The sequence below is a fragment of the Schistosoma haematobium genome, chromosome ZW, assembly GCF_000699445.3.
Source record: "Schistosoma haematobium chromosome ZW, whole genome shotgun sequence".
In the NCBI taxonomy this organism is placed as follows: Eukaryota; Metazoa; Platyhelminthes; class Trematoda; order Strigeidida; family Schistosomatidae; genus Schistosoma; species Schistosoma haematobium.
The window spans coordinates 48,751,195-48,811,512 of NC_067195.1; the positions used below are offsets into that span (position 1 = coordinate 48,751,195).

Here is a 60,318-nt window from a genome sequence, read left to right on the forward strand (position 1 = left end):
CTTATTGTGAACATATATTATCTAACTTTTATTAATAACTTTCTCTAGTTAAATCGAACCATATCACCAGTTAGAAACTATGTTTTATTGTTATCGTGAATACAACTACACACTGCACAATGTAACTCTCTATTTATATCGAGAAACTGGGTAAATATAGTTGATCGAACGTGATTCATTATCCTATTCCTATGAAGCTTCGAGTGACGTTCTAGCCATCTTCAAAATGCAAAGAAACAGTTTTTGTAAAGGTTTGTGTTTTATTTCTATCGTTATACTCATACAGTATTTCCGCAAATACTACTAAGCAAAAACGATTAGTACAAGTGTGCCAGAACTTGCATACTTTAGTTTAACTTACAGTGTACATAGACTTACATATTTATAAAATAGCAAATCTCTTCATCGCATCCAAAACGGTTTGAGTTCTTTTATGTGATGGCAAAACTAAAATAAATATGAAATTAATTAGAATATGCAACTTACACTTGAGCGAACGAAACCTTAGAGTCTCAATCTCACGAATTTTTTCAGCAGTTGCATCTAAAAAAATAATAATCAAACATTATAATAACAAAACACTGTAAACGTAATATACATACTTGATGAGCCCTTTTAGTTAGTCATAAAGTGACATGTGAAATTCGTTAAGCATTCATATAAATAAGGAGATTGACATATGTAGGCATAATTGATTAACATCGAATTATTTAAGTTTTCATAAAATGATAGCAAACAGCTAGAATATCTTATTAACAGTCCAGTTATGACTTTTTGAATAGGTCTTTCTTGATAAACGTGAATAAAAGTTATTGATCCAATATTTTGCTCATTCCGAAATCTAATAACGCTACGTTATTGTTACACCGTTCATTCTGGAGAAATAATTATCATTGATCAGTATTTCATAAATGTTTATAATTGTCAATAAGTACAAATATGGTTTATCCATCAATGGATCATGTTTTGTAGTTAGTTTATTAGAGTTATTTCCAATTCCGATACAGATATACCAAATGTGAGCAAAATGTTAGTTGATAGGAAATGGTCTATAGTAAACCCCTAGACCTTGGTTCGCGTTGTTTGGCACTCATCATCAAAATGTACATGAAATTTTGAATTAATATGTGCTCCTTGACAGATTCAAACACACTTCAATTATCTGTACAGTCTGAAATATTACCACTAATCTCTTTGGACTGGTACTGACCTTCTATTAAACTGGAATACTTTTAATGAATTGATCATTGAGTATTAGCCAATCTCATATTTGTCTAGTCCTTTTCAGTGCTGATAGAATCCTATCGACCAAGTGGACACGATCGCCTGTCACTTGGATTAACGTGTACATCAAAAACTAATCTTTTAAACTAGACTAACACTTAAATGTTTAAATAAACACGGTACTACTACTCACTCAACCAGTCAATTGCAAATTAAAGGTGAACAAATGAATAAGGTTACTTCAAATTAATTACATGTAATTTCAGCATAAACCATAGAAGAATTGCGGAACTTCTGATGTAGTTCATTGCTTCTCAAAGGATCAGCTGAAATACAAATGGAATTTTTTAATTCAGAAATAAAAACTACGCAAACTGTTTAATTTGCACAGAACAATAAAGGAATGAAATGTCAACTATGCATCAACAATTAAGTAGCATATAATTTGCTCATCATCAAAAACAAAATATAGTGAAACGTTCAAACACTCTCACTGCATTCATGTACTACGTGTAGATGACTTTAAGGACAGTATTCAAATGTTTCGTAATAACTACCAAAATCATATGCTTCTCGAAATACGGATAAAAGTGATTTCTGAAGTGTTTATCGTAATCGTTATCTAACATTAAAAAGACACCGGGAGAAAAGTTATACCTATCTCAATAAATTTAACTAGTCGTTTGACTATATATTACAGAAGGATCGTGATTGTAAGCACTTTATAACTACTATCTTTGATTCGTATTTACTACATATCAGTTTCTTACCTGAATTTCTAATGTATTCGTTTGTAATTTCAGCTAACGATTCAGAAAGTGATTTTAGTTTCTCTGAGAAAATGAAATTCATTTAAAAGAGTTCAGTTTCACTCTTGTATAATAATTAATTATAAATAAATTCCAGTTTGTTATTAAAAAATTTTCGAATTGTTTTCACATTGTAGTCAAAAAAATAACTCCACCTGGAGCCCCTCCAGGGGTTACCGCCAGTCCTAAGCCCGAATAGAGGAGGAGGGTTAAGCATGGCGTCAGCGACCCCATCCCGTAGAAAAATAACTCGCTAAAAAAACGCTAATCAGGAACAATTATTCAACCCATTTAAACCCTGCCCTGGGAGTCAGAAGGTCTTCATTTAGAAGAGTTATGACGCCTCATAGTGAAAGCCAAGTTCCTTCGGAGGTCATGAGACCGATGTCCCTTCTAATAACCAGAGCAACCATTTATTTAGGTAAACGGAATGCTCGTACAATGTGTGAGTCTGGGAGAATCTTCCAAATTGCTGCAGAAATGAGGAGATACAACCTGGAGGTGCTCGGGATCAGTGAAACACATTGGACACATGTTGAACAACAACGAATAGCTCAAGGTGAGCTTCTGTTATACTCCGGCCATGAAGAAGAAAATGACCCACATACACTAGGAGTTGCATTGATGCTGTCCAAACAAGCACAAAATGCACTTATACGATGGGAATTTCATGAACCAAGGTTCATCAAGGCCTCCTTCAAAACAAAGAAAGAGGGCATTTCAATGAACGTCATCCAATGCTATGCGCCTACCAACGCCTACAGTGAGGATGTTAAACATCAATTCTACGATAGGCTTCAGTTAATCGTCGAAAAGTGCCCAACAAAGGACTTGATCATTCTGAAGGTAGACCTAAATGCCTAGGTGGGAATGGACAACACCGGATATGAAGAAATCATGAAACGACACGGACTGGGAGAAAAGAATTAAAATGGTGAGAGATTTACAAACCCCTGTGCCTTCAATAAACTGGTCATAGGCGGCACTATATTCTCACATAAACGCGTTCACAAAACCACATGGACTGATGTAGCATCAGATCATCACTTACTGGTCGCCAAGATGGAACTGAAACTCAAGAAGCACCGAACAACGGGACAGACAAGCGAAGAGAAGAGAGCGAAGAGAAATAATACACAGTGGAGAAGGTGTGTGAACCAACTCCATTTAGCCAGGCGTTAATCAGTCAGACAAAAATAAGTGACAGACATGTGATGAATAGGATAATAAATGTGCACACACTTATGCGCTCATATAAAAACAGTCAGGGTTGATAAGTGAATAATTAACAAATTCAAAACGTGACTCAAGCTAAATGAATAAGTTGGCCAGTCCAGAAGCTAGAATAAGATATATGGGCTTAACATAGTAACCAAAACTACAGTCGATTTGATTATAATTAAATTCTGAATTTTGACTGTATATAACCTATGGGTTTTGCATGAATTATATGTAGTCGATTAACCATTGTATTCTCAAACACTGATTCTAATCAAATCTCTAATAATCTGATTGGCTCCATAAATTACTTGTGTTAAATAAACTCATTGCTATTTTGTCAAAATTGTGAGTTTATTATTTAAGAGTAACAGTGATTTTAAAGTGCAGCAAAATTCAATGTAGGAGCATTCAACTGCGTTAACATAAAAATAAAATAATTAAGACAACCTTTTGATTGAGATCATGAACCGATCAATGTCAAAACACCATTGAAAACCTGGAAGCACTGGATCGGTTCACTATGTCAATTTAAAAAACTCAACAATCTCAACAACCCTATACTGATAATTATCATGTACGCACTAGTAACTAGCTTCGAGAGGTAATTATCGGAATCCTAATGAGAATCCGTGACGACTAGAGATAATTCGTGTCAAGTATGAGGCAGTTACCAACGAAAACAATATAAGATGGTCGAGCAGTATCGTGGATTGATTGAAGTTAGACATTAACACCATTGGATGCCGGTTCACTGGTCTACAGGTTAAGCATTTGAGCGCGAGATCGAAGGTCCTGGGTTCGGACCCCGCATATGGGGTCTTAGATGCACACTACTGAGGAGTCTCATACTGGGTTGAAACGGCCATTCAGTACTTCCAGGTTTTCAATGCTTGTCTAACATTGATCATTTCATGACCTCAATTAAAAAACTCGGACATATCCACAACGCTATACTGATAAGACAACTTTGTCATCTATGTTTATTCAAGTGTAACATCATATTAACAGACTCCTATTATAAAAAACCTTTTAGACAGCACAAAGTATTCTAAAATAAATTTTCTACTAATTAACTTACCATATAAACAAGGAATTTCACTTTCAATTTTAGTTATGTTCTTTTCTAACTCGTCATATTCTATAAATATATTATTAATTACAATTAAATAACATTTTTCCGTAAATATCATTCAATATTTGGGTCGATTTCATACATGAGACATTTTACCACTTCATATTCAACTTAATCAGCTTAAATTCAGTAAAACAATGACAAATTAATTAAAGAAGCAACTTGATGGCACTTTGGATTTATCAAAACTTTAATTGACGAATAGAATGAATAGTCTGACAGAAATTGGGTGCCAAGTATAGGGTACTCAAACTTACACATGCACAAATACACACACACACACAAAATCATTTATTTCTTTATCTTCACATGGTGAATTTTTCACATTGATTCGCATATAACTGACACATCTTATCCTACTTACTAAAGTCACCATTTGAATATGATTGGATAAGTACAGTAAAGATTTGATTTGATTGTTAAACAATATATATTTCTTTGACAAGTTTGCTGGACAAAACGTTGCAATTATTTAAATTTCAATCACTGAGATTATTTCAAATATAATTTTCACATATAATCAAGGATGTTTTCTATTAATTTCCACGTATATTACTACAGCATTATAACACTTGTGTTAACTGATTAGATGATATTTTAGCTGTGCTTCTTTGATCAATTTCTAAAATCTTATTTATTTAAAAGACAAATATTTGAACCTTCAAATATTAGTCTTTTAATACGATACGTATCTTTAAACGATCTTATTTATTTACTTTAAAAAATCGAAAAGGTCAACTGAGAGATAAAAACTACTGATCGGAACCCTCATAATCTCCATATTCTTGAGTCAGTGTATATTTTGAAATTTATAAAGGATATCACATAGTGATCTAGTAATTCCATACAAGAGTGGTTTTAGTTTCTGAAAAATATCTATGTATATTCAAAAATACCAATAAAATTTTCGCTCTTTTAATAATACAGTTAAGAACTCTAATCTTACTTTTACTAAGAAAATACAATTTAGTTATGAAATTTTAATTACTTTCAATTATAATGATTTTATGTTAGGACATTTTAGAAAATTAACATCGAAATCATATTCATTACCAACCAGTATCATTATGTAATCCTGTTTCTAAACTTTGAAAATAGGCTTCTGGATTTCAAACAACAACAAAAAAAGAGCAGTGGATTAGTGAAATCCGATTACCAACATTAAACATGCTTCATCAAGAAATTTAATTGTCTATAATTTTGTTTTTATTTTTGTGGGAATAATTTCTACATAATCTCATTGTTTTTGATTTTTCTTATTTTAATCTTAGAATGTGAGTAACGTAGTGTTTCAAAAGATTTTGAAATTATCTAACTGAAAAAACTCCACTTAAATAGTCTATTATTGGAAGGGGAACATATTTACAGCATATTTATCTACTCGTGAAATATTAATCAAATCATTAAATAAGTCGTTATATGTGAAAATTATATTTGAAATAATCTCAGTGATTGAAATTTAACTAATTCCAACGTTTCGTCCAGCTAACTTGTCTGGACTTCTTCAGGGTAATAATCAAAATCAAAATCATCATAGAAATATGTAGGTTTTTAATAATCAAAACTATACTGTGTTAAACCAATCATATCACAACTACCCAAAAGAGATTTTAAAGAGGATTGTTAAAAATGAGAGAAACGTTAAACTAGAATGTATACGAAAAGTTTGGAAGTACACCGTAGTCATCCCATACCGTAGTGAAACATCGGAAGAAATCAAGCGGATTCTAAACAAACATGATATAAGAGTGTATTTTAGGGCAAGTGATACTTTAAGATCGACATTAGTGAAAGTTAAGAACAGGTTACCAAAGGAAGAGTAACAAAATATTGTGTATGAGATCAACTGTCATGATTGTAATACAGCTTATATGGGATAAACATCCAGACAATTGAATGTAAGGTTGAAGGAACACAAACAATGTTTGAAAAATGTTCCCAAATCCTCGGTCGACTTGAAGAAACTTGAGAATAAGTCTACGATAGCGTTACATGCATTAGAAACAGGACACAAGATTAATCTTGAAGGGACCACAATACTTCAGAAAGGTTTTAACACCCATAAAGAAAGATTGACAGCAGAAGCGCTGTATATGTGGGCGAACAAGAACAGTTTGAACCGAAAGAATGGTATTCAACCAGCGACTACCTAGCAAATTTTCGTTGACAAGTAATTTGAACCCTCGCATTATTCAACCTGTTTATTTCAAATGCATCGTTATTTTGACTGAATTCAATGAGTTTTTAGCAATACAATTATGTATCTATTGATTTTTTGATTTGACATGCACATCGATGATTCATTAACAAATTTTCAACCTTGAACTTGGACTTTTATTTATTTATTCCTTCATATATAACATATCAACACCGAATATCAATAATTAATCTTACACATACATACATACCTGCACACTCGCACACATACAATTTGTTATTCAGTTAATTACTTCCATGTAGTTGAATTTTTCACGTGATTTACACTTAACTGACTCATTTTATCCTATTTTACAAAACTCAACATCTAAATATGATTGGTTTAACACAGTATAGTTTTGATTATTAAAAACCTACATATTTCTATGATGATTTTGATTTTGATTATTACCCTGAAGAAGTCCAGACAAGTTAGCTGGACGAAACGTTGGAATTAGTTAAATTTCAATCGCTGAGAACACTTCAAATATAATTTTCACATATAAGGACTTCTCTATACTCGACACCCAATTTTTGTCAAACTATTCATTCTTATCTTGACGAATATTCGTATAAATCATTAAATAATCTTTTTTTGTAAACATTTAGTTTTGGTGCTGTGATGTGATTGCAAACTGAGTCGGAGTTGTAATACTAATGAAAGTCTGAACAATACAAGTAATAACTATTAATAATGAAATCTATAAAATCAAACAATCAGGAAATGAAATTTTTACTACATCAGCTTAACAACAATGAAGATTCTTTTAATGTATAGTTTATTTTGTGAATTTGTGATTCATATTGAGGATATTGGTAGACGAACGTCTAAACTTAGGAACATCTTTTGTTTAGGAATTATGTCTTTTATAACGTTACTGCCTTCAGTTGTCTAACAATGTGATATTATCAGAATGAGTTTTGTGGAGATTTTAGTAAATTTCACAGGTTGAAATCATGAGTCAGTTGAAGCTAGACCACCATTGAAAACCTGGAAGCACTGGACGGCCGTTTCGTCCTAGTATGGGACTCCTCAGCAGTGCGCATCCACGAACCCGCCCCCTGCGGGATTCGAACCCAGGACCTACTGGCTTCGCGCGCGAGCACTTAACCATTAGACCACTGAGCCGGCATCCAACGGTGTTAATGTGATATTAACCAAAACTATAAAAAAAATAATTATATTACCCTCGTCTTCATCAAGACGTTTTCTAGCTTCCCATTTTTCGACAATAGAGTTTTTGAACACTTCATATACTGCAAATAATGTGCAAAATAAACTTCGAGTTATTTTTCTCAGTATGCTTTAAATATAATGATTCATATCTCAGAGGCTGAGACTTGCGTTCTGGACTCAACTGGCTGGGCTAGACGGGGAAGCAGGACCAATCACGACTCTAGGTTGTTCTCACGTGATTACGCGTCTTTGGTCCGATCGATAATACGCTGCTCTCTAATCTGCAGTCACAAGATATAACAATCAGTTGATAGTTTTCATTGTAAACATTACCAATTATGTACTGGTTGTTTGAATCTTCCCACTGATATTTAGGATTGCAAATGATCGCTACCACTACCGTTCATTTCAAACGCCATCGCGTTACCCACTTAAATACTGAGGTCAGATAGCCGTCAGCTCATGCCATGGAGTGAAATTTAATTCGAGTCCCGGAGTGAACATCAACTCGTGGATGCAGACAAATTCAGCTGACTAGTCCCAAACAGTATGAAACACGAGTACCGTATTACATTGCTGGCCACCATCCACATCTGTTCATTACCAACTATGGTTTCTGACAGACACGATTTGACTACACTTAATTATTTAGTTAAACATTTGGAAATTATGCAGAAGATTGTATTTTTACTTATAATTTACCAGTAAGTTAAATATCATTGTGACCTAGCATATGATCTGTATTCTTATAACAATCTATTTACGCATAAATTCCCAACCGTATATGTTTAGTTATTTTGATGAACAATCAAATTGGGAACTAGTGACTTCATAAAACCTCTGAATGCCACTTATTTTTTTTAAAAATCACAGGACTGAGCTGTAACTCGTTTCCTTCGACCTCCCTCATCTAAGGAAGTAATGCATATAGAAATTCTTACTATGATCATCAACATGATTCAGTTGTAAATAGTATAATAAAAACACTTTAGTTTATTATAAGTTGTGCAACTTCCAAGTCGTTGGAATACCAATCATGGAATTTCAAAAAGCTAACATTAGTTACCATAAATTTTGGAATTGTGCATTTTTTCATAATCAGACGCCTTGGCATATTCATCTGTCCTCAAAAACAAGATAGTGGAGTTACTTTATCACTTGAGTATATGAATGAACAACTGTATACATACAATTTCAAAACATGTTTAATACGATCAATTGGAAATATATAAAATTAACTATTACATTACTTCTTATTGCTTAACTAACAAATAAATCTTTTCATTCATGAATTTGAAAAGCAAATCATTGCTTCAGATAATTAAACAACTGTTAGATTGAAGTACCAAATCAACTTGAGTTTCAATGAACACAAAGGTGTAGCTTAGATACGCTTGTTCAAACATGTGACTGAAAGCATGCTATTTGAATTACAGCAAACAAAACACATTGCTGTTAACCGGTAAGATCATATTAACTAGCCGTTTACATTTGAACTTCTTTTAGTTTACATATATATTTATCACACCTACTTAAAAGTGAGTAGCTGATGAGCATTAAATGACAAACTCGACTGATTCAAGTTACAGACAAAACCTTTCTAGATGAAAACAGATTTTTATGCATTTACGCTAGTCACATAGTGAGATCATTCAAATGATTTCATCTTAGTAATCAGAAACAAATATCAGTATTATTTCATAATCCAATTCGTTAGGAAATCTGATACACCAACTGTTGTGCAGGCGACTATACAAATCCTTCCTATTGTTTAAACAATTCAATCCGACATTACACCATCAAAACATTTTTTGATAATGACATAATAATAAATAATTGTAAAAGGATGCATTTTGTAAATATGTTCAATAATGTTTGTGAATATTTTTAATTGATTTGAAATCTGTTTAGAAAATGTATAAAATGTCTGTTTGGTTTCTCAACGAAAATGGACAACATTACCAGCCAAAGAGTGATTTCAGATATATTGAAATAGTAAACAGATTAAAATTAGTTACCAACTTCATATTATTTGATATTACGTAAAATATTATAAAGTAACATACATTCGTAATATTTTTTAACAACTTCGTCTTCCGAACTTTTCGCTACAAATACAAATAAATTGAAAGTAAATATTATCAAAAACTAAATCGATCGGTATCCTATATAGTTCAATTTATTGATTGACAAGCAAGGATGTGAAATAATTAGCCAATAAGAATCAATATGGATCTGAGTTATTTTATGTAATTTTCAGCATCACATGAACTACGTATTAAACTGTATGATGTATAGCTCAAATAAAGGGGATAAAAATACTTGCAGTATTGTAGATAAGGTTGTGTTCGTCCTCTACAAGACGGGCTGCTTATCGACTTAAGTAGTTGATTTCCATGTTCCAAATAATTAACTAAATGTCAAGTAATCTTATAAAAAATCTAAACTTGGTGTCTCATATATCGATTATGTTGATACAACATTGGAGGTTTACAGCAAAAATTATCTGTTTGGTACTAAGTTAAAGACGTAGGTCTAGTTACAAAAGAGAGGTTTTAATTTGTATCACGTTTGGTTCAAAAAAGGAACTCTACATTACTATAGCAACTGAGAATCGTACTTTGGTGGAGTTTTGTTCTCTGAGCTTAATGGCTTAGTCGTGGAGTTTACATTGTTCTTCGGAACAACATCATCAGCACAAATTTCAAGTAGAAGTAAAGAATTCGAATTTCTCTAGATATGACTTACAGCTTGTCCTATCGACCTCGATCTTGATTGGTTATTGTTGACCTTTAACTTTTCATCGTCTACTTCTTCATTTTGATTGTGTTTCCCATTGATTTGATTCTCGTGCCTATATTTATCCATGATTTTTCTGATTGGTTGATAGATTGGGTCATTTTATTGTTTGCTGATTGCTGAATGTCCTAAGTGCCATGCTTCGAAAAACTTACCGGTGCTTTTAGTATTGCCCCTATCCAAGATCTCAACACTTTTCCAGTTGAACCAAGAATCAAATCAATGAGAGAAGTAAACAATGAAAAGTTAAAGGTCAACAATAACCAATCAAGATCGAGGTCGATAGGACAAGCTGTAAGTCATATCTAGAGAAATTCGAATTCTTTACTTCTACTTGAAATTTGTGCTGATGATGTTGTTCCGAAGAACAATGTAAACTCCACGACTAAGCCATTAAGCTCAGAGAACAAAATCCCACCTGAGTTACAAATATTTTCTACCATCTAAAAATCGTATATTCATTTCTAACTCACTATCTTTCATGCTTGATTGAAACAGCGTCTTGTTTTATTACCTGTTAGATATTTTATAATTTTCAAACTAAATCACTAAGCATCTAATAGTTGAAACCATGATATAGCATGAGTCTTTCTTCAACCAGTCAAAAAACCGTTTGTGACATGTACTTATTTCAAATTCTAAATGCATAGACTATATCCACTTGCATAGAAGTGTATTAGCCCACTTCAAATAGTACAGATTTTCAAGCATCAAGCGTTCTGAAAGACAAAAATCAAACGGAATATAACACTTAGATTGTAGAATAAAAATTAAATTCAGTAACAAAAGCGTACACAAAAGTAGTTTAAGTATATTTTCTAATCTATTTATAATTACTATCAATTGTATTATGTCATCAATGAAGAGAGGAAACTGATAATTGTGTCGTAATCAGACATATCTTAGTCTTACACAGGACAATCATAATAAATTATTGTATTTAATATCATTTTCAACATTGTTATCCATTACTTAAAATCGGTATGAATATTTTTTTAGAAATGCAAAATACTGAAATCGTAAATCTTGTCTAAAAGTCATTCTCATTTCAAATGGCTATCACATGAAGAAAACCGTTTGTTAATTAGTGAACTAATAGGTTCTGGGTCCGAATCCAGGACGAAACGGTCGTCCAATGCTTCCAGGTTTTCCAAGGTGGTCTAACTTCAATTGACTCATGATCTCAACTATTGAAATTACCATAATATCCACAAAAACCCTTCTCTGATTATAATTAGTGAACTGTTGATGAACATATATTTTGCCAATAATAATACCTTTAATCAGAATCTCTATACTTAACCGTTTTGTTTATAAATAATATAGTAAATCGTATTAAGCTAATTCCTGAGATAATACTTCAATAGAAGTAGATATATTGATTATAATTCTTACCTTTTTCTACATCATACGGAGAAATCCGTTTAGAAAGCGAAGACCTTTGAAGTGCACTAACTTTAAAATAAAAATTCAAAAACAAATGTTTATTACCTTATTATATTAAAGTTAACTTTCAAACTAGTAATAAATATTTTTCTCCGTAATGTCCCAACGAATAGAAAACTGTATTTCTAACGTGTTATGAATTAATGTAAGTAACAAAATATCAGATATACAGTCTTTTTTTATTCATTAGGATATCACAAGAAAACGTATTTATTATATTATAGCTCTCAACGTCAGTCAGTACATTGAGTACTGAAACAATATAAACCATGATTCATTCGGATAATGAATAGTAATGTGCAACTGTCTGCTACAGACTTGTCCACTATGAAATAGCTTAACATACCAGATGAAAAACACAAGTAAACGTTATGTTTTAAGCTTAAATCTTTTTCTAACAACTATACTTCAATATGTAGTGTCTGTCCATTAAGTGAAGGGAAAAATTACCAAAAGTACTAGCTACAACATATGAATACGTTATGTAAAAATGCAAAACTCCTGATCTCTAAATTATGAAATCATACATTTCAAAACTTTTATTCTCTAAATTAATTTGTACAGATACAACTAATAACTGTTCAAACTATTGAAATAATATGAAAGTACATCGTATTTCATTAGTTTTTTTCTTGGTTTCCAACCACTCTTCTTTTCAGATGCTACAATTTACATGTATGAATCATTTTATTCTATTTCTTGTGACAGAATTCACAATAGGAAAACAAGATTAGTATTTTGTTCACTGAAAATCTTAATCTTTGAAAGTGAATATATATTAGATCATCTGAAAGCTCCATACAAACAAGCAATAATATAATATTATTTCATTTTACTATCAATAAAATTCAATATAATGTGAAGTATCAACAAATTAACATAATTACTAGAAACGTTTTTAGATCTAATAACTATTGAAAGTAATAACGTACAGACACCGGCCAAAACATTATAGCATGCTTCTCTATATTCCGTTATTCGAGATTCAATTCTTTCTATAAAATAATACAATACATCTCAAGTTGAGGTATAAAAATATAGTACCATGGTTATACGTTAAATCATACAGTAAATACTTAATTTGCAAAATATCAATCGATTATTTCAAACTTGGATGTTCCTTTTGCAAATACCAGTCAATCGTCTCGGATTTCTTTGTTTCTGTATTTTCATACCAATTGCTTTCCGTTCCCATTCGTTCCTTCCCAATCTTCTACTGAAATACATTCTCTTCTATACTATCGTTATATGCCACTTATGTGAATATAAGTAGATCATACCAGAGTGTGTGCAGCATTAATGATAAATACTGTGTTTTTAAAATTCATAATGCTAAATTAGAGTACTTTAAATCTGTAAAAGCAATATATACATAGTTTGCGAACATCAGCAACTGATTCAAATCAAAAGCCTATTCAACTTTGTAAGAACATAGATGATTAAGAATTCTCCATTTACATCCAAAAACAAAAAATAAATACCAAAGTATTACATAAAATCACAAAGTAAAATACAAGAAAAGATCGTTACAAAAAAAACCTATAAACAAAACGTTATTGAATTCACTTGGTGCTGTTTTACTTGTATCATACCATTGTTATTTAGCACTGCAATCGATCAGTCTCTTGTTGGCGTATGTGCATCCTGTGATGATTGCCTCGATATAGCCTTAAGTCACAAGCTTTATAAACAAAGACAGTTGGTAGCTAGCAGTGGAATCCAGAACGTGTGTTTCACCTCACTGCACAAGCAGCTGGCTATCAGGACTCAGTAGCTAAGGGGATAACGCGATGGCGTTTGAAGCGAACGGTACTGGGTTCGAGTCCCGGAGTGAACATCTACTCTGAGTTGAAGATAAATCCAGCTGACCAGTCCCAGATAGAACGAAATGCACATCCTGGACTCTATTACTAGCCACTATACATCTTTGCCTAAATCGTTATTAAAGTTTCAAATTTTCCAAAGAACAATCAGATTTTTTCTTAAATAATTTAGATCTGACTCTTTCTTAACTAAATCAAAAGTAAACACTCAATCTATTTGTTATTTCAAGAAGAATTTAATAATATTCAAAAACTTGTACTTAATAGATCAATAAAAAATTGGTTGACAATCAGCATCATTTTCTTGACGTTTAGAACATATTGATATATTATGAATATATTCTAACTTACTTTTATCAATAATAGGTGATATAGTAGTAGCTAAATATTATAAGAAACAATTCTATATAACAAACTTATTCATAAAATTATAAAAGAAATAAGTAAACATTTAATTTTAATCGATAAAGTAAAATTGTTTGTGTATTGTATAAAAAATAAATCCTACTATTAATATATTTTGACTTACTTCGCATATAAAAAGGTTCATCAGTGATAGCTAAACATAATGAGAAGTAATTTTAAATAATTCTATAATTCATCGAATTACACAAAACTAGATTATTACATTAGTGAAAAACTAATCGATTAATAATCAATAAACCTGATATATCAGTAAAGCTAGATAGTAACCAGCAGAAGAAATCAGGAAACGCATTTCCTCCTATAAGCGATAGATCATGTGTAACTACAAGCATATCAATCAGAGAATCGAACCCACTACCGTTTGAATTAAACGCAATCGCATTAACCATTTAGCTACTCAGATTATTTTGCAACACGCTACCTCCTATTTCAGGAAACCAAGAGCGGTGTAAGTCAATATTTCCACAGTGTAGCACTGAGTAATCATTTTCAAAGCTTTCCAATGAAAGTATCTTGATGAAATCAACAATGAATTACTAGATGTTTAAATACACTGTATTACGGACAAACATTTTTACAAGTTACACAATTATTTCACACTTAACACTTTACAAACAAGAGCCCAAAGTAAGCACTAATTCAACGTATCTTATTTCGTGTTGTATCTGACACTAACCACATAAAAATGGCGGCAAATTGTATTGTTTGAAAACTAACGCAGATAAAATATTCCAAGTAGCTTTTTTAATTGTGTAATATACAGAACACCTGTAATATATCGAATATATTCTGACTTACTTCCATCACTGTTAAATGACCCAGTAGTACCTAAATATGATACGAAACAATTCTGTGTAACTGAATCATTCATTAAATGATACGAAATGTGTAAATATTTAATTTCAAACCACAGTTTTGTACATAACAATCTAATTTTGCACTTAATTTTATCAACGATAGTTGACTCAGCGGCAGCTAAACAGTATGAGAATTAATTCTACATAACTGTACAATTCATTGAATCGTATAAAATGAGTTTATTATATTGAGGTGTGTTATATCTAGATGCTTATATTCTTGATATACCATGTATAAGTTGAGCACTAGAACGCTAGAACCCTTCCAAGTCGCAATGAGAAGACAGAAGACTAGTGAAAGGAATGTTATTCCAAACAGTGTCGACGACAACCTAGTCGAAAATACACTCACTTACATATTGATTGTACACACACTTTGATGATTAATAATTAGGATGAAGTCACATATATGGAAAATACTCAGTTATAAGAAATCGCATACTGAGCATAGTTCATGTCAATTGAATACAAGAATATCATATATTATACAGAATAAAATATCATACGAAAAAACAAAATCGAATACTATACTGAATAATCATCACATTGAATCAGAAAGGAAGTAATGTTGAACAAAGCTCATAACTATTAAACCAATCGAATTTCGACTTTTCTTTCCATCTTATCAATGTGAAATCAATCAATTTATAATGAATAAAATTGATATTTAAATACACTAAGATACATGTACGTCAATATTTCCACAGTGTAGCACTGAGTAATCATTTTCAAAGCTTTCCAATGAAAGTATCTTGATGAAATCAACAATGAATTACTAGATGTTTAAATACACTGTATTACGGACAAACATTTTTACAAGTTACACAATTATTTCACACTTAACACTTTACAAACAAGAGCCCAAAGTAAGCACTAATTCAACGTATCTTATTTCGTGTTGTATCTGACACTAACCACATAAAAATGGCGGCAAATTGTATTGTTTGAAAACTAACGCAGATAAAATATTGCAAGTAGCTTTTTAATTGTGTAATATACAGAACACCTGTAATATATCGAATATATTCTGACTTACTTCCATCACTGTTAAATGACCCTGTAGTACCTAAATATGATACGAAACAATTCTGTGTAACTGAATCATTCATTAAATGATACGAAATGAGTAAATATTTAATTTCAAACCACAGTTTTGTACATAACAATCTAATTTTGACTTATTTTTATCAACGATAGTTGACTCAGCGGCAGCTAAACAGTATGAGAATTAATTCTACATAACTGTACAATTCATTGAATCGTATAAAATGAGTTTATTATATTGAGGTGTGTTATATCTAGATGCTTATATTCTTGATATACCATGTATAAGTTGAGCACTAGAACGCTAGAACCCTTCCAAGTCGCAATGAGAAGACAGAAGACTAGTGAAAGGAATGTTATTCCAAACAGTGTCGACGACAACCCTAGTCGAAAATACACTCACTTACATATTGATTGTACACACACTTTGATGATTAATAATTAGGATGAAGTCACATATATGGAAAATACTCAGTTATAACAAATCGCATACTGAGCATAGTTCATGTCAATTGAATACAAGAATATTATATATTATACAGAATAAAATATCATACGAAAAAACAAAATCGAATACTATACTGAATAATCATCACATTGAATCAGAAAGGAAGTAATGTTGAACAAAGCTCATAACTATTAAACCAATCGAATTTCGACTTTTCTTTCCATCTTATCAATGTGAAATCAATCAATTTATAATGAATAAAATTGATATTTAAATACACTAAGATACATGTACGTCAATATTTCCACAGTGTAGCACTGAGTAATCATTTTCAAAGCTTTCCAATGAAAGTATCTTGATGAAATCAACAATGAATTACTAGATGTTTAAATACACTGTATTACGGACAAACATTTTTACAAGTTACACAATTATTTCACACTTAACACTTTACAAACAAGAGCCCAAAGTAAGCACTAATTCAACCTATCTTATTTCGTGTTGTATCTGACACTAACCACATAAAAATGGCGGCAAATTGTATTGTTTGAAAACTAACGCAGATAAAATATTGCAAGTAGCTTTTTAATTGTGTAATATACAGAACACCTGTAATATATCGAATATATTCTGACTTACTTCCATCACTGTTAAATGACCCTGTAGTACCTAAATATGATACGAAACAATTCTGTGTAACTGAATCATTCATTAAATGATACGAAATGAGTAAATATTTAATTTCAAACCACAGTTTTGTACATAACAATCTAATTTTGCACTTATTTTTATCAACGATAGTTGACTCAGCGGCAGCTAAACAGTATGAGAATTAATTCTACATAACTGTACAATTCATTGAATCGTATAAAATGAGTTTATTATATTGAGGTGTGTTATATCTAGATGCTTATATTCTTGATATACCATGTATAAGTTGAGCACTAGAACGCTAGAACCCTTCCAAGTCGCAATGAGAAGACAGAAGACTAGTGAAAGGAATGTTATTCCAAACAGTGTCGACGACAACCTAGTCGAAAATACACTCACTTACATATTGATTGTACACACACTTTGATGATTAATAATTAGGATGAAGTCACATATATGGAAAATACTCAGTTATAAGAAATCGCATACTGAGCATAGTTCATGTCAATTGAATACAAGAATATCATATATTATACAGAATAAAATATCATACGAAAAAACAAAATCGAATACTATACTGAATAATCATCACATTGAATCAGAAAGGAAGTAATGTTGAACAAAGCTCATAACTATTAAACCAATCGAATTTCGACTTTTCTTTCCATCTTATCAATGTGAAATCAATCAATTTATAATGAATAAAATTGATATTTAAATACACTAAGATACATGTACGTCAATATTTCCACAGTGTAGCACTGAGTAATCATTTTCAAAGCTTTCCAATGAAAGTATCTTGATGAAATCAACAATGAATTACTAGATGTTTAAATACACTGTATTACGGACAAACATTTTTACAAGTTACACAATTATTTCACACTTAACACTTTACAAACAAGAGCCCAAAGTAAGCACTAATTCAACCTATCTTATTTCGTGTTGTATCTGACACTAACCACATAAAAATGGCGGCAAATTGTATTGTTTGAAAACTAACGCAGATAAAATATTGCAAGTAGCTTTTTAATTGTGTAATATACAGAACACCTGTAATATATCGAATATATTCTGACTTACTTCCATCACTGTTAAATGACCCTGTAGTACCTAAATATGATACGAAACAATTCTGTGTAACTGAATCATTCATTAAATGATACGAAATGAGTAAATATTTAATTTCAAACCACAGTTTTGTACATAACAATCTAATTTTGACTTATTTTTATCAACGATAGTTGACTCAGCGGCAGCTAAACAGTATGAGAATTAATTCTACATAACTGTACAATTCATTGAATCGTATAAAATGAGTTTATTATATTGAGGTGTGTTATATCTAGATGCTTATATTCTTGATATACCATGTATAAGTTGAGCACTAGAACGCTAGAACCCTTCCAAGTCGCAATGAGAAGACAGAAGACTAGTGAAAGGAATGTTATTCCAAACAGTGTCGACGACAACCCTAGTCGAAAATACACTCACTTACATATTGATTGTACACACACTTTGATGATTAATAATTAGGATGAAGTCACATATATGGAAAATACTCAGTTATAAGAAATCGCATACTGAGCATAGTTCATGTCAATTGAATACAAGAATATCATATATTATACAGAATAAAATATCATACGAAAAAACAAAATCGAATACTATACTGAATAATCATCACATTGAATCAGAAAGGAAGTAATGTTGAACAAAGCTCATAACTATTAAACCAATCGAATTTCGACTTTTCTTTCCATCTTATCAATGTGAAATCAATCAATTTATAATGAATAAAATTGATATTTAAATACACTAAGATACATGTACGTCAATATTTCCACAGTGTAGCACTGAGTAATCATTTTCAAAGCTTTCCAATGAAAGTATCTTGATGAAATCAACAATGAATTACTAGATGTTTAAATACACTGTATTACGGACAAACATTTTTACAAGTTACACAATTATTTCACACTTAACACTTTACAAACAAGAGCCCAAAGTAAGCACTAATTCAACGTATCTTATTTCGTGTTGTATCTGACACTAACCACATAAAAATGGCGGCAAATTGTATTGTTTGAAAACTAACGCAGATAAAATATTCCAAGTAGCTTTTTTAATTGTGTAATATACAGAACACCTGTAATATATCGAATATATTCTGACTTACTTCCATCACTGTTAAATGACCCTGTAGTACCTAAATATGATACGAAACAATTCTGTGTAACTGAATCATTCATTAAATGATACGAAATGAGTAAATATTTAATTTCAAACCACAGTTTTGTACATAACAATCTAATATTGCACTTATTTTTATCAACGATAGTTGACTCAGCGGCAGCTAAACAGTATGAGAATTAATTCTACATAACTGTACAATTCATTGAATCGTATAAAATGAGTTTATTATATTGAGGTGTGTTATATCTAGATGCTTATATTCTTGATATACCATGTATAAGTTGAGCACTAGAACGCTAGAACCCTTCCAAGTCGCAATGAGAAGACAGAAGACTAGTGAAAGGAATGTTATTCCAAACAGTGTCGACGACAACCTAGTCGAAAATACACTCACTTACATATTGATTGTACACACACTTTGATGATTAATAATTAGGATGAAGTCACATATATGGAAAATACTCAGTTATAACAAATCGCATACTGAGCATAGCTCATGTCAATTGAATACAAGAATATCATATATTATACAGAATAAAATATCATACGAGAAAACAAAATCGAATACTATACTGAATAATCATCACATTGAATCAGAAAGGAAGTAATGTTGAACAAAGCTCATAACTATTAAACCAATCGAATTTCGACTTTTCTTTCCATCTTATCAATGTGAAATCAATCAATTTATAATGAATAAAATTGATATTTAAATACACTAAGATACATGTACGTCAATATTTCCACAGTGTAGCACTGAGTAATCATTTTCAAAGCTTTCCAATGAAAGTATCTTGATGAAATCAACAATGAATTACTAGATGTTTAAATACACTGTATTACGGACAAACATTTTTACAAGTTACACAATTATTTCACACTTAACACTTTACAAACAAGAGCCCAAAGTAAGCACTAATTCAACGTATCTTATTTCGTGTTGTATCTGACACTAACCACATAAAAATGGCGGCAAATTGTATTGTTTGAAAACTAACGCAGATAAAATATTGCAAGTAGCTTTTTTAATTGTGTAATATACAGAACACCTGTAATATATCGAATATATTCTGACTTACTTCCATCACTGTTAAATGACCCAGTAGTACCTAAATATGATACGAAACAATTCTGTGTAACTGAATCATTCATTAAATGATACGAAATGAGTAAATATTTAATTTCAAACGACAGTTTTGTACATAACAATCTAATTTTGACTTATTTTTATCAACGATAGTTGACTCAGCGGCAGCTAAACAGTATGAGAATTAATTCTACATAACTGTACAATTCATTGAATCGTATAAAATGAGTTTATTATATTGAGGTGTGTTATATCTAGATGCTTATATTCTTGATATACCATGTATAAATTGAGCACTAGAACGCTAGAACCCTTCCAAGTCGCAATGAGAAGACAGAAGACTAGTGAAAGGAATGTTATTCCAAACAGTGTCGACGACAACCCTAGTCGAAAATACACTCACTTACATATTGATTGTACACACACTTTGATGATTAATAATTAGGATGAAGTCACATATATGGAAAATACTCAGTTATAACAAATCGCATACTGAGCATAGCTCATGTCAATTGAATACAAGAATATCATATATTATACAGAATAAAATATCATACGAGAAAACAAAATCGAATACTATACTGAATAATCATCACATTGAATCAGAAAGGAAGTAATGTTGAACAAAGCTCATAACTATTAAACCAATCGAATTTCGACTTTTCTTTCCATCTTATCAATGTGAAATCAATCAATTTATAATGAATAAAATTGATATTTAAATACACTAAGATACATGTACGTCAATATTTCCACAGTGTAGCACTGAGTAATCATTTTCAAAGCTTTCCAATGAAAGTATCTTGATGAAATCAACAATGAATTACTAGATGTTTAAATACACTGTATTACGGACAAACATTTTTACAAGTTACACAATTATTTCACACTTAACACTTTACAAACAAGAGCCCAAAGTAAGCACTAATTCAACCTATCTTATTTCGTGTTGTATCTGACACTAACCACATAAAAATGGCGGCAAATTGTATTGTTTGAAAACTAACGCAGATAAAATATTGCAAGTAGCTTTTTTAATTGTGTAATATACAGAACACCTGTAATATATCGAATATATTCTGACTTACTTCCATCACTGTTAAATGACCCTGTAGTACCTAAATATGATACGAAACAATTCTGTGTAACTGAATCATTCATTAAATGATACGAAATGAGTAAATATTTAATTTCAAACCACAGTTTTGTACATAACAAGCTAATTTTGGACTTATTTTTATCAACGATAGTTGACTCAGCGGCAGCTAAACAGTATGATAATTAATTCTACATAACTGTACAATTCATTGAATCGTATAAAATGAGTTTATTATATTGAGGTGTGTTATATCTAGATGCTTATATTCTTGATATACCATGTATAACTTGAGCACTAGAACGCTAGAACCCTTCCAAGTCGCAATGAGAAGACAGAAGACTAGTGAAAGGAATGTTATTCCAAACAGTGTCGACGACAACCCTAGTCGAAAATACACTCACTTACATATTGATTGTACACACACTTTGATGATTAATAATTAGGATGAAGTCACATATATGGAAAATACTCAGTTATAACAAATCGCATACTGAGCATAGCTCATGTCAATTGAATACAAGAATATCATATATTATACAGAATAAAATATCATACGAGAAAACAAAATCGAATACTATACTGAATAATCATCACATTGAATCAGAAAGGAAGTAATGTTGAACAAAGCTCATAACTATTAAACCAATCGAATTTCGACTTTTCTTTCCATCTTATCAATGTGAAATCAATCAATTTATAATGAATAAAATTGATATTTAAATACACTAAGATACATGTACGTCAATATTTCTATTATCATGTGTTTTATTGAATATTGATTATATGATTATCCCTAGCCCTTTCGTAATATTTCATATACTACTTTATGTGAACCTTATTTATATGTCTTCACTTAGTACTTATATTGTAAATGTATATTACATATTAACTCTGTTTCAAATTCTATCAGAAAATATGTTCTTTATTACATTTACCACTCAATAAATTTCAGTTAGAATTTTTGTTGTATTTAATCGTATCTTTACATCTTAAGTTCAGATTACTTTCCAAATTGTAATTATATGTAAAAATATACCATCAACCTTATATTTCTTTCGAAACATTTAACAATAATCGAAGTCACATTTCACAGTTCATATTGTCGCTAAAATTATTAATAAACGGAATACACCCATTAAGACATTAAATAAGAAAGATTAGTTCAACGAAGAGTTCTCTTTTCAGTGAATTCATTTTCAAAGCTGTACAATCGCAAGTATATATACTTATTTTACAAGATGATAATAATCACAATAATACTGATAATAAACTTCTGTTAGACATGGTGACAGTAAGGTTAAATAAACATAGGTTTTAAAAAAAAGTTTTTTAGAAACAAGTAAAGTTCAATAATCGTTTGATTTCGATAGAACAATGAGAAGACGGAGTTGACATTTTTCAGACCAACTCCGTCTTCTCATTGTTCTATCGAAATCAAACGATTATTGAACTTTACTTGTTTCTAAAAAACTTTTTTTTAAAACCTATGTTTATTTAACCTTACTGTCACCATGTCTAACAGAAGTTTATTATCAGTATTATTGTGATTATTATCATCTTGTAAAATAAGTATATATACTTGCGATTGTACAGCTTTGAAAATGAATTCACTGAAAAGAGGACTCTTCGCTGAACTAATCTTTCTTATTTAAAATTATTATTATTAATAATGGTTTTATTCAATGTTCTATTTTTGGTTCAATATAGAATTTTCAGCTCAAAGTATTTCAGCAAGTTTCCTTTTCTTATTTCTTGATCAATCCTGACAAGATATATTGTATGGTCCCCAATTAAAAGCTAGCAGTTCAGACAATCAACATCTTAATAATGTACATTCTTTTTCCTGCATATTGCCAGCAACCACAATATCTCTGATTAAACCGTTTGTAACTTGTACAACGAAAAGTTGTACATTATTCAGAAACGCAACTGAATAGGTTATGCAATTAATAGCCATAATGATGTATTAAATCAAGAAAACTAGATAACTTGTTGAAATATCTGGACGACAGGGACAGGTAGCCCAGATGTTCAAGCAGGCCACCATAACGTCAAGTTTCAATAATGTGATATTAGCAGACAAATATTACGTTTCCAATACTTATTATCAAAATATATTAAAACTTACCAGAATAAATCTGTAAGCAATAAAATAATACTACTACTATAACGTAAACTTTCATGTTTTAAGTAAAGATAAGTAATAATGTTTTTTCTACTCTCTTTATATAGTATCTGTTTCGTACAATTTAATTTCAAAAGCTTCTAAACAACAGTTCATGTTTTCACATCAAGTGGTTACATCAAATTTTACGTTTACAATTACAAATGAAAAAGTTCCGTATATAATATTTTACAACTCTATTACTTATTCGTCATTACAAAAACAAACTCTCGCTCTCTCTACAAATTCTCATCGCAAATAATATGTTACCTTAAAACTTTCTTTTCAAGATATATTTTTATAAGTGCTTTTATTAATAAATATATGTATAATGAGAAAATCTCTAAAATTGTACATAAGTTATTCATCAAGGCAGTGTAGATTAGAAAAACATACAAATCATCCTGACATAAAATTATACACAAGCATGTTAATATTCTCACCTTTAAAAAGAATATTGTCCTGAAAATTTCCAGATTAATTTATCTGAATGGATTTCTGTAAACTGAAATTATAATCTTTATTATTTACAGAAGACTGCATAATAATGTTTGTGTTATAGTGGTGTTAGCAATGTAGTTCTTACTAAACCTGAACTACAAGATAAGTGAGTTTAATATTTTGTTCAGTTGTTATCTAAAATTCTCGAATAATAACTTCAAAACCATAGATAACAATACACAATGACAAAGGTTTCTTCCCTTTTGTCTAGCAAAGCATTCGCAAATGTAGGAAACAAGTAGATTTACTTCAATATTTATTTCTAAGCAACTTCAGCTTGAGCTTATTCAGATTTAGACATTTAATCGTATGCTATCCAACTGATAGAAATCCGTGGCCGCTAAAGGACTAGACAAACATGACATTAATCACTTCTCAGTCAATAATGCGTTGTGTATATCTTTGTCCTTCCACGGTGTGGGCATCAGGGAAGTGACTTCAGCTCTCATACCCATAACAGCACACGAAACCAAGTTATTCACAATCAAATCCTTCCTACACCTCCTAACAACTCTCTTATCTCCTCGACTAACCCTTCTCACGTCCCTTTATCACCTCGCGCCGCTAATACGAACGATTCGAGTACGCGGAACGTTACTCCTCGTCTCCTGAAACCACACTCTAAACTACATGAAGAAGCTTTTAACGTCCGAACATTGTGCCATAGAGAACAACAGGCTTCCTTAGCTAGGACTTTAAAATCTCGCGCCATTAATGTGTACTGAGTCTCCGAAACGCGCATAAAAGATCCAAGTAGCGTCATACATTTGACCTCTCCATATCAAAATAAAGAACCATCTCGATTCACGCTTCGTCTATCTGGAAGCCCTGGTGCTGCTTCCCGTGGCCTCGCTGTAGGTGTAGATATAGCATTGAGTCCTATGGTAGAACTAGCCCTCTTAGACTGGATTCCAGTAGACTCGGAAAGATAGAAACACTCGTCGTTGCCCTTTCGTCGTCTCTGCCTACTCTCCCATTGGCTGCAGCTCAGATGATAAAAAAGATGAGTTTTGTAGAAAGATTTACGACCTTCTCCAAAATGTTAGGCGCTCTGACATAGTAACAGCGGATGGTGACTTTAATGTTAAAGTAGGTAAACTAAGAGAGAAGGAAAGATACCTTGGTGGGGATTTAATGGTGTTGTGGCTCAAAGAACAGATACTGGCGACCGTCTGTTGCAGCTATGCTCAGATAACCGCCTCTTTCTTGCAAATACTAACTTTAAGCATAAGCAAAAGATCATTTGACATGGCAATCCTTGAATACGTCCTAACATTGGACCCAAATAGATCAGATTGCTATCAGCCACCGATGGAGGGGCTCGATAGAAGACTGCCACTCATTCTGGAGCACATGCTTAGATTTAAATCACGCTCTAGTGCGAGCACGTATTTGTCTATATCTTGCTGGACGTAGGAAAGACGCTGCAAGGAAACCCCTTAGGGTCCTACTTAATGATAACCAAGCTAAGAATATATTTCAGGAACAACTAGAAAAACAGTTAGTCAGCCGTGTGAGTGATGCCCATCCCGAGGAAGCTGTGGAAACAACATTGATGTCTGCAAGTAAGGTGAACCATAAGGTTAGGGAGAAACACTGGATCTCAGCAGCATCTACCGCACTGATAAATACTCGAAAAATCATCCCATCTGGCTCTGAACATGACAAAGAGCGAGTCAGCTTAAGCGCAGGCTGATAAGAAGCCTACGCAATGATCGTGAACAGTGGTGGGTAGCGAAAGCAAGAGAGATGGAAAAGGCAGCGGCAATGGGTAACAGTAGACAACTGTTCAAACTTGTCAAGGAAACCGGTATTAGGAACCCGACTGTTAGTGAAACTATCTCGGAAAAAGATGGACATATTATTCATTCTCAATCCAGGAGATTAAATCGATGGGCAGAACACTTTAGGAATCAGTTCAGCTGGTCTTCAACCACACTTCGGTTTCCCACGATCTCCAGTCGACCTGAATGCCAAGTTGATGTAAGTCCTCCAACTCTTTACGAAGTTGACAAAGCTGTAGGAAATCTGAAGCGAGGGACAGCAGCAGGCCCTGACAGGTTTACTCCTGAGATTTTTAAGGATGGTGGTTCAGTATTAACAGTGAGATTGACTGAGGTCTTAGGTAGAATTTGGGAACTGGACGTAATCTCATCTGACTGGTCTCAATCACTGATTGTGCCAGTCTATAAGAAAGGACAAAAGTCCTCTTGTGACAATCACAGAGGAATCAGTTTGACTAATATAGTGCCTAAAATATTAGCTTCAATAATACTTCGACGCCTAACTAGAGCTCGTGAAGAGCAGACTAGAGAAAACCAGGCTGGTTTTCGACCTGGACGTAGTTGTATAGACCAGATATTGACACTATGTCAGTTCCTAGAACATAGACACACATTCAGATGGCCCACAATGGTAGTATTTCTCGACCTGAAGGCGGCATTTGACTCTTTTGATTGTGAGGTTCTCTGATAATGTTTGTCACTGAAAGGAGTATAAAAGAAGTATATTAGCCTTGTAAAAGCTATCTACTCGAACACAACTGGTAGAGTGAGAGCTTATGGCGAACTGTCATCAGAATTGATTACCTCAAGTGGCGTTCGTCAGGGCTGTCCACTCTCTCCATTCTTGTTTAACTTTGTCGTTGACGTGCTTTTAGAGATAACACTTTCCACATCTGACTTTCCAGGGGTTGAACATTTTCCCGGAGACTCACTTGTTGACCTAGAGTATCCCGATGACATAGTTCTATTTGTTGAAGACGCCGACAAAATGCAGAGTCTTCTGACCACTATAAGCAACAATGCAGGCATGTTCGGCATGCGATTCTCCCCCTCGAAGTGTAAAATGTTGCTTCAGGACTGGGTTGCACTGACACCCCAACTAATGATAGGGAGTGAAGTAGTTGAGCGTGTTGACCGCTTCAATTATCTTGGGAGTCTTATCGACCCATGTGGTCAGGTGTGTGACGAAATCTCAGCACGGATAAAGAAGGCTCGACTAGCTTTTACCAACTTGTGTCACTTTTGGCGTAGGCGAGATATCCGTCTATCAACCAAAGGACGGGTTTACTGCGCAGCAGTTCGTTCCGTCCTACTTTATGGCAGTGAAACATGGCCGGTAAGAGTAGAGGATATTCGTGGGTTACTAGTATTTGATCATAGGTGCCTTCGAAATATTGCTCGTATATCCTGGGACCATCGAGTAAGTAACACAGTTGTTAGGAAACGGGTATTAGGTAAGGATGGCAAATCTATTTATGCACTAGTGAAACCTCATCAGTTGAGATGACTAGGACACGTATTACGTATGCCCAACCACCAACTGACCGGTCGTGCGATGTTTTATGATGTAGGAGTAGGTTGGAAGAAAGCTAGGGGCGACCAGACCAAAACATGGCACAAATCCATGAAGTCACTGACACGTGGACTCAGTCATGCTGGTAGATGTAGACTACCTGGTTGAGATTCGCGAGACGATAGCAACTGATGATTAGAGACCTAGAATGACATGGTTCAAAATCGTTTGCAATGGTGTGAGCAGGTGCATCCACTCTTTGAGTTCTCCCAAATTCTGATCTTCTGAATTCGTCATGTCCGTTTTTTTCTCCTTCAAAATTAATTTCACTGGATTATATTCCCTGAATAACATCTTCAAACACTAATCTTTCCGATTACTGATTACACTTTTACTACCTCTACCACTATGGGATTTGAATCGACAATTGTATCTGTGTGATAATGTGGTATGGTAACTTGAGCTGACGTACGTACGTACGTACGAAGTCCTACGTTTTGACTGACTGTATATCTTAGTCTGGCAGGAAGTCAGTTTCTGCCTAAACAGATCGGTCATCGCATCTCAGACTGTGAAGCTAGTTGATGAGGGTTCGAACATATCAGAGAACATTAGTTCCCTCATGATTATAGGTACACATTTTTGTGGACGCTACTCACAAGAATGCTTGTGAGTAGTATGTGACGATACGTGGCCTTGAAACTGTCACAGTCGTCAGACGGAGTAAAGAGTTTCAGTACATAAAACGCACGATTTAGGCAGAACACTTGATGACCATACGAGATGACAGTTTGAATTGCATAACACACCGCGAGATGCAAGTGTTTGGTCAAAGACTATGTATACGTGTTAGGTAAACTTTGTGATTTCCCTGTACAAGCAGACCTTTGTCGCACTAGTTCGGTTTACCCTTTGACAACGATGCTCCAGCAGAACAAAAATCAGGTCCAAAGTTTCCTTTTGAATACGTCCAACCAATACAGAATATACGTATCTTGTCAGATCATGACGAATTAATCAATTAATTTCGCAAAGCCTTTCGGGTTCCACGTATCAAATTTACAATATATTTGAACATTTTATAAATATTATGAATCTTTTCGTTAAGGAATATAAGTTTGTTAGATACGAATTTACACTAGATGCGATAGAATTCAATAACACTGGTTTCAAAGTATAATATAACAAACATGGGAAAACGCGAGGATAGTGGGGAATGATAGAGTAATTGGCTTTCTCGTTCCTACCTATCTAGAGGAGACGATTTCCACGTCAGATTTTCCAGCAATTCAGTGATGGTTGATCGACCATCCTCAGCTAACAGCATTTACTAAATACAACATGGTTAGTATCAATGCCTAACGTCTACCAAAGTTCCTATTTTAGGGAGTCATTTACCACCACAGCTCACTCCCCCCTAGTGAAACTGTGAGAAAATTTTGACATCACCAGACAGAAGCTTAAACCCAACGACCTAGCCATCATTAGACACTCCTCTGAGAGCAGCACATAGTTATCTACACTTAAACCAATAAATCGTATGATGAACAAGAAAAGCTGTTGGGATAAAAACATTACATAGTTCCTTCGTTTTCTGCTTCAGTCTCTTCCAGTGAGTGAGTGTTGGGACAAATTGTGTTAAGACTCTTAATAGACTATTGAACCATGTTCCGGCCATAAAGTGCATAAATCAATACAATAAACTAAAGGAAATGTTAAAGAAAAGCAAAAGGAAAACACATTTGTTTATTTTTTAAAGCAGGTATTATATGAATATATAACTTAAATATAGTTTGGACTGCTATGGCTTTCAAAACACTAACGTACAACTGAGAACTTTATCAATACATATTATCTAAATTGAATTACCTTAAAACTCCATCTAACTTAAGTATAGTCAAATCTGAAATTGATATCGAAGTGGATAGTGGCCGCTCATGATAAACACACCCTTAAAGTATAATCCCGCTGAAGTTAGGCAACTCTGAAAACTGACTCTTAACCAATGAGGACACAAGTCATCAGAATCAAGAATCCACAGTGGCAAGTAACTTTACAAAATAAACAGCCTTGTCAACATTCGACATTAACTCTGACCTTTTATTTTTAACTGAAACAAGTAGCTAGAGGAACCCAGCCAAATAGTGTGGCTAAGACCCGTCTTAACTTCTAAATAGTCACTTCCAAAGTCTCATGTTCCTTAATCCATCCTCACGTCCACATATATTTCGCTCCACTACTATCGTCTATTTCTACAACTATCTTCGGGATATCATTCTTCAAATATTTGGATGTCTGTAATTCAATAAGTCAATAATAACATCACTTAAATGAGTTTATTTCAAACAAAGGGAAAGCAAAGAAACTCCTCACTAGTAGGAGCAATCGTTCCGTGTAATCTAAGTTTAATGTCATATCATTTTAGTGCACAGTGCTGAGGAGACCTTTTTATTCAGTTCAAAGTTATTTGAATTGTAAATAAAAGAATTTTCTACTGTCCTACAATCATATCTAACATTGTCATTTGAACTAAGCACGAAAAACTAATAGTTAATATATTTATTCTGATTGACCCGGTAATATAATATAGTCTAACCAGCAAAGGTTCATAGTCCCATGATCAAAATCTAGAACAGAACAGTTAAATACAAAGGAAATTCAATATTACTATTCGAATTCTCAATTTAGTTAGTACATTCTTTCTGGTTTATTCATACAGTACAAAACTACCTTAAATTCAATTGATCTATTGTAATTACTACACAACTCATTGTTATAAATTCGTACGTATGTAGGTGGGTAAGTGGAAATAATTTTGAAGAACAGAAAACCACAATACAATTTTCTTTTTAATAAGCATAAATATTCAGACTGAAATCATAATATATAATTAAATTAAAGATAAAATTTACCAAAAAGGAAGGCACAAAGGTAAAAATAAATGCAAAAATCCAATTACAATGTAATTGACAAATTAATTCAATAATATTTAGTGATAACATTAAATTTTCCTTATATACTTAGGATAAATTTAAAAATTATCCCATTCATGTAAATATCATTCTATTAGTGTCTGTGTTAAAAAAAATTCAAAGATGGTTCATGAAAGACTAGGGATAAGCAAAACACGAAGGTACAAGTAAAGGGATGCAAACGAAGAAAATGGAGAAATTCAAATAATCTAGAAATGGTGAGTAGGATAGGGGAAATCATTGTTTAACAAAAGGAAAAACAACTCATTAATAGATATTAAGTAAATAAATAACTTATAACAAATAATTACTAAGTTGATTATGAAATTCTGAATTTGTTAAAAAATGCCATCGACGTTGACCTAATGCAGTACAAATGCAACACTCTGCTATTCTTAATCTAGACGATATCGATTCAGTCATCATTGTACTATACCATGTAGATATTGTAGCTGGAACAGTTAATGGACAAACACCATCTAACTGACAACATTCTTTTTGGATAACTAATTGTAATGGACTATATTTACATTCATTCATAGAATTACAACATTGATTTCTTTGACGACATATTACCAATAAGGTTAAAATATGCATATAAGCACTTGAACCACCAAGAGCTAGTAGATTAAGATGTGGACAGGCTTTAATCAAATCTTGTAGAACATGATCTAATCCATATGAATGATTATCTTTACATGATTCATTCAATTGTTTAACTGAACCAGATATATTCAATTCAGAAGGTATATTCTGAACAGTGAAAAGAAACACAGAATTATCAAACAAATTATTTTTGATAAGTATCAATAAAATTCTGTAGTTTTACAATTAATTTCTATAAATAATACCACAATAGGTTACCATACTACTATCTATTTTCAGAGGACATATCTACGGACTAATCAATTTAAAGTGAGTATACACATCTTAACGCATACGATGTTTAGCTAAACAACTAAAACTGTTACCACTTTTAGAAAACTTTTGATCAACATTAAAAATACGATTAAATCTATAAAGAAAAATTTATACAACAAAACGTGAAATAGCTACCTTAGAAGCATGAAAGTGGAATCAATGTAAACAATTCGAAGTAATCCAGTAGTTATAAGCAGAATTTTAAAAGTTCATTCAATTCAAAATAAACCAAAAACAACGATTGTAGTAGAAAAATATGAATTTGCTTGACTATCTGGACTATCTAATCCTGTCATCTAAATATTTCAACAAGTTGTTTGTTTTTATTTGTTTTAACAACTCACTATATCTATTAATCGCACAACCTATTCAGGCACGTTTATGAGAAGTTTACGAACTTTTGCTGTACAATTTACAAAAAAGTACAATCAGAGACATTGTCATGGCTGATAATATGCATTGAAAAGAATGAACATTATTCAGATGCCCGTTCCTAAACTGATAACATCTAACTGGCGATTACTCAACATTTAACGTCATGATCGATCAAAAAGTAAGAAAAGGACAATTATTGTATGTATTTTTCGAGCACATTCTACAAAAATTGACAGTGTAGTCGATGCTATAAAACAATTAGATCCTGTAATATTTTCTTGATAGTCGGTATGACGATGACATTGCAAAACCACCTACAGTGATCAATAAGAAAATGACTTCAAACGTATTGTACTATACTAAAATCATAGCTATCAAAAAACTCAAACTGAACTTATGAATTAAAAAAGGATAACGTTATCAGTGTTGTATTTAATATCTAGTATCCTCAATTTCTAACACTTATTTTAGTAATATCATATTTTGCATGTGCAACTAGAAATTCCTCTTCTACATTCTTTTTACTGTATATTTATCTTAATCAATCTTTTTTGTTAATGTGCAACTTCTAAAATATTCGCATTATTTGACAATTATATGAGCATCTCATACAACTCATTTTTCTTAATAAATCTCGTTGATTATAACAAATATAGTATGTACGTTGTTTTGTTTGTCACTGCCCGCAAATGCCCTTGTACGGCCGAGAGTGGGTAGAGTCCGCTCTCCCTCTCGAAATGCTCTCACATGGTCACGCGTTTATAGTCTCTGTCAGGGAAGTCCTACTCATTGCCTTCCCGTGGCGCAGGTGTTGTTTACAAAACTGAGAGGACGAAAGGCGAATGTCCGGCGCTCTAATCGAGTTGGTGGATATGGAGAGTTCATCTAGGGGAGTTGGAAAACCCTGATTCCAAACCAACGGTGCACATGGGCTCCGGGATCCTAAAGGAGCAAATGGCGTATGAACCAATTGTTGGTCACTAGAAACCATGAGACTGCATTTCCTGACGTTGTTCCACTGCCTTGTGGATCAGACCTTTAGGTCGAAGGCTCCTGGTGTGGTCCCCTAAGAAAGCCACCTTCTTCGGTTTTGGTACCCGGGCAGCATCGTAGCCCTCGCACAAATCAAATGAGATTTGTGTGGCACATATCTATTTGATGCCTCCTTGTACCAATGTTTATGTGTTTAAATAAATAAATTGTTTTTTAATGATTCATACTACTATTTCTAAGTTGTCAACAGTTGAACAGAATTAATGAAATAAATGAATTCATATTACTCTCACTAAACATTTTTGCAGTAAAAGTATGGTATAGGGAGGAGCTTAAGACAATTGTGAAGAATTTACGGATTGTATCCAGACAATTAGAAAAAGGGCTTTTATAAATGGATAGTTTATGGAAAAGAAAACAGTACTATTCTGAATGTAAACAAATTTTATATGGTAAATTTATTAATTTCTTCCACAAGTAACTACTCTGACTGTAAACTGAGATAGAAACTAGTTATAATGAATATAAATTGTACATATTCTCGAACCCTTACAAGGGTCCAAACAAAGTTTTGGATTTTAATATTGTTCATAGTTAGGGTTAGAAGTAGGGATTTATAGTTACAGTTTTCATTCCAAACGGACGTCAGCTATGATGTACAAATACTCCGAATCCATGTAGATGGATAAATTTCACTCAAAAACATAATATACGCTATCTGATTGATTATTGTACCCATAAAGTGTAGTGCCACCAAGTTAAGGTTTGTTTCAGGCTTAAAGGTTTAAGACACAGGGATATTTTCAATTTCCCTGATATATATAATCTAAGAACTAAGCATTTAATAGGTTTGACATTATCATTTTTATTTTATGGTTCCAAAAAATAATTTTTCACTATCATTTTAAATGTTGTGAGTAGTATACAGGAGTATTTCTACTGCATGTTATACATAATATTTGGATTTCACTTAAATCCCTTATAGTCGCGTTTTTTTATTCTGAGGATAATATGGCACAAAAACTTTCAGGAACATTATCGTGTGAATTTGAATCGTTAATGTAATATTTACCAGAAAGTTGACTATTAAATACCTCTTAATCTTTACTGCATTTCACAAAATGAAATACAATAGGTTGGAAACACTTTTGCTATCAGAATCTTACTATGATTTATTCATAGAAGTATATCTAGTTTACTATGAACATGATCTAAATTAATTTTCTTGATAAAGTTGATCCGATTTATCCTGAACATGACAACTTGCTTTCGACTTCTTATCAATACCATTTCATTTGACGTAAATTACTCTCACCAAATAAAATTCAACGTTATTAATAATACTGACTCACATCGTTTGCTTGACTTCAAGTGACACTATCGATCTATTCAAAGAGGTAGATGTTGTGGGGTAATAAAATATAATCTAATGATCAAAAGCCACACTTTAATTAACAAGCCATTATTTCACTCATACTATTATTTAGTCAAAATATAAAAATACGAATAATGAGTGTTCGGATAAATCATTAAAGAATAAAAATTGCATACTTCCAATAATATTATCAATGATGTAAGTGATTGTGAATAAGATATAGGATTGATTGTATTTTGTGGACTTAATAAACCAGCCATAAATGCAGGTTCTCCAGTTAGAATCAATGTGATTGAAGTGACCGGTGCAGGAGGAACAGGCCAATAAGACAGTAAATTATGAATTGAATTGAATTTATCAGATGATGAAGGACTTTTCCAGCGTAAACAAGTTAAATCTTCAACTAACTCCAACTTTAAATGAATGGTAAGATATGGACATAGAATAAGAGCAGCACGCCACACGTTTGAAGGTATCGGTTTCCAACCAGATGTTGTATCTTGATTAGTTCCATATCTACGAATACGTGGAACATCTTCAGTCCAATCAATCAAATCCAGCATACTTGAATCACTAGGACCAAAACTTTGTTCTTCATTAAATCCCATATATAAATCATCAGAATCATATGAAATAGTTCGTTGAACAGGAGGATTTTCAGAACGAGGTATGGTAAATACAGTCAAATCAGTCTTTAAAAAATGAAATAAAATGAAAAACTGCTGTTAATCATCTTTTAAGCAACACTCAGTAAGTTGGCATTAAAAATAGTCTAAAATAATGGTCAATGAAGTCATTAAGAAACTTATTCCAAACATTAATTTTATTAACAAATAGAAGACTTACAAGAGATTAAAAGTAATGACACAAGAAACGAATCACAGTTATTATAGAATCCCATAAATGTTTACGTAAAGATCAAACTATAAAACAATTTTTACTCATTACTAACTTTCAAAAGCTAAATATTAGCGTTAACATACGTCAATTTATTTGACTATACGTCACAATGCTAAGTAGACGTTCGTAGAAATACTGACTGTCTTTATTCGAATATTTTTTAAAGCCGAAAACAATATTAGCTTCGTTAACAACACTGAAAAGAAAAATAGCCAATTTGAATCAGCCAATTAGTTGAACGACTGTACCACCATTCATTAAAGTGCACAAGTATTATCATTACGAGAACATTCTTAGATTATAGTACTATCTTTTTTCCCTTACCGTAAAATCTTATATTTAGTCATCACTGATTTACACAAATACGTGAGAAATCCAGTTAGAAAAAGACATTTGATATGAATTTAACGATATCCTTTCTTAACTATGATCCTCCCCTGACTGATACTTCAATCTAATACCTACTACATTATAGATACCTTAAATATATCGAAAGTCATAGGGATTCGAGTTTAAAGACCTAGTCTTTGTGTTCAGCAAACATTTTTAACATTTCTGTCCTATCCTTCACCAGAAAACATTCAACGGACGATGTTACTGATCTTTTTATACCTTAATTTTTCATTTAACTTCACTAGGTGCATTATTAAACTGACTATTCACATATTTAAATAAAATGTGAATGACAATATTTACAAAATAAAATGAAGTCATGATATTTCGAGTCTTCACATTAGTTGCCTAAATGGGCCAAACTTATAATTAAATATAATATCATAAATCAAGTATAGTCAATGAAGTCAACTTCGGAATAACACAGAAAAACATTAGAAACAAGAAAAACAAAACATTTAACATAGTTCTTACAACTATGTTGTATTTATATATTAAAAACGAAGTCATATAAATCAGTATGTGGTGTTATAAATAATAATTGATAGACAATTTAAGTTTTTTTTTGACAAATAAGTGGCTATATAATCAACCCACCTAGTTTGTATGAAATTAAAATTAACGATATGTGTCAGAGGAATATAAAACTAAGGGATTACGTAACAGATAGTTTATGGCAGTGAAACATGGCCGGTAAGAGTAGAGGATATTCGTGGGTTACTAGTATTTGATCATAGGTGCCTTCGAAATATTGCTCGTATATCCTGGGACCATCGAGTAAGTAACACAGTTGTTAGGAAACGGGTATTAGGTAAGGATGGCAAATCTATTTATGCACTAGTGAAACCTCATCAGTTGAGATGACTAGGACACGTATTACGTATGCCCAACCACCAACTGACCGGTCGTGCGATGTTTTATGATGTAGGAGTAGGTTGGAAGAAAGCTAGGGGCGACCAGACCAAAACATGGCACAAATCCATGAAGTCACTGACACGTGGACTCAGTCATGCTGGTAGATGTAGACTACCTGGTTGAGATTCGCGAGACGATAGCAACTGATGATTAGAGACCTAGAATGACATGGTTCAAAATCGTTTGCAATGGTGTGAGCAGGTGCATCCACTCTTTGAGTTCTCCCAAATTCTGATCTTCTGAATTCGTCATGTCCGTTTTTTTCTCCTTCAAAATTAATTTCACTGGATTATATTCCCTGAATAACATCTTCAAACACTAATCTTTCCGATTACTGATTACACTTTTACTACCTCTACCACTATGGGATTTGAATCGACAATTGTATCTGTGTGATAATGTGGTATGGTAACTTGAGCTGACGTACGTACGTACGTACGAAGTTCTACGTTGCTACTGACTGAATGACTGACGTAAAAGATAGACATTATATCGCCATAATTATTTTACCATGGTTATAAGTTTACCACACTTTTTCTAAAACCAAAGTTCAGGTTGCGATTGCTTGATGACAATAACCTCCCCAAAGAGGATTAAAAACGGTATTTCTTGTTTGTTAATTAATTTAAACGCCATGGTGATATCCACGTTATGTTCATTATCCATTAAGCATTAGGAAATTTTAAACGTTTTGCTTCCTTTCAAATACAGCGTTCGCGGATATATTCAGAAATTCTTGTGGACGCCCTTCTTTTATTCCTTCCTAATTATTTGCCACTGTAAGTGCATGTAAATTCACAAACAAATTTGGAAGTAACCTCAGAAGGATATTGATCTGCTTTTGACTGATTTAATAAACATTTGGTGTTAGATACTGAAAAAAGTTGGGCTTCAGGGAAGCTCCTTTTTAGCATTTTACCAATTTACGATTTTATGCAAAATCACATGGGGCCTTTGTAAAATATGAAAATTGCACATTAAATACATCACTTGCACACCGTCTTTCAGTTTTTCCTTATGTGCTCCATCATTCTTCCAATCCCGTTGTTATTCCGATAGCCCTGCTTTCTTTCTTCTCTTTATTACAATCTTCCGCTGGTAAGCACTCCACTTACAATTCCTGCTACATACTACTTATGTCTATCCGCATAAGTAGAGCAAACCACAATATTAGTACACTAAAAGACTTCGACTCACAAAGATAAGCGAATCAATGAGTTACATTATTGCTTCTTCCTGACAAAGACAGGTAAAGACAAGCTTTCTCGTAACAATTAGTTTTTGAACCTATCTGTAAACATTATTCTATACTTCGCACATTTCATATTAAGTAGTCTTGAATAAATATCAATTTAAAGGGTTTGTTTCACCAAGCTTTGACGATATATTTGTTCGTGCTATCATGTTGTTTATTATTCTGATATTTACTACTATGCCTGTCACCTTACAAATCGTACTTTTTACTTATATATAATTAGTTGTGTAATCCTTCTTTATTATTAACACTGAATCACACATTACCTTAATTAGTTTCAATTTTTCTATACACCGATATAAATATTGATGTGGAAAATGAAACCTGATGAATATCAAACTGAAAGCAATAATGTTCGATTAATACCTATTGTTTTACATTAGGTGGTTGGAGGTAGTTGACAGGAAATCCTGGACCCAAATTTCGTACCATTTGGCATTTGTCGGCAAGTCTACCTGTGATCTTGAAAGAATCGCTTCTACTGACGTATTGGATCCCGCAACACCCAGCCTCACAATCTAAGACGATACTGCGCAGCTATTCGGGTCACGACCGAGATGAGTCGCTTAGACTAATGACTACATCCCAACTTGGTCGATAGAATCCAATCACAATTAGAAGACTAAACAAGTATGACACTGATCACTACTTAATGATCAGTCAACTGGAAATATGTTGCTTTACTCTCCATTGTCTAAATTTTTAACATTCTAAGAAGAATTACCGAAATTAACACATTAACAGAAAACACCTCAAATATAACAAGTAAACTAAAAATAGTTGATAATTGATCCCAAATAAAATAAAAGCATTATGAACTAATGGTAACGAACTTGAATTAAAGATAATTGATGCAACGAAGTTTGATATAAAAGTCGAAGAAGCATTGAACCGGTTAACTGAGTTGGACTCAAAGTAAGACGTATAATTTTAGGGAAAAGACTAGACAAATCACACAAAGGATTATCGCTGGTCCGTTGAGATCGAGCACTAAGCCAACGAGGATCCAAAAGGTACCAATCTTCATTGAAATATTGGTGGCTATTGTTATTTGAAACATTGTTAGTAGTTTGATGTTCATCAGAGACTAAATTTGCAAAACCTGGGATGTACTCACGATGATGTGCGGTTACTGGATTGACAGATGACTTATGGAAGTGAACAAGATTGAGATCATTTAGACAATGTGAAGCAACCTGAATAATGGAAAAAAATCATACAACCATATTTAATAAGTGATTAACCAATAAGAAATACAAACTAAACTTCAAGTTTAATACATGACGAAATTAAGGTATAAAAAACTGAATATCTTCGTATAATTGGAGATGTTACTAAATAATAGAGTTAATATGTGTTATAAATATCGGAAAAATGCAAAGACCTTGCAGTGCTTTGAAAACTTTTAACAGTGAATGAAGCTGAAGCAGAAATATCAGCATACTGTTGTGAACAAAATGAGAGTAGGGTAGATGGAATTCCCCGTGAGATAAAATAGAAACTCCACCTGTAGCTCTTCTACAGTTATTGCCAGTCCCAAGCCCGGGTAAAGGAGGAGGGTTGGACATGGGGTCAGCAACCCCATCCCGTAGAAAACTAACTCGCTAAAAAAACGCTAACCAGAAAAAATAATTCAAATCATTTAAACTCTGCCCTGAGAGCTAGAAGGTCTTCATTTGGAAGAACTATGACACCTCATGGTGAAAGCCGAGTTCCTTCGGAAGCCACGATACCAATGCCCCTTTTAACAACCAGAACAACAATTTTTATAGGTACATGGAACGTCCAGACAATGTGGAAGACCGGGAAAACCAATCAAATAGCAACGGAAATGAGGAGATACAACTTGGCAGTATTGGGAATCAGCGAAACCCACTGGACCCAAGCCGGACAACAAAGGCTATATACGATAGAGATGCTGCTATACTCCGGCCACGAAGAGGAAAATGCTCCACACACTCAGGGAGTTGCTCTAATGCTGTTCAAAGTAGCACTTGTAGGATGGGAACCTCACGGATCCAGAACCATCAAAGCATCATTCAAGACAAAGAAGGAGGGGATCACAATGAATATTATTCAATGTTATGCACCCACCAATGATAGCAACGACGACATTAAAGATCAATTCAACGAGCCGCTGCAATCAATCATAGAGAAGTGACCAAAAAAGGACCTCACCATTCTGATGGGAGATCTAAACGCCAAAGTCGGAATAGACAACACTGGATATGAAGATATCATGGGACGACATGGACTGGGACAGAGAAACGAAAATGGAGAAAGATTTGCAAATCTATGTGCATTCAACAAATTGGTCATAGGAGGAACAATATTTCCACACAAGCGTATACACAAGGCTACATGGATCTCACCGGACCACACCACAAAGAACCAGGTAGATCATATTTGCATCAATAAAAAGTTCCAAGGGACAATGGAAGATGTGAGAACCAAGAGAGGAGCTGACATAGCTTCAGATCACCACCTAGTTGTAGCCAATTTAAAACTGAAGCTAGAGAAGAACTGAACAACTAGACAAACAACACTACAAAGGTTCAATACAGCCTTCCTTCGAGATACTGACAAACTCAATGAATTCAAGATAGCTCTCAACAACAAGTTCCAAGCCTTATAGGATCTACTGAAGGAAGAAACTACTATGGAGGACAACTGGAAAGGTATCAAAGAAACATTAACTTCAACGTGTCAAGAGGTTCTGGGGCTAAAAAAGCATCATCATAAGGAATGGATCTCTATAGAAACACTGGACAGGATCCAAGAAAGGAAGAAAAGAAGACAGCAATTAACAATAATCGAACAAGAGCTGAGAAAATCAAGGCATAAGCTGAATACACAGAAGCAAACAAGCAAGTGAAGAGCAGAATCAGAGTCGACGAGCACAAATAGGTGGAAGAACTAGCAACGACAGCAGAAAGAGCTGCAAGAAAAAGAACTTTCAAGCAACTATATGACACGACGAAGAAACGGTCAGGGAAATATTGTAGACCAGAGAGATCGGTCAAGGACAAAGAAGGCAAGCTAATCACTGAAATTCAAGGACAGAGGAACAGATGGGTAGAATACTTTGAGAATATCTTGAATAGATCAGCTTTACTAAACCCACCGGACATCAAAGCAGCACACACACACCTTTCAATAGATGTCACTCCAACAACGACGGGAGAAATCAGGGTGGTCATCAGACAAATCAAGAGCGGTAAAGCAGCTGAACCTGACAATATACCAACTGAAGCACTGAAATCAGGATTATAGTAACTACAAAGATGCTCCACGTTCTACTCAGGAAGAATTGGAAGGAAAAACAAGTACCGACGAACTGGAAAGGACACCTCACCAAGATTCCAAAGAAAGGAGATCTGAGCGAATGTGAAAACTAGAGACATCACACTACTATCAGTACCAGGGAAAGTCTTTAACAGAGTGTTGCTAAACCGGATGAAAGATGAAGTAGACACCCAACTTCGAGATCAACAAGCTGGATTCCGTAAGGATCGGTCGTGCACAGACCAAATTGCGACAATACGGATCATAGTCGAACAATCAATTGAGTAGAACTCAACACCGTACATCAACTTCATTGATTATGAAAAAGCATTTGACAGTGTAGATAGGAGAACGTTATGGAAACTTCGTCGACACTATGGGGTTTCTGAGAAGATTGTCAGCATTATCCGGAACTCATACGACGGACTACAGTGCATAGTTGTGCTTGAAGGACAGCTGACAGATGCATTCCAAGTAAGGGCCGGAGTCAGACAAGACTGTCTACTCTCTCTTCCTCTTTCTTGATACGTCTTGTCGATGAAACGCTATATACGATTCCTAAGCCATCTGGTAACCCGCAGACTAGAACTACACAGCGACTTGAACACCAGAGAGAAGACACAAGTATGAGAGAAAATACTTTATCCCAAGGTTCATTTTTGTACAGAAAATCAAGGGTATTTATAGATGTTGGCGTCTGTTAAATCAACATCATATTTCAGCCAATCCGTTAACGTTATATTATGCTACCGACCAATAATAGCACGCCACGCTGGAATTCTCGAACGTTCCACCGTACTCCGATTGGCTAGGATCCTTCGGCTTCTTTTTGGGCCTCTGGAGGCTCCGTTGAAGTTCTCCGGAAGCCGACTCAACATTTCTTCCGGTGGTCGAGTGGATTATGAAGACCTCGACATCTGAGGGAAAACACGGCATACAATGGACAGCTCAGAATCAATTATACGATTTGGACGTCGCAGATGACCTAGCCCTCCTAACGCATACACACGAACAAATGCAGACAAAGACAGCCAGTATAGCAGCAGTCTCTGCATCAGTAGGCCTCAACATACACAAGGGGAAAACCAAGGTCCTCAAATACAACACGGGGAACAGCAATCCAATCACTCTTGATGGCGAAGCTCTGGAAGATGTAGGATCCTTCACATGGATGGAGAATGCTGGTGAACGCCCTATGTTCCTTCAAGAGGAGTAACAGGCGTAAGTAAGTAGGTTAGTACTTGGAACTTTTTAGTGAGAGTTTTTTGTTACTGTAGCAGTACCAACAATGACGTAGAAGACGTTAGCAAGTTGATTACACGTGGCAAAGTTTAATTAAAATGGTACTCATAGATATATATTCGGTGTACGACATTGGATAAAGAAACAATCAAACATCGCTTATTAATTCGTACATGACAGTCTGAATGTTTTGAAGAAGGACTTCAAAAGAACTCAACCTACGATAATGTGTTATCAGGTTACATCACTTGAGGATTTGCAATTTCTATCCACTTCAAATACCAAATGACGCATTTTAACACCGCTCATTCGATGAAACAACAAATTCTCTAATCATCGAAACCCTTGATATATTATTCACCTTACGTCGTAATGGAAAATTGAAATATCTAGTGAACGAGATGATTTTCGAAACACTAGTTCCGTCTATATGCTATAATAGTAGGATGGAAAAGCATGAAGGATGACACCCAGTTATCCAGTCTTATATTGTTTAGGTAGTGGCGAAAATTACAGGCTTGTTTGTTAAAATGCAGAGATGGTATCGAAATTCACACTAGGAACTGTGTTATATGCTTCATACCTAAATAGAGAGAAGCACTTGCAGATTTTGCGTTATTTTTGTATTTATCAAATTACAGTTCGCTATGAGAGCGCTGATCGGTAAGGTTTGATCACAAACAAGGTCATTGCAACTATCCACCAATCTACCTTTAGGATTTTTATTCGAAATGACACAGAATTAAACAGAATCATTGAAACCTATTGTTGGAATGTTACAAATGTTCCCAATATTAACAGATATTTTCCTAACTAGTTAGCATAACACAAAAGAGAAAAATGAAGGTAGTACATTGTTTCCCGAAAAAAGGAACAATGAAAACTTTACCACTACATTAAACCAAAATATTTCATTTCACCTATCATTCGGCACTGATTTTCAGAAAAATATAAATTGGGTTTTCGTACATGACTATGATGAATGGGTGATGGGGTTATTGACCGAATCTTGTCACTATTACCATAGTTGAAAGGCTTGGTATGATGACACGTGGGTCATACTTCGTCTGGCTTTCTCGACTTTGTTCTAGCTTGGTTTCCAATACAAAATACCACGAGCCCAAGAGCTTTTGACTATATGTACTGTGTTTTTATCACAGCATTCGCACGAAATTTTCTATGGTGAAACAAAACTTGTTTACACGTACAGTAACTAAATCCGAATCCTACAGACCAACAAAACAATACAATGTAATGTTTATGGCTGATAAAACGAAATGTTTTTGACCAAGATATAGACATTTTACAAATCAACTCAGAAAATTTCAAGGCACGTGAAAAATAATTTAAGTTATAATTCACACTTACATCACTTATTTCACAAACTAACTGTCTGGCGTCATCGGAAACAAGAAAAAGATCCACTAGATGGAGACGATGAAGCTCACTTAACTGACGTACCACTCGGCTAATCGTTCTCAGTAATGCACCTCCAGTTCCATAAACAAGACCACGCAAATCATCGACTTCAGAATTAAAATCCAATTCAAAAGAATGAACAATAGGTGGGTGGTGAAAAGGTGAGAAATTTGACACAGATGAGGGATACTGAGAGCTTTTACTGCGTTTGAAGCTGCTACAATCATAACGATGAGATGGAGGATAGCTAATGGAAGACATTCTATGCGATTGAAATTGCTCTAAATCATTGAATAAATCAGCTTGCTAATAAAAACAATGAAATTCAAGTTTAGCAAAACTTAAAAGTCATACAACGAAATAAACTAGACCAATAATATTATATAATGCTAAATGATATGATAATATAGATATAGCTAGAAAAGGCTGCATCACGTATTTGAATGAAACTTTCATGAAGAAGCCAAAAAATGTAACTCAATAATTTAGTTGTATCTGTTATTATTATTTTATTTGAAAACATAGATATTGGTACAAGGGGGCACCAAATACATGTGTGAGGGCTACAATGCTGCCCGGGTACCAAAACCGAAGAAGGTGGCTTTCTTAGGGGACCACACCAGGAGCCTTCGACCTAAAGGTCTGATCCACAAGGCAGTGGAACAACGTCAGGAAATGCAGTCTCATGGTTTCTAGTGACCAACAATTGGTTCATACGCCATTTGCTCCTTTAGGATCCCGGAGCCCATGTGCACCGTTGGTTTGGAATCAGGGTTTTCCAACTCCCCTAGATGAACTCTCCATATCCACCAACTCGATTAGAGCGCCGGACATTCGCCTTTCGTCCTCTCAGTTTTGTAAACAACACCTGCGCCACGAGAAGGCAATGAGTAGGACTTCCCTGACAGAGACTATAAACGCGTGACCATGTGAGAGCATTTCGAGAGGGAGAGCGGACTCTACCCACTCTCGGCCGTACAAGGGCATTTGGGGGCAATATCTGTTGATACCGTAAATTATAGACATACATTAGATTAGTAATTAATTAATACCAACTATGTCAGTTCGATACACCTAAATTCATTTACTGACCGGATATTCAAATTGATATGTACCTTAATCCAATTTTTGATATCGTTTTGATCAGTTGTGAATCAACGTGTTAGCGGGACATAGATTGGATTAAAACATGCTCAATGCACGATCGCCTTGGTGCACGCTGATTGGATAAGAATTAGCCAATCAGCGTTAGACAACACTGGAAATCTTCTCATGTGAAAAACTATAAATATACTAACATTTTTCCTATTGTACTTACTTGCTTCTTACTTCCATCTAACCTCGTTATTTGGAATATAATCTCTTTTCTGTTCAACCATGTTCTGATTGGTCGAATCATAGCTTACGAAAAACTGTCTCAGAGATGTCTCCAACCGGGAAACTCATCGGTTTATAGTAAGCATATGACAACTTCCCCCGAGGATCCTTACAAAATGCTGAGTCGTCTGAACAACTTGAATCCAAGAATGCTTGCAATGTGTTCCTCCCCCTATAAATGGTGTATGCTGGCTTACGACTTTCAAACGATCGTCTTTGGTCTAACTAAAGAAAGTGAAGGGATTATGCATATTGACCAGTCTACTAGTTTCAGAAGTCTTATCAGTCTTGGTAGGTATTCAGCTGACGAAATCTTGGCATAAATAAAGGAAACTCAGTTAGTACTTTTTAACCTGAGCCATCTAAACATGACAAATAAATAAAAGCTCCAGAGTATGCTTCCAAATAAGTAAGAGTGAGTGTTGTACACCGTAATTTAAGGTTTTGTAGGACAATGAATATGCTGATGTTAATATAACCTGGTTATTTTTTTGTACTACAATCCATTAACGTGGAAAGTTACAAATCTTCATTAAATATGATAAACAGCTTTGTAGAGTTTTGTGTAACCCCCACCATTAAAACTGAAAACATTTGTTGAAATTTCTACTTTAAAGATATCCTATTAAACTGAACAATGACAATGATCAATAAATATATTATGAAACTGGGTACTTAAAGCAGTGAAATGCTTACACTATTTTCAGAGGATAAATCAGATGAAAAGTCCTGAATTTCATGCTCTTGCAGCTCAAATATTAACCTGAGAGTAGCTTCGGCATCTGGATCACCTTCAATAATGAAACCAGCAAGTCCATAGTCTGTTTCACGCATTACATTACGGTTCAGATTTCCATATGATAAATTTTCGATCTCTTTAGGTAGGTCACTATATTCATTGCCATCTGAATCGCAGGCATTATTAAGTTCATTCTTCTGTCCATCTAATTTGAAACTGTATTCAAGAAACTTTGCAACAAGGTTTAACGTTCGATTAAGTAGGAACAAGTCATCAGTTTTCAAAAACTTGTAGTTGCGAATATGGCAACCAATCGCCTTTAAGCAACTAGAAAATAGTCCAAATAAATGGAAACATTACAAACTATCTGAAGATAATCCGTAGCTATAAGGAACTTATTTTTAATTCCGGAGTTGGAGATAATTTACTTTTCAAAAGAGAATAATAAAATCACACAAGATTGACTAATCATTGCTAACTCCTAGTCTGAGCCACTTTGGTAGATGCAAATGACTTGGTTGGGGTCCACACGACCATCGCAACCAATGGTTGGAGACTCTGGGCGATATGGCTCAGAATCGATCACAATCGCATGGGCGTAGTTACTCTTTGTCTTCCCTTAAACTGTGAGATTAAAATTACTTTATAATTTTCTTTCTACGAACTAATTCTTTCTCGCTGTATTATATCCTCACATGCAATCATATTTTGGATATATTACTGCCATTGAAGTAACTGCTCCCATGAATTAGGTATGAGGTATGGCAACTTAGAGTGATGTATATATGTGCGTTTCCACGTTGTAGATGACTGACTAACTGAATCATCACTATAAACCTGTTTTAGAACTGAACAACAACCAATTACTTTACCAATAGATTTTATAGTGTGTGTTAAATAAAAACAGAAGTCCAAATGCTCTTGAACTAGAGAACGATTAGTAAGCTGGCAATAAGACGTAACTATTTTGACAATAAACAAGCACTAACAGCTAGATGTGGTCATGACCACCTCAATTACTGTCAACTGAGAATAAAGCTACTCAAAATGTACAAATGTTAAAGCTACGAATAACTGGCTCGCATTTTAATACAAATAAAAAAGTTGATAACGAAAGACTAGGTTCTGCTCCTAAAATAGTTCACGTGTTTAGAAGTGAGTTTGATAAGTGTTTGAAAATTTTTTGCTTCATCCGTAATAGCTTAAAATGGTCATATCATTTGTAAAGCCTATAATTCAAATAAGTTGCCTAAATTTCAGCTAAATCATTTTAAGTACACACTAAATTCAGTCGCTGCTGTGAAAATTATAAATTGACGAAATAAACTATCACTCTGCAACTCATCCCTGCCCTTTAACTGCAGTGAGAAGTCCAGTTTGTATAAAAGCTTTCTTGAATCGAAGCCCCCAGAAGATTTTTCGTAAGGAAATGACATCCTTATGAACAGAATATTCAGAAAAATAAACATGATAGAATTTCATAAAAGACTGGATGAAATTAATTTGTAGTCCACTCACTCATTAATCAAAGAAAACCTGATTGTTAGGCACAGCTTTCGTTCATCGTGTCATAATGTGACATATCACTGTGTCAATATTACAATCACAAGTTCAGATGCTATTATGATAGTGTCAGCAGTTACATCTATTTTAATATATTTGATTTCAATTCGTTTTCTGCTAAAATCAGGCCTCATATAAAACTTACCTGTAGTTATAGGACTGGTATATATTTCCTTGATTCAGGTTACACATAAATGTAAAAACTTAGACGACTGAACCTGGTAAGAAGTACAAATCAGACATACGATCATTAAAGTAGGGGAGTGTTAGGTCACTAAAGGTAATGACAAACAAATATTTGATTCTATAAACGACGTTTATATCTTTCTCTAAAAAATTAAGTATGACTCACCAAGACAAACGATAGCCTTTAATATCATACTGAAGTTTTGTTAGTCGACGACACGGTGGCTTAAAAACGATTTTCCTCCACAAAACAGGAGATTGAAACACATTATACCACTTTTTACACACACGAGCAGCTCGTGAACGTTCATTCCAATTCAAATAAATAAAAATTTGCTCTAGGATTGAATCCGGTATATTTATCATTAATTAGGTTAAGCTTTATTTTTCCTTCAGAAAACAAATCTAAAACAGCCAACAAAATGTCCGACTTGGCCAAAACTTTTGGACAAGTAGTATTTGGGAAGAGTACCGCTGGAGTCCAATGACATTACAAAGGTGTTACGACAACTGTATGGTATCAATAAACTGGATGTAAATGAAAAGAAATAAATACAAAACTCAGGAAATTATTAACGCTTGAAATATTTAGATGAAACCTCAAAGTAAATTGTATACTGAAACATGTCACACAAATCTCTTTCATAAAAATCGAAATGAATTGAAAACAAGTACCATCATTTATACCTTACAAACTAAGTACTATGTCAAAATCACCTGTCCATTGATTCATAAAATATATTTGATACATAACTCTTATACACCTAAACTACTGAATAGCTATCTGCCCATAAAATGGAGATTTCACAAGCAGACTAAAAGCTAATAGAGAATAGTAGCCGAATTCAAGGACATAGAGAAAAGATCAATGGAAAAAATTACACGAAATATACATGACTGTAATAGCTAAACACACATCACTATACCCTAGTGGAGCAAAATACCATGTTATTCGGTCATAATCAACGTAGAGTCGGCATAAACGTGTACTGAACCAAAACGAGCACATTAGCACAATGAAATGAAAGTAACAAGATGAATAACAAAAAAATCGAAGCAATCCAGTAGAAATTGTAATTATAAGAACTAAGCATTGGAAATATGATTCGGGATGACAAGAGGAAAGTATAGGCATGAGATGCTGGAAAACAAAGTCCAGAGGAAGACAGAGAATCCATATACTTGAGCTATTTTGACATATTCCAAGTCATGCTATTTAGCACCTTTAGTCAATCATCGACGTTGTCGCGCGGGCCGCAACCAGAAACTATCTGACTAATTGACGTCTTTAGAACTTGCAAATTTGCAAATGAGCTTAAGATCACTTTTAATGTGAAAACAGTAAATCCTGTAAAAATAAGTAGCGGTTTTTACCAACCAATTTGCCACGACAGATTGCTCGGATATATTATCACTGTATGTAGACAGTTCGAAAAGATTGACAACAATTGGCTTAAATTCACTAACAGAGGTTGGAAGGCATTCATTCAGTGATTTACATATTCAATCTTTCAGACATATTTCATTGCGACTTCTACAATAAGCCCTTTGTTTATCTGGCAAATAGTGTTATACATTGTGTTGCGCCATTTTCTTCACAGTCGGCTATAAACTGAAAGTCATGGAACAGGAAATAATGCAGTTGACTGATGTCAGAATAGAGAAAAATGTTTCCTTACAGCAACTGATAGGAGTGTCAGTGCTTTCTGTCAACCGAAAAACGATGCAAAACAGATTAGTGAGGCATGGAAGTCACTTGTGGTATTTAGACAGCGAAAGTTTTAAATCATACTGGTGCAGTTTTTTTTCAGTCGATGTCCAGAGTGAACAAATAAACGTTAGTAGCCTTTAATTCTATCCTACAATTACCTATGGGCAATAGTAAACCGTAATCGTAAGACCACGACTCACTGACGTGTAGTCACAACTAAACGGTTTTGGACGTTACATGCATTGGTGGGTTTTTGCCCAGTTAGATACGACTACGTTTACCACGATCTACGAGACGCTAGTGAGTTATGAGTTAGAAAACTGTGTAGGGCAGTAAGTACCCGTGATGAGACTACAGTTTATGGGTGACCTGTAAAGATCACCCATAAACCGTCGATTGACCGTCGATGGTGACCTTGAGTGTCCACCTAATACCTAGGACCGAATAAATGTGAAAAAAACAGCATGAGGAATGAGAATTATGATTTTCACTTGATGGTTAAGGTTCAGGATTAGATTTTGCGTTTTCATCATGAACTGATATCAGTTATAATGCAAAAAACTCTATTTAGCCTAATGGATGAGTGATTGATCTAAACTAAATAGTGGTTGAAGAAGTTGAGCACAGTTTACCAACTCGTGATCTGGTCGATATTCAGTGATCTAACTGTCGGATGATTTAGCTACGGCTTAGTGAAATTTCACTGGCCCTGCAAGAGAAATAATTTTGACCGCGACTGTACTCGCATGTACATTACCGACCACCAAAGAAATGCAGATTTTGAGACGAACTGCGGCGGCAACATGGCTTGGTTATGGCATCACAAACAACAAAATCAATTTATTAAACCAGCTTCTACCTTGTGCCAACAGTAACGCAATAGAAGATTCTGCCGCCCACCAAAAATAAGTAAAAAGCCTCTCAAATTAAAAAAAGCAGATCATTTAAGAACTGCCGTCTCAGTTATCTTGTTGCAGGAGTGGCACGGAGTTCTTTTATTTTTATCGGTATTGTGCAGACTTTTTCAGATTGCTTTTATCAACTAGTGGTAGTTCTTTTTTTTTATTCTCAGTTTGTTTTTGCTTGACAGTGGACTATTTCATTTTACTTCAGTCAAGCACTTCAGGATTTCCTATATGTTTTTGACGCTACGATCCTTTTAGTCGAACTAATGCATGTTTCAAGGTGTGCTTGCCTTACACCTGTCTGCTATCCGTACAATACTGTGATTTTTAAATTTTCGAATTATTAGAAAATTAACTTACTATATACTCACCATTTTTCGCTCGTTTTTCTACCTAAAACTCACACTGATTCCTCTTCGTCAGTCTCACGAATCGACGTATAAAATATACACACTGTAACACTTTCGTAATCCGTTTTTATTATTACATCAAATTAACGTGGTCGGTCAACGAAAATGTACAAGGATAAATGATTTACATTTTGTTATTATCGCTCGTTTTTCGTCCATTACATCAGTTAACTGGCGTGTTCACGACACACAGTGTAGATTTCTTAAAAAATGAGACAGCACTATAACAAGACAAAATCTCTTCTGGCAGCAAATTACGTAAAAATTCTAAGATGGACGCAAAATAATGCCAGACACTCATTGCTCCCTTATTTTACTGCTTTCATATAGTCTCAGACATACATACTAGGACAAACCATCACAAAGGAGTGGGCTATAGAAACCTTCAAATAACCAACAGCCCACGATGTTGTGGCTTCGAGATTCTATACGGTCAATGAAATATTGCCGGGCAATATTTCGAAAGAAAACTTGTCAAACACTGTCAAGGTCAAATATGACCGCGGATTGATTACACGCAATCCATAGACATGACAATGCAACAGTAGTAGAACTTTGTATTCACCTAGCCTGTTTTTACTAATACATTTCATCCGTAATTTCACAGTAGCTATATACATTCATCAGGGAATTCATAGTGTATGAAAACCAAAAAAGAAAGCAGTCTCCGTAAAGTACTAACCGCTAGGAAAGATTTGTAGGGCCAGCGAAATGTCACTAAGCCCTAGCCAAATCATCCGGCAGTCGGATCATTGAATATCGAGCAAGTCATCGATCCTCGTCAAGGTCAGAGACAACCAACGCGCATCAGTTAATGATATGTCATGTACTGGTGCATGCGGCAGTGGTCTTACTTTCGCTTGTATCTACTTTAAATAATATATTTCTGTAATAACGTTCTCTGTGTTGTACAGTCTTCAAAGCATCTATAGTACCTTGATACGTCAATGGGGTGGTCCACGTAAGGTGCCGACCACGAAGTGTGACTTCGAAGTTAGCTGGTTCGTCACACCATCCCCGTCTAACTCGAGTAGGTCTCCAATCATTTTCGACATAGATCATCTACGTTGGTGATCTACACTAGTGAGCAAGACTTCGAATAACGCAACCTATTATCATAAATTTTATTATTGCATTCTATACTTATTCTTTTTCATTTTTATCATCGCCTATGTTAATCTATCATTGTGAACTTTCGTTGCTTCATGTCAATGCTGATTAGTATTTAAACTTAAATACTTAGTTCAATCGACAGAACTAATCAATCAACTATGATTGTGATCGGCTATCGTGGTTCGTTAACAAGCATTAGCAGCATGTAAATGCTCCTGTGTAATATGTATTTTAAAGTACCAACCACTAGTAAGTATAGTCACAAAGCAACACGAACGCACACCTGTTCGCAACAAGATTAACTGCTTGACCACTATCCACTAGTTTTTTTTGCTTTCTTTGACCACGGCCTGCCTAATTTCCAATTGCTGAGTTCCATGGCCAAACAGAGGATACGAATGCTAGAAAGTTACAGTGAGTTTAAACTGTAAATTTTCTTCAGTCTTAGATCACGTTTAGACTGTTCATCAGGCAATGCTATGTATTTGGCTTAAATTAATTCTGGACTTATACGACTTCAGTCTACAACTCTGTGTTAATCGAAAAATTTAATCAACAGTACCTCGTACATAATCCAGATTCAAACTACTGTCTGCTTCATTACTTATAAGCAAGAGTAACCCAGGCGAGTTTCATAATTTCATTAGATTATTTCGTACTGTATTTATGATGCGTGATAACATTTCGTAGTTGCTTTCACGTAAAGTAGACATATATCTTGTCACTGCCGTCAAGTTTTAGTCGAAATCATGTACATTTATGACTCGTTAGTCGACATACTGTGGTGAAACATATTGCATGTACACGAGCACGCTTAGTCCATGTCCTAATTACACACGTTGTCGTACTTAATATGTCACTTAACGCTAGGTAATAAGCTCTTTGTATGAGCCTTTTACGAAATGGCCACGTTACCTGAACCCTCTGAACTTTAGTTACCTTGGCGGTTACCATTTTAATTAATGTTTATTATACTCCTTGTATTTGCTATTATTTCACACGGTAAATCATGGCTCGATTTCCTTATTACACGACAGTCATTTTAATTCTATTTTCCGTTTATTTGTATACAACACGGGTTTGGAAAATATCTGAACGTTCTCAAAAATTTTCCACGAACCCAACCATAGTTTCCGTATATGTTTTTATTCACACATCCAACTGTTACGCTAATAAAACCCAAACGACCGTTCAGTGCAACTGTTAGTATACGTAAGGACGATGTTATATAGATTTGACCTTATAGCACATCCGAACTATTGTAGTTATTCTACTTCGATCTTGTACTTTATTTTGTGAAGTATTGTCTCCTCGTGGCTGTTATCTAACAGATGATTTCGGTATATCAATCGAGTGTTCAACTACTCGACGATTTAAAACCTGTCCAGTTCAATTGGTGGTCTGACGACAATATCATTCGCGCGAATCATCAGTTTATGCTGTCGAGCGAATCTCCTGCAAACTGAAAACCACATCGTCGTCTCTATTCCAACACTGATAGAGTTTTTCACTGGTATCATTGACATGAGTCCAGAGCGACACTCTTAGTTTCTTATGTTCTTTTCGATATTTTTCTGTTCACTAACCGAATAAACACGCAGCACTCACCGTTTATCATCTTCTAGAGACTCCACCGTGCCACCTTTGCTGTTAATTTGCAGCTTAAGACCCTTACTGACTGTAACAGCAGTCATCGACTTTTCAAACTCTGACTACAAGTTGGTCAATAGCTAAGCACAACGAAATCATGACCACTCTTCACGGTTATACTTCTGTACTTACTGTTAGTCTGTTAAATGTAGATATAACTGGAAGCTATCAACGACACTGTCTGACATTCAACTTTAAATCAATGGCAGTATGGACATCGGCATCAATTGATAATACACTTAACCTACTATCGCTATAGCATCATTACTCTTGCAGCAAACTAAACGTTTCTCATCAGAGGAACTGAATTACTTGTCAAAGCTATATATTTCAGCGCGACTTGATGGAACAATTAAACGCTTTGTTCTTTTCATTATTTCTATGGTTAATCGCTTTACGCTTAACCAACACTGTACTAACATATTATTATTCGCTGTTTTCCCGATCAGTTTCTGCTACCTACTTTCCATTTTGTTCCACAGCTCGGCAATACCCGGAGGATTCATACTAATCGTTTGGTAATCTCCGGGCTCACCAGTGTAGATCACCAACGTAGATGATCTATGTCGAAAATGATTGGAGACCTACTCGAGTTAGACGGGGATGGTGTGACGAACCAGCTAACTTCGAAGTCACACTTCGTGGTCGGCACCTTACGTGGACCACCCCATTGACGTATCAAGGTACTATAGATGCTTTGAAGACTGTACAACACAGAGAACGTTATTACAGAAATATATTATTTAAAGTAGATACAAGCGAAAGTAAGACCACTGCCGCATGCACCAGTACATGACATATCATTAACTGATGCGCGTTGGTTGTCTCTGACCTTGACGAGGATCGATGACTTGCTCGATATTCAATGATCCGACTGCCGGATGATTTGGCTAGGGCTTAGTGACATTTCGCTGGCCCTACAACTTCGACGCAAGCTAGTAGGTCACATTGATGTTGCTCAACTCGAGTAGCCCGTTATCAACCACATACACATGTCTAAAAATAAGTGAACTAAGCTGACTAGCTGGACGTGTCCAGAGAAATCAATGTCCAATACTTGTGGAACCATTTATATCAGGGGTTTATTTAACAAGGACATCTGCTACACTTGACAAGCCATACATATAAGTTAGAAGATTTCCCTCCTGAAATATTGCGCAATGGAAAAGATCTAGATGTCATGATCCTGTATAACACAAAGTCTTTTGCTAAATGTGGTAAACATGCCCAAAGGTAGACCTTGTTCTAACAATCTTAGGGCTAACGTTTCATAAACCCGACAAGAGAACTTTACGTCTATTTTTCGAAAACTTTATTTGGAATTTCGGAACAGCGTTTCCAATTTTGAATCAAACGGATAAGAATACCCTGGTGATATAAAATCAACTCCTGGATTCAAATCCACGTTTTGCAGAGAATGCCTCACATCACAGGATTTTTGACCATTAATGAAATACAGCAAGATAAACATTTCCAAACATCCTCCAAAGACTCTTGAAAGCTCAGTTTCAGTGCGACTTTTGCCAAAAATATCCAGAAAATAGAGCAACAATAAATTTTACTAGACTGTTGATGCACTTTTGGTTCCTTGCGAGTAGTCAAATCTTGGCGATTGCCATCGAATAAAGTGGTCGTGAGGTCACTGTAATCATACTGAGAGAGAACTTGGTAAGTTGTAAAAGACTCAAGACTGCATATCGTAACAATTTACTAATAGTTCCTTTACTCCTTGTAATTTTGCTCAACTAAGTACCAACATGAAAGCATCGACTATTTATTTTCCCTAGTTATATGAACTCTTTCATCGAAAGCCTCTTTCATTTAATCCACGACCTGATGTTAATTCTCTTGTTACGTCCAAGATACTGATGTTGCTAGTATCCTTGAACACTACTTCACTAGACATCTCCCCAAATCATAACATGATTGAACAGGAATGTAATTATATTCCGAATAAACATAGTTCAAAGAAAGTAAGAATCGCAGTGAAAAATGCCCATACACTTATAGTTTTTACGCAAGAGGATCCCACAATTTTCTCTGGGTATCCACTGGCGCTAATTGATTGAAAAACAAGCGATAAGTGTGCCCCTAACACAATCCTTCACGGAACATATTCTACTCTAATTTATCTCCTGCTAACACCACCCCTTTGAGTAGGTTCGTTGGATCTGGTGTCAGAGTCTACGTCGAACCGCGTGACTAATCTGTGCTTTCGATTTTTCCACCATCTAAGCAACAAAGAATTGGCAGCACTTTGCCTAAACGGAGACTGTCTTGTTTGTTTCAGAGCTTCAAAGCCGCCCCGCAAAACATCAAAATGTACTCTATACTGGGTCTCGTTGCCGGAAAACAAAGTCGCTTCCAATTGGCCAATATGACTCATCCAATCTTCCGAGCCATGTGACACACCATGAACCACACTTCCTTTCTTTGGCCACCCATCTATGTAGGATATTTGCCACAATAGTTCATAGCAAGTGTATCTTGACCAACAGTGAAAAATTGTCTTTGTTCACAATGACATCGATTGACGTCAATCTACCTGTTTCGCTGAGGCTCAAGTGCTGGAATCGTACGGATAACACCGAAATGTGTTCGAATTTTTCCGCCAAGTAGAGCTTCTGCTGGCAGGATCCTGCTACTCGTCTAAGAATTCGGTGTAGAGCGATATAAACACAGGAGCCTCTTGAAGATCTCTTCGGTGGTCCCCACATCTTTCAACTTTCTCAGAGCATTATTAAATGTGCCAAGAAAATATTCCACTTGTCCATTTGATTGAGTATGGAATGTGGGTGATTGAACATGATTGATTCCGTCCTGCCGACAAAAACTCTGAGAAGATAGCAGACGTAAACAGTGTTCCATTGTCGCTAACTATCACTTCTGAAACCCCAAAACGACTGAACACTTGACGTAGTTTTCTGACTCTGCAGCTTGCAGTTGGATATCCCATGAGAAAAATTTCTGACCATTTGTTGTGTGAATCAACTACCAGAAGGTAGGATAGTCCATGAAGTGAGTTAGCGAAGTTCACATGCATACACTGCCACGGTGACTGTATTATTTGTAGTAGCTTATCTGGAACGATGACGCATCCACCAAACAAAAGGCAGTCGTCGATGTTCGAGAGAGCTCAGCGGAGACGATATACTGACATTCTGCTGAACACTGCCATGGTTTAGCTTTTGATAGCAATTCATTCAGGGGACATCTCACTCGATGCATTTCAGGCAGAAATGTGCTGTAATGACCAATTAATCCCATGAAGGATCTTAATGAATGGACATCAGTCGGTCCAGGCGTCTTCTGGAGGGCTCCGATATTGGCAGGGTCTGGTTGGTGACCGCTCTTATCTAAGATGAAACCAAGGTATTTGATCAAGTGGATTAAGGAAATACACATTTATTCACATAGTTGGAAACTATATTCCAATACTCGGTTAAGAACGTGTTATAGTCGACCAGAAAGTTCACTGTTCGTCGAACCCACAACTATGATATGATCTAGATAAGCCGCTGTACCAGGTACACCTGTTAGCATCGTATCCATTATTCGCTGAAAGATAACGGATGTAGACTTGATGCCAAATGGTGAATGGATGTAATGAAATAACCCTCGATGAGGTTTAATGGTCAGCTCTCTAATATCTTCACTTGCAGATAGTCAGCGCAGAAATCTATTTTCGCAAAATATGTTCCACCATTAAGCTCGGCAAACAGGTCTTTAGGGACTGATAAAGGATACTGATATACATCTAGAGCAGTAGATAAACCGGTTGAGGAATTGGCACACACAGTTCCGTTGGCCTTCGTGATCACTACGATCGGTGCGCTCCATTCAGAGTAGTTGACTAGTTGGATTTAACCAGCTTGTTGCAAACGAATAAGTTCCTGATCGACTATCTCAAGAGCAGCATGTAATACAGGACGTCTCAGACGAAAAAATAGGTTTGGCATTTATTTTCACTGGTAAACGAGCTTTCATCTTGGTACAATGACCAATGATATTCTGAAAAACAGAGGCAAACTTTATCTTCAGTCTTTCTAGCAACTGTCCACTAGCTTTGTTGCAAGTACAGCGATGTTCAATGATGAGAATGACACGTTGCAGACACTGTTAGTAGGCACATCGATTATTCCGAATTTCTCCAACATGTCTACATCAAGAACATCACGGTTCGGTCGTTCAGCAAGATAGCATACCCCATAAAATTAACTCCTGCGTAAATGTTTGGGATACCTGTTTCTGCCATCTAATTATTTCAACAAGTTATCTGTTTTTTTCATTTGTTTTAACTTATCATTACGTCCATTAATCGCATAACTTATTCAGGCGCTTTTATGAAAAGCCTACGACCTTTCGCTGCACAAGTTACGAAAAAGTACTATAAAAGGCGTCGTGGTGGTTGGCAATATGCGTTAAAGAGAATTAACATTAATCGTATGTCAATTCCCGAGCTACTAAATTCTAACTGCCGATCACTAATCAACAAAGTGGACTATCTGCAATTCCTACTTAGTCAAAATACGTATCGTAATTGTGGTGTCATCACAATTCAAGAATCTTGGTTGAATGATTTACAAGATGACTGCCTTGTATCACTACGTGATTTTAAAATTTATCGTCAGGATCGATCGAACAATAAAAAGAGGTGTGGTGGCGGTGTAGCTACGTTTGTAAACATAAACTGGTGTCGATCTTCGTTTGTGTGTTTTAAGTTTTCAAATGACTTTATCGACTGTCTAACTCTAAGATGTCGTCCAAAACATCTGAATAAATACAAATATGTTTATGTTGCCAATATCTACGTGACTACAGACTGCACATCATCTGCGCTATCTGTTTTCGCTGATGAATTCACTGAGTTCGCTGTTTGAATGCTCATTTAGACTTCGTTTTCATTGATGATGTGGGTATATATGCAACTCGTAAACGTGCTCCATTGTATAGCTCGGATCACTGCATAATTCGTGTTCTTCCTAAAGTATATGGAAAGCATGGGAAGAGTACACTCTTACATCAAACCAAGAAAGTCAAATATAGGAATTACTCAGAATGAAATATCCGAAATCTGAAGAACATGTTTCATACGACTAACTGCGAATTATTTACAGATGACTCACTGGAAATCACTACTGATATTATCATTTGTTACCTTAAATTCTGTTTTGATATTTGTTGTCCAAATGAAACCATTTTTGTAAGTTTTGATCGACTTACATCTTCACAACTAAAACTACTACGGAGGGTGAAAGAAAGAATATACAAGGAGAACTCTAATGAAGTTCGTAAGCTGAATAGTCCGATAAACCTAGGGATTAGACGTCTCAACTCTATGTTTACTCAAAAACTCCCCAAGTATGTGGAAACTCTTTAGTGAACTTACAGTTGATAGTTTAGGAGCGATAACCATCTGAATGTTTGTGACTTAAATAAGTCTTTTGTACGTCAGTCATCTGATGTGATGCTCCCTCCATCCATAGGTTTAAATAATAGCTGTGTCCCTAGTTTCACTGAAACTGATGTCCGAAGATGTCTCCAGTCACTTAATTCATCTCGATGTTTGGGACCTGATGGTATCCCAATCATTCTTTTTAAAAAATGTGCTGACGTCCTATGTTATCCGTTCACAACTATCTTTAACAGATCATTCTCATCTAATCTCATACCGAAAATGTGGAGAAAGATGCAGATAATCCCCGTACCCAAGAAAGCATCTGGTGATAAGAATGTAAAATTTAGACCTATTGTAATAACTTCACCCTTCCTCAAAACAATGGAAAATGATTAATACTTCCACTTCAGCCTGCGATAAAAGAACATGTTGATCCATATAAGTTTGCTTACAAATGCAAAAGAAGCACCTTAGATGCTGTTGCTGTTCTGCATCACAACATAGTGTTCAACTTAGAAAAGGGTAAGAAGTATGTTCGATGCGCTTTTCTGGACTATACTTCACCTTTTGATTCTATACCAATACAACTTTTAATTAACAAGTTAATCAGCATCAACACTGACAGCTGGATAACCAATTGGCTATGTTCCTACCTCTCTGGAAGGGAACAGTACACTGTATTTGAAGAAAAGTGTTCAGAGTCTCTACTGTCTCATGAAGGTGTACCACAAGGAGCTGTTCTTTCACCTCTTCTTTTCTCTTTTTTTTCTGCATGATCTGCCATCTTCCACAGAAAACACTTTTGTGAAATATGCGGATGATCTCACTGTATGTATGCCTATCTCTTCCTCTTTACATCCCATAGAAATGAATGAGTTTTTGTCTCGTATTGATTGTTGGTCTGTTGGTAATGGTCTCATACTTAATCCGTCTAAATGTCAAGCTGTTAACTTTAGCATGAGACATGAACGGAATCTAAACACCATTTTCAGATCCCATAATGCTTGTGCCATTGGAGACTCTTTGACAAACACAGTGACGAAGGTCAATTATCTTGGTGTCACCTTTTCCTCTGATCTGTCTTGGTCTTCCCACGTTTTATTGTTGTCGAAGAAGGTTTTCCGTCTGACTGACTACATAAAGAGATTGCATGCTCTTGGGATTACTTGTCATTTACTCTTACAATTTGTCAATTCTTGCATATTACCCATTATTCTTTACTGTTCTCCATTATTCTTTCCCGGGCTTTTAAGAAAAGACTTTGTTGTATTGCAGAGAGTGCTGAAGGCAGTTAGCAAGATGTGTGGTGAATCTTTCGAGGTCATAATTAATATGGTTGTGGATAGACATTTAAAATCATGCAAACTCCCGGCAGGTGTTATTTTATCAGATACTAGCCATCCCCTTCACTCTTATCTTTCTCCTTGTATATCTCCCGGTAGAACGAGACGTAATTACATTAAAATCCATGCACACAAGCAAAAGTATAAACGTTCTATAACACCTTACCTAGCAAATATACTTTGTGACGAACAGGTTGTTAGGGTTAACCTAATTAATATCCTGCATTCTCGAAATGTCTCTAATTTTAAAAGTTGTACAGTTTTTCGGTGTTTTTGAAACC

General features: G+C 34.6%; 2 protein-coding genes across 2 annotated transcripts; both read right to left on the minus strand.

The window, feature by feature from the left end:
• Positions 1-382: 382 nt before the first annotated feature.
• MS3_00010409 (uncharacterized protein) lies at positions 383-15,124 on the minus strand (the record flags this gene model as incomplete). The annotated part of the gene is made up of 14 exons (XM_051218777.1): positions 383-447; positions 487-543; positions 1,479-1,550; positions 1,995-2,057; positions 4,333-4,392; positions 5,444-5,488; positions 7,771-7,839; positions 8,826-8,879; positions 9,826-9,867; positions 11,224-11,277; positions 11,954-12,013; positions 12,937-12,999; positions 14,179-14,208; positions 15,052-15,124. The coding sequence occupies 14 exons, from the start codon at positions 15,122-15,124 to the stop codon at positions 383-385; spliced, it is 807 nt and encodes a 268-aa protein (XP_051071699.1).
• Positions 15,125-29,147: 14,023 nt separating this feature from the next.
• Positions 29,148-51,013, minus strand: MS3_00003758 (uncharacterized protein). The gene is made up of 7 exons (XM_012943238.3): positions 50,078-51,013; positions 47,674-48,035; positions 45,716-46,085; positions 43,592-43,948; positions 38,530-38,892; positions 34,410-34,925; positions 29,148-31,322 (listed from the first exon to the last, which is right to left on the minus strand). Exons 2-7 carry the CDS (start codon positions 47,871-47,873, stop codon positions 30,864-30,866), a joined length of 2,265 nt encoding a protein of 754 aa, XP_012798692.1. The 5' UTR covers positions 47,874-48,035; positions 50,078-51,013; the 3' UTR covers positions 29,148-30,863.
• Between the last annotated feature and the right edge of the window lie 9,305 nt (positions 51,014-60,318).

Bases quoted from the DNA above. Each gene is read 5' to 3' on its own strand.
- MS3_00003758 (XM_012943238.3), bottom strand. From the start codon at position 47,873: ATGATAAATATACCGGATTCAATCCTAGAGCAAATTTTTATTTATTTG. The intron at 34,926-38,529 runs GTTCGTTACCAT...CATTTTTTAAAG, and splicing joins ATCAATTATCTTTAATTCAA to ACTGATTTGACTGTATTTAC. The intron at 31,323-34,409 runs GTATGCAATTTT...TTCACTGTTCAG, and splicing joins CATTGATAATATTATTGGAA to AATATACCTTCTGAATTGAA.